This window comes from Brienomyrus brachyistius, chromosome 14, assembly GCF_023856365.1.
Source record: "Brienomyrus brachyistius isolate T26 chromosome 14, BBRACH_0.4, whole genome shotgun sequence".
NCBI classification, from domain to species: Eukaryota; Metazoa; Chordata; class Actinopteri; order Osteoglossiformes; family Mormyridae; genus Brienomyrus; species Brienomyrus brachyistius.
Genome location: NC_064546.1, coordinates 5,184,714 through 5,240,275, shown reverse-complemented (window position 1 = coordinate 5,240,275; position 55,562 = coordinate 5,184,714). Strand labels below are relative to the sequence as shown.

At 41.8% G+C, this 55,562-nt stretch overlaps 1 protein-coding gene and 1 non-coding gene across 2 annotated transcripts; one reads left to right on the top strand and one right to left on the bottom strand.

Annotated features, from left to right (window-relative positions):
• Positions 1 to 2,837: 2,837 nt before the first annotated feature.
• Positions 2,838 to 54,663, bottom strand: LOC125707163 (uncharacterized). The gene is made up of 24 exons (XM_048974112.1): positions 54,444 to 54,663; positions 53,434 to 53,517; positions 52,823 to 53,136; positions 50,426 to 50,927; positions 46,649 to 46,778; positions 45,909 to 46,084; positions 44,666 to 44,802; positions 43,968 to 44,137; positions 43,129 to 43,249; positions 37,612 to 37,762; positions 37,392 to 37,474; positions 37,025 to 37,101; positions 36,441 to 36,607; positions 35,879 to 36,013; positions 32,407 to 32,556; positions 31,333 to 31,473; positions 28,912 to 29,025; positions 26,352 to 26,471; positions 17,922 to 17,995; positions 10,825 to 11,035; positions 9,783 to 9,935; positions 7,562 to 7,735; positions 6,555 to 6,780; positions 2,838 to 3,387 (listed from the first exon to the last, which is right to left on the bottom strand). Exons 1-24 carry the CDS (start codon positions 54,483 to 54,485, stop codon positions 3,218 to 3,220), a joined length of 3,822 nt encoding a protein of 1,273 aa, XP_048830069.1. The 5' UTR covers positions 54,486 to 54,663; the 3' UTR covers positions 2,838 to 3,217.
• A 439-nt stretch (positions 54,664 to 55,102) lies between these two features.
• Positions 55,103 to 55,176, top strand: trnat-cgu (transfer RNA threonine (anticodon CGU)). Its single transcript has one exon. It is a non-coding gene; the product is annotated as a tRNA-Thr (tRNA).
• The last annotated feature ends 386 nt before the right edge of the window (positions 55,177 to 55,562 follow it).

The window sequence follows — 55,562 nt, the reverse complement described above, 5'->3', positions numbered from 1 at the left end:
AGCCTCAGCATGTTTTTGGACTGTGGGGGGAAACCGGAGTACCCGGAGGAAACCCCACGACGACAAGGGGAGAACATGCAAACTCCACACACATGTGACCTAGGCAGAGACTCGAACCCGGGTCCCACAAAATATTTTGATTCTGAAAACGTAAAATTGAGAGTCATCAGATGTGACAATGAAGCAGCAATTCTCTGATTTCATTAGAGAAATAATTCATACACAGAAAATCTATCAGTTCTGTGTCAAAATATACATAAATCTGAATTGTCAGTTAATAAATCTGATTTGGAAACATTTTTCCTGAGTTGGAAACGTTTTTTGGAAACACACACTGACCTGGAGCGAGTTATATGTGATTCGAAAATAGACAAATCTGCCTGATGTGTAGCCTCTGGCAAAGCCCCCGCCCCAGATGGCCAAAGTATCACATTTTTATACTTTCTCAGCCTCTTCAGGCTACAATCTGGACTAGGTTGAACAATACAGTTGACACACAGCTTATCCCATCATTAAAAATGGTCACAGTGTTTCTCTTTGCCAAAGAAGGTAAGAACTCACCAGACATGGGCTGAAATCTACTATTAAAACTGAAATTTTGATTTGGAGAATTTTGCCTGTACCAGACTGGCACAACCAATTATATTTATATAATTTATCAGTTCTTTTATTTATAATATTTTATATTTAATATTATATTATTTATCAGTTCTTTTATTTATATTATTTAATATTTATATTTATCTTATTTATTATTTTATATTATTTATCAGTTCATATGTATCAATTCTTATCTACCTGATTGACTGCAATTTTACACAGCATCTTCCAAATACTGTTGCACTTTATGTCATTGTGTCCTTGTTCAACTCCCCTGTGTGCTCGGGGACAAACAAAGTTACTTGAACTGAACTGAATTATCTTCTAATAATACTAATTATAAGCATATCTCTAATAATACTAATTCTAATAACTGTCATCATATCTGAAGGCTACCCAGACTTCTATCTCTCAGTTATTAGTATCTGTATGAGGAAAATCCTTGAACCAAAAATCGCACCTTTGTCTGGGACAAAGCAAAGGCTATCCAAGAATAAAATACAAATAAGGGGTAGTGTACACAAAATAAAAGCACTGAGGAAAAAAATCAGAATTTCCCACAGCAAGAAAGACTGAGGGATTATTACTACATTTCATAACCTCAGTGTGACTTCTTTGAACTTACATTTTATTCACTTGTAGATCTATTTTCAGATACTGCTCTGAATATATCAAAGCAGTGTTTCCCAATCCGGTCGTCGGGGGCCCATCTTTTGCTTCCTCCCAGCTCCTTGTGGGTCCCCGAGGACCAGGTCGGGAAACACAGTATTAAAGTATTACTAGTATTAAGATATACGTTCAGCACTTCATAAAATGGAGCTGGGGATAGATAAATAACTCTTTAACATCAGGCACAATATAAACATTATGAGTTCATGATAGGCAGGCAGCCCTCTAGTGGATGGAATGATCCTCTCATTAAGTTCTTTCATGATAATGCCATTAGAAGCTTTCAGCAGCTTCACGGCAAAGGCCTGTGCATGCGAGGAGTTTGGAGAGGTGGAGGGGAGAGAGAACTGAAAGATGTTTTGGAAAACCATTTGTCGCCTCGATAGTGGAGACTGAGTTGCAGAAGGACTACTTTGAGGCACAGTTATGCCTTCTCATCAAGAGGCAGAGCTGGACACTTCGGGAGAACCCTACTTGCAGCTGAAAGTGCTATGGTGGTCAGAGGCCTCCTTAGAATGGTTGCAAGGATGGGTCCAACCAGAGATGTCCAGAGACTCTGACAGCACTGGTTGTCGTTGGGACGTCATGGCCGATGCATCCCACCAGTTATCTGTTTCCTCCCTAAGATCATGTCAAAGGGTCCGAGAGGCCGTCAGACAGAAAACCCAGAGTTGCTAATGGGTGGTCTGGTTCAGCATGCTCCGTCTTGGAAAGCTAATGAACATGCTTTAGCCACATGCTTGTAGTCCTGAGAGTGACAGGTTTTGTGACCTGTTTGGTTTTTTTTTTCTTTTAGTTCTGTCTTAATTTTGGTTTCCTCTTGCCTCCACCAATTACCTGCCTCTTGAACTTCCAGTCCAGTTGTTTGACCTAGATATAGGTGCCAACCTCTTTCTGTGGTATCCTGTCTAAAAGAGGCAAAGCTCTTTGGACTGAAAACCCGGCGGTGTGCTTTGATGGTTTGTTTTTCATCTTACATACATTGCGTACATTTTACAGTCCCATGGTGACAAAATCAGTGAATGTGCATGTTATTGACTCATGTTGTGACTAAGCAATGTTCAATACCAAGACAGCTCAGTGAGTTTTTTTTTGCGTTGAAGGTGATTGTACACAGTGGTGATGTAATAGTCCTTCATTTGATCTTATAAGCATTTCTTTGACTTCGATTTTTGTTTCACCCATATGTGCCTGACCTGTCCGGCTCTTGGGAGATGGTGGTGCCCTGCAGTGTGGGAGTTCTGCTGCTCCCCCTATTGACACTCACTGGCATGGCGCCATGTCATCCATAGACCTGGTATGTGAAACACTGGAAGCCATCATCTGGCTTCTTTTTGCAAGGGGATCAGGCATTTGTTCACTCACAAGACTGATAAAAAATATATAGATGATTAAAATTAGGGGAAAAATGCATTAAACGGGAATTATTCCCAGAGGGAGAGTAAGAGTCACTGAAGTGGATACAAACATTCAACCTTGGCTAATGAAAACAAATTTGAGTCATCCTGCCTCCACAAAAAATAACTGATACCATATTTTTTGAGATGATGTTTATTGAAAGTGGTGCAAATAGGCCACGTATTTTAACATACCACCATAAGAATGGATACCACACGAATAGTTTGTAAAATTACAGTAAATAAAGATATATTAATGCAAGCTGTGGGAAAAAATAACATTATTAATTCTAGTTTTTTGCCAGTTTTGGTTTTGGGATATTAGTGATCAGATTTCTTCACAAAGCCCGTCATAACTAAATAAATCTTATGAAGTTGTATTAATTCTTCTATTTTAAATAGTTTATAATGTAAAGACTTCATCCCTACAAGTTTTGCCTCCACATATCAAACGACTTGAATGTGTTTCTGGATCCCTGCCGGGTCCCTAAAACACTTCTTGACATTGCATACATCTTCACTGCATTTGCATGAGGTTTATGTATATGTGTCTAAAACTTTATGATGTCTCCAGGTGAAATACAGCAGCCGTTTTCCTCTGCCTCTTGGAGCTGCAGAGCCATTTTGTAGTCAGATATTGCCGGCTCAGTTAAGCCTAGATGACCGCGGACATCAGCCCGGAGCTTGTATATCACAGCATCATTAGGCAGGAGCTGCAGTGCTGAAAAATAACAATGAATACACACACACACACAACACAGGTTTGTATTTACAGCTTTGTAAGGACTCTCCATTCATTTATATGGGGAAAAACCCTAATCCCAACAATGACAACCTTAACCCCTACCCAGTCCTAACCTTAACGATAAGTAACCAAACAAAATACAAGACTTTTTAGTTTTTTGACTGTAGTCATAGATTAAAAAAAAAAACGGAGTTTCCCCTTGTGGGGTCTGAAAAAAACGGTTCCCACAACATCAAAATAACATGTTCTATCACATTGTGGGGACATTTAGTAATATAGCCCCCCCACACACACACGCACACACACATACTGTGCACACACAAACCGATATCATGTTACCAGACGTAGACTCTAATTACCTGACGGGAAACTTTAACGTCAATTGTTACTCGATTAGGATGGAGTATATATGACCATCGGAATGATGCATAGCCATGGCCCCTAAAAAGGTGGGGAAGTCAGGACGATTCAAAGAACCCCTGAATGACAGGCCATGAACATTTTGGAACCTAACTGGATTGTTCAGGGTTGGGGACAATATGAGCCGCGAGACAAGCCAGGGAGACCACCCAGGGAGACTGGCCAGGGAGACTGGCCATTGTGTCCAGACCTGACAGTAGATTTCACTCTGCTTAAACCTAAGACAAGTAATGATGGGTCTGCGCTGCATTGCATCAGTGACCCAGTGCAAGACAGAGACTCATGTGCCTCAGTCTTTTAATCAAAACACAGAACAATAAGCTCATGATGAGTGGTCCAGCATAAAAGCTTCCTTTCTGACACGAGGAGAACGAACTTGGTATTCCATGGGTGCTATGGTAACCGGAACTGCCTCCCTTTTTCAGCAGCAATAACACAAATGTGAATTGTGCATCTGCTAAATCTGTGCTATTTCGTTTATACTTATATAAACAAAAGTACTAGTTCATGCATGGAGGCTCAATGCATATTTCTCTTTTCAAGACACAACATTATAACAGATTTATGGGTTATGTTTGCTGTTTGCCATAAATTGCATAACCAATAAGCAATCTGTTAGACTTAAAAATATCACACATTTAAATAGTCTTTAAATAGTCTCAAAATTAGTATTTGCTTTTCTATAAGGGTTTAATCATGTAAGTAAGGTAGTATTTCTGTCAGATTGCTGTCACATACTATCCTACTGACACACATCTGACTCTTTTTCACAGTCATTAGGCTGAAATAGGTTATTTATGGGTTCAGTGAATGATAAACACTCTATATAACACAGATAAAATGAAGACCTGGAGGATTCTACCTACATATGGATGTCCTTCAAAAATCTCCCACAGAGCAACAAGAAAAAAAACCATGCAGGATGTCCAAAACCTCATCCAAGAATCTCCTGGCCTGCCACGCTGCAGACAATGCCTCAGCTCATACCTCAGCAGAACAAGCCAGATAGCAACGGCAATCATGAGAGTTTGGCCAGGAAATAAAACTCAAAAATGAGCAGTGTTGCCTTCCTTTTTTTAGAAAAATGTTATTCAAACAAATGAGTCTAAAATGTTTTTTCTTTTTTCAAATTCTGAGTTTGGTACAAAAAAACTTTATTCCAACTGTCAAGAACAGCGAGGAAAGCTGGGCTGATGCCGATGATGAACACAGATGACTTGTCATTATTAAAGGAACAAGGAATTCTGAGTCATGCCAAAATATGCCAGAGGAGACCGTCAGCCAGAAGATAACAATCATGATTTGTTTATTTTCATTAGAAACAGTAAGAGTGACTTATTTTCATTGCTGACCCAGAAAGTCACTGTTGCGTTTGTAAATGTAAACTACCAGCTTTATGGACACACAACTGATTCCATTCAGCAGCAAGATCTTCAACTTTGCTTCAACAGTCTGATTTTTGTGGAGAAATTCATACTCTAAGCAGAGCATCTGGTGAGTTAAAGCCTGACAGGCGGAATCCATGTGGCAGCTGATAAGATCTTTATTTCTGTACTATAAAGCAAACCAGTTAATTAACTGTCTGACACATGTGCAAGTATGTGTATGAATGCATTATGTGTAGAAATTGCAGATATATAAATCATTATACTAGAAGTATTAAGGTTTTAGATAGAATGCAAGCCTTTTTTTTCCATCTTCTGAACTCCAAACAGATTGGCTGTGAATGATAACGGAACCAATCTGGCAGGATGAGGGTTGCTATGAGAATTTTTAATGGCCTACTGGGCTCTCTGTCTTGGAGGGCGTCTGAGGGGTGAAAATGTTCTGAAAGATAGCTGCTTTTTTCTCGTCAGTGATCGGTACACGTGAAAGATGTAATTTGAGGGGCCATCAGCATAAATTACAAAGTACACACCAAATAGAGTAACTCTCACCACAGAAACCACTCTTTCCTAATGTACCTGAAACACATCATTGAAATTCCAGCCCTTACTTCCGTAACATGATGAGGTCTCCTCATAACAGAATCCTTATTGGTCAGCTACCTGCAAGCTTGGCATGCCCTCACACAGAATGCAGTATGTGCAGCAACTTTTTCAAACAGGAACATAAGGCATAGGGCATGCTGACCAATTAGGCAAGTTGACTAGTCAGAACACACTGGGCCCATACTGTGGGGATATACAGTGAATAGAGATGTACAGCATGAGAAAAATTATGCGTGTGTTTTTTTTTTTAATGGAAGCAAGTAAATCTATTCTGTTAGACCCCAAAAATTATGAACAGTGAAAGGGGGGTGGTATGGTTAGTACTGTAGCTTCACACCAGATCTGCTTGCAGCCTCAGGCATCATGTGTCTGCAGTTTTCATGTTCCTATGTTAGCATGTTCCATGTTCTTCCAGGTTTCCCCTTACAGATCAAAGGCATGCAGTTATGCAAATTGCCCTGCAATGGCCTGGCATCCTGTTCAAGGTGCTTCCTGCTTCTTGAAATATGCTCACCCTGACACTGAACTGGAAAATGTGTATGGAAGGTAGATCATATTTGACCCTTTGGAAATGTCCCTCGGAAGTTTCAAATAACTTGGTCAGATCTGCAACCCAGCTATTTTGGTACGGCCACTTTTCACTGAAAAGAACACTCTCCTCAAGATCAGAAACAACCACAAACTGTAAATAACAAAAACCATATGGAAGATTTAAGAATATAGATGGCAAACCTTGCGTGAGGTCTTTCTCTGCAAGATGGTATCTCTTTAGAGAGCAGTAGAAGTTGGCTCTGTTGAAGAAGATATGGGAGTTTAAAGGGCTGATGCCTAAGGCCATGGAGAAGTCCTGTAGAGCTTCTGGAATCTTCTGTAGCACGCCATGTGCGATGGCCCGATTCAGCAGTGCCGAGTCATCGCTCGAGTCCAGCTCAAGGGCACGAGTGTAGAACTGACAAGCCTGCAGCACAACACAAGAGAGACCAGCGATCAGCCTTTCAATTTAACAACCCCCCCATGCCCCATTCCCAAAGCCAGCCTGTCCCCTTCTCATTAGGCTTATCAACACGTTTGACAGAGACAGTCGGGTGCCGTGAGTCATGGGGTTATCTAACGTGTTTGCTGGTCACAGGCGTGCTGTTATGTCTGATGAGATGAGGCAGTGACAGAGCTCAAATCCTGTCATCCAACAGAACATCATAATCTGCTTCTCTGCTCAAGTCTCAACAAACATCGTAATACTCGGAAGTCATGATTGTTAAGTACAGTAAGTGTAATAATAGTAGTAATAATAACCAAGCGATTCTATTAGCTTGAAGTACATCACCACAGGTAACAAACTACCAAAATGACATTTTTTTCTGTGGTGATTTTATTTATTTTTTTGAAAAGTCTAAATGATGGGGCTGTGAGGTCAGAATGTGCCTCATCTGGATTTTTCTTTGTGGGAGAATGAAAAGCTCCAGGTGATGTACGATAATATATCTGTGCAACCAACTACCAAAATTGTGTTTCTTCTTATTCGCTGCGCAATAGTGCCAAATACAAATGGAAATGCTGTAAGACTTCACATACATCGAAACATCGAAAGCCATAGCATACACATATTACGATTGAAGTGAAGATAGCTAAACTTAAGCCTCTAAATATTACAGCATATTAAAATTACAATGGAAAGACCAGAGGTATGATAGGTCGCGCAACTGGGCACTGATCTGCTCTTATTTAAATGAGGCACTTACCTGTTCAAACTGCCTGTTGTAAAAATAAAGGTTTGCTGCATTGAAAAAGGCCAGGGCACAGTCTGGGTTAAGTGAGATGGCCTTCTGATAGTCTTTCATAGCGCTGGCCCTGTCACCCAGGAACTGACGTATAACTCCACGGTTTGTGTGCAGTAGATCAGATAGTGGGTTATGCTGTAATAAAAGCACAGGAAAAGGCACACTTGTTATGACAGACAACAATAGAGTAATGAAGGCGACTCGTTCAATGCAAGGGTATGGTATCCTCCACAATTACCGGTCACCCCTTGTAAAGATTTGTAAAAAAAAAAAAAAAAAAAAAAAAAGGGTTAGAAAATATCCACCTTTTGGTGAAGTAGCTTCATGTTACATTGAAAAAATTTGAAAAATCCAACCTTTCATTGAAACAAATGTAAATAAAGAAAAAGATATCTGTCATCAAGAAATAAGTATTTTCAACAAAAATGCAAAGGGCAGATTGGTGGCTGTGAGGTGAGGGTTGTGTCCCAGTAATCAGGTTGCTGGTTTGAATCCTGCGAATGCCACGAGTGATCCTACTCTGTTAGGGCCTTGAGCATGGCCCTTAACCTGCAGCTACTGTGTGCTGGGTATGATGTTAATTTACATCAAACCCTGTGAGCAACTCCTCCAACATACTGGGTAATTTGAGGGTTGGTGGCAGGACTGGCACTCAAACCAGATATCACCTGCTGCTTAGCTGCACTCAGGTTCTCATTCCTGAGGTGGTTTGTCGTGTGGGGGGGGGTGCTGTAAGCACAATTTTTATAAGGGGTGCCAATGTATCCCTGCTGCTTCAGAGCTCCCAGGTCGCATTATTAAATGCAATTTGTGAGGCGTTCTTATGGGTTTCTCCCTCAATCCAAATTCAAGCAAAGAAGAGGAATCGGTGACTCGAAATCGTTTACGCATGTCTGAATGGGCGAGTGAGTATGTGTGTGTATGTGCAAATGCCCTGTGATGAACCGGCATCCTGTCCAAAAGCTTGGACTCGCCCGCTCAATGGGATCTGGCACATGGATAGATGAAATTTTCCAGTGAAAACACACATTCTCTGCTCCTGTCTCTGTCTCATACAATGATGTAGTGCTCATGAGCAACTAGAGAATCTTTCTGAAACCACAGTGGGTGGGATTTCTGTCAGCCAATAACTGACAGATTTAACTCATTTTGTTAGCTGCCACTACCATCATTTGACTTAACTGGGTCTCAGTTAATCAACATTTCAAAACCTTATTTCTTCCATCATAATTAATAAAGAATCCCCATATATGTCCAACAGTATATCTGACTGGTCCTGAACGTCCCAACCAAAATCCTTGAGAACTTTGTGGTACCGTGCAGCAAAGCTGACAGTGTAGATGTGGATCCTGTGGGGCTCAGACACTCACAGAGCTCAATTAACACAGCAATTTTGCTGCCATGTGGGTGGCTGGCATGTGAGCAGAATACGCTGCTTCACACAGTTCAACAGAAGTGCAGTGCAGAAATATCTGAACATCCATGAGAGGGGGGAAAAAACCATTTCAAGGCTATGCGGGTCTGTGCAGCATAAGAATGATATCAATACAGAGGGCTGGACTTTAACCAAGAGGGTCTACGGTTTGAGTATCACAAGTATAATTCTCTACAGGCTTCTATAAAGCCAAGTGCCGAGCAAATTATGTCATTTAAAATAGCCATACACCAGTATACTAATTCACCGGTGAAATGCGACGCTGATTTTAAACATGAAAAGCTGTTTGTTCTAACAATTATTGGATTACTTCTTCATTCAAAAGGTACACCAGAAAAGAAACATTTATTTACACAAGCAGATCAGAGTACTTCTTTTCATGCATTTAAGCCTGCTCTCTTCTTTGAGACATACTGTATATATGTGAGAGAAAATCTTTGGGTCTTAACACAAAGTGAGCCATTTGTCCAGCGCCCATTTATCATTGAATAAGGGCCTCGCTCAAGGGTCCAGTGGCAATGCGATTATGCTTTTGGGTACGGGAACTGAACCAACACCCTCCCACTCGCAAGCACAGAGGCCAAACCTGCTGAGCCATACACTGGTCCCAAAGAACAAACTGGTCAAATGAAGGTACTTTGCTGCATCTGTAAATATGAAAGCTGCAAGAAATTAACAAAAAACAATGTTGATGAAAAAAAGTGAATATGGATATAATAACAGGATCAGGCTGCTGTTAGCTGGTACCTTCAGAGCAGTGCTGATGTCATGGAAGGCCCCATAGCTGTTCTTCATCCGTAAATTGACAAGAGCACGGCCCTCGAACGCGGCCCAGCACTCAGGCTCCAAGTCAATGGCTACCGTGAACTGATTCCATGCACTCTGGAAGGACCCAAAATCCTTGGAGAAGCAAAGGACTAGGCAGAATGAGAACTGAAAAAATAATCTATCCAATAATATAGCAAAAGTCCTGTCAGTGTTCAAGCTCTCAGATGGGCTATGTTCTCTGGCACTATGAAAGACTAAATAAATGCATTATAGACATGATATCATCTCTTTTTTTACCGTGACAGCACATGAAATAACATTTAAAAAGCTATCAAACTGTGTCACCCCTGTAGAAAGAGCTGAATATTTTATAAAAACATGGGCATACCACTGCAAGAAATAAAAAATAAAAATTCACCCAAAGAAGCTTTAACATTTACAACAGACAACATCAAGCTGAAACCCTACTAACATTATCTCTATCTATCAACCTGCTCTCTTTATGTCCTTGAAAAAAACCGTTGACGTGTTACTGTGTAGCTAATTTCCCTTTCAGTTTCCTCGTGTATCCTAGCAACATGCTGGACTGCTTACAGAATGGCATGAAATGCACTGTGTTTGTGGTGAAACCGCAGACAGAGGGCCAAAGAAACGCTTATCTCCCGGCTCGTATTTATTTAAGTATTTGAATGATTATTTATGGCGTTTCTTCGTATTGAAAATTCACCCAGCTACATCACCATTACCAAGTGTTATGATTGCATGCATAAAAAAGCAAATCTACATCTAATACAAAAGCTATGCAATCTGCACTTGAGGTAATCAGATTGCTTGCGGAAAGGGCATGTAGTAGGACAATAACCCAGGATAGCTGCTTCACTTTTCAACAAGTTCTGATGATGAATCTCCTTTAGCCTCAAAAGGCTGTTATAAACACAAACCGAAGAGTTAAGAATAAATTCAAATGACAATAGTGCAAACATCCTGTCACCCTTTAATTCAGGTTGCATGGAGGAAGTACCTGTAGGTTATACCCAAGGCTCACGCGAGCTGCAGGAGAGAGTGGGTTGAGGTGCAGGGCAGCCACGAAATCCCTCTGGGCTCGTTTGTCAGCCTCAGCGTGGCCGTAGTCCATGAGCGCATTCCCCCTCCCGATGTAGGCTTCCGGAAACAAGGGCTTGAGTCTCACTGCCTCGGTGTAGGCTCCCACCGAGTCCTGAAGGTCGCCCAGCCTAATTAAAACAGTGTGTGGTGTAAAATGTCAATTTAAATAATCCATACGGATCCAAATCATATATAAGTCTGGGTCAATAACATAATTATATTCCCCAGACGCGGAACTGAGAGAGCAGGACTCTGTGGAAGGTTGGGGACAAGTATCTCTCACCAACTCCAGAGTCATGTTAAGTCAGAAGACTATCATAAGAAGCCCAGGACATTGGTCTCCCTGGATGGGATGCCAGTCCATTGCAGGACATACACTCACACATGAACAATTTTGAGACACCATTTCACCTAAACTGCATTTTTGAACTGTGGGAGGACACCAGGGTACCAGGTAGAAACTTATTCAGATAGTGGGGGAAGATGTCAGCTCCACACTCAGAGCCACTCTACATCACATTATGCTACAGGCACAATCATACAGAAGGACAATGCAGAGATTCCACTTAGCTGGACTGTCTCTGCACTGGATGAGGAACTCAGTGCAACTTGTAAACTCCACATGCAGTGCTGTGTAGTAACGGATTACATGTAATCTGAATTATGTAATCTGATTACAAAATTCAACTACTTGTAATTAGAGTAAATTACATTTTAAAATGCTCATATCCAGATTATAGTTACTTTTTTAAGGAATACTATTTTAAAACACTACATTTTTAATTAGACCTATACAAATGTGAATAAATGTATTTATAATGCAGTGTCTCTGTAGCCTGTTACTGTGTAAATGTCACAATTACTGCCAACAGTTTTGACAGAATGGAGGAGGACACACATCTTCAGATGCTTGTGAGAGCAGCAGGCAAGATGGAGATGTCTGCGTTTGACCATTAGTGTGCAGATGTACAGATATCATTTTATGTTCGTGCACACCCAAAGATTACGGCCCTATACAATCTTTGTTTTCTGAAAGCCAAAGTGTATCCTACAGTGAAGAATTCAACATACAATGTAAAAAGAAAAAGATTTGGAGGTACATTTTCCATGACCTTGACTACTATCTAGCTAATGTTAGCTGTATCTAGCTGGCTACTTGCTAGCTAGCTAGTTGGTTAAAAGCAGCCCATATTCTTAGTGGGCTGCGGTTTATCTAGCTAGCTAGCTCATTAACATCAGCTATTTACTATGATGTTGGTCAAATATTTCATCGTAATAATTTTTTCCATATCACTTCATATCAATGATTATCGTGATAAAACTTATGTAATCATTTCTTTACTTCAATACTCCATTTTAGCTTAAAATTCCAATTAGGATTCCACTTAAGCTGGTTTAAAACATGAAAAAAGACTAATTGAACGAACTGTATATTGAAATCTAATTTTAATAAAGTCATACAAAAACTCTTTTTGTCATAGGGCGTAACACTAGAAAACCCAGACAGTACTGTTTGCTGATGGGTTTTTTCTATGACTGCCTTGCTGCTAGTTCCAGGGAACCTGATTGATGTCGATGGTGGACCCTTAACCAATATGGGATGCAATTTGTCCAGTATTTCCAATATGCCCCCCTCCCACCACCACTCAGCAAATTCATTGGGGACTCCTGAGGGCACTGGTGTCCCATATTTCTTCAGGTTGTGACTGCAAGCAATTGCATGTTCTACTGGATGCTGATGTTAGTAAGCACATATCTGCTCAGAAAGCACACTATTTCATATTAGTGCATATGCAAATTAAAAGTAACCCCATAAAAACTGAAATATCGTTTGTTCTCCCAAAAGTCACTGAAATTTCACTGCCAGCTCACTTAATTAACATAATTAGCACAAAAAAAGTTAACAAAGTGCCAATTCGCCGAACATGGTATGCTAGTGGCCATGTCAAAAAACACATCGATGTTTTGGCAGGTTGCTGCAAATAGCGGTTTTGAAATAACTAAGCTGACGCACTTTGACAGACATAAAATCATAGCTTTACACCAACACAAAGATAATTTAAACATCATATTCTTTGACTGCCTAAATCAGACTTTTAATTGCCAAAGCACCACCAACATCTTTTTACCTTGTTTGTCCACAATATCTCCTTTTTCTAAAGGATGTTATGACTTCTGAGCTGTCAATTTTTTCGCCAACATAGGTTTTCTTGGATGGAGCACTCCTCTCTTCCATGATTCATGTATATTACTGAAACACGTGGCATTTCCCACTAAGTAATCAACCTTGCTGTGCATTTGTTGGGTGTTGGTTATTCGTTCCATATGATACCATATGATTGTTTGGAATTAAGTTTGTTTCTGTGATGTGATGTGTGCTATCAAGCAATGTTACAAATTGACATTTTATTGATGTTTAACATTTTCTTATAACGTTGAGTCTATATGTTGTTTTTATCACCCAACCCTATTGTGAAACCAACAAGACCATTTAGATCAGGTCAATGTATAGAAGTAATCCAGTTGTAATCAGATTAGATTACACTTTCAAGATATCCAAAGAATTATGTTACTGATTACATTTTTAGTCAAACAATTTGAAATCTGTACCAGATTACTCTTCTGAAGTAATTTTCCCAATACTGTCCACATGCAGAGGATACTGCTTTTGAACCTTTAATCCTGGAGGTGCTATTATGATTTTTTATGTTAATAGGTGACAAAGGTTTGAAATGCTACATTTTATAGTGCATGGATTTAATATTCTGTGTCCAAATAAGGATGTCTGGTTAGCATAAGGATGTGAATGATCCTTGAGGCAGCAAATAGTTCAATGCTATCTTGTATGGCTACAAAGTGCATATTGTGGAAAAGTACAATTCGTTTCATTTCAATTGAATATTGGCTAACTTTCTGTATTATCTGTGGAAACAAACTTCATAGAGTGACAATAGCAAAAGACTTTTTTTTACAGTCATCCTTGCAAGTGAATTTTCGTCTTATTTTTCTACCAATATCCTTTTATCTAGGGGGACTAAAGTAGCTCACCAGAGCAATACTGTAGTAACTCTAGTAGAGACACTGTTATGGAAATAGGGGCCCCTTGTATGCATATACTGTAAGACCAAGGTCTTTGCAGTATTTCATTAATCTATCAAGAGGAAAGCTTGTTAATATCAGTAATATCATTAAGGAGAAGCCAGGCCAGAGTTTGCTTACACTGGCCTCAAAAAATCCTGGATATTTATATAAACAAAGATACACATAATTGGTATGTCAGTACACATTCACTGTACATAAAATTATATGTGTGGCAAGTTCTTGTTGTAACAGCGCATGCTCTTTTGATCTGCTATGAACAAGAAGTTATCGTGCATTGTTACCATTATGTCAGGAATAAAATATGAATTAGCTGTATAAATGTTAAAATGCACAGTAATTTTTTATAAGAGCAAAATAAATGCACATAAAATAAGTATGCATTTGTGAGGCTGCAACAAGAAATCGCTTCATACAGCAAATGAAAGGTTGCTGGTTGAAATCCCAGACCAGTAAGGTATGACTGAGATACCCCCACGTACTGCTCCCCGGGCAGTAGGCATGTAACGATGAATTGCGAATCGATGTCAATGTACGACTATTTAAATCGTCTGCTGTGGGAAATGAATCGTTACTTTAGGAGTACTTCACAATACTTTACTGAACAGAAAAATTGGTGTAATATTACATTTAATTTCACGAAATCAGTTAAACATCAGATGTCACTGCGTATTCACGTCGCCGTCATACGTCAGTTTTTGGTTTTGACCGAACGCGAGACGGCAAGCGAATTTGAAATTGAGGACACACCCCCTGATCTTAAACCTGCTGTGTGGCAGCATGTTAGCTTACTGCCGGGCAGTAAATAATAGCTGCCCCCTGCTATGTCACATTGTCACATACGGGTTAAATCCAGGGGAAACATTTCGTTGTTGTGCACTGTGTGCTGTAGTGTGTCAACAATGACAATTAATCATTTTTTTTTATACGTACTTGCGTACCAGTTACGTGCATCCCTGTTTATAAAAGTTTTCCCAAACAGTAAGCTAGGTATGAGTGAAGTGTTTGACAGTGTGATGACCCATGTTGAGTACTCCAATAATCCAGTTCAGGGTCACTGCCTCTGATGATGCTTTGCACAAGGCTAGTCCATCACAGGGCACATGTTTACACTCTGGCAATTTAGAGACACTGGTTCAGCCAGAGGGGCCCCACACTGCAACAGTGCTGTCCACTGAGTCATCAGCTCTGCATTCCAACCCCCCCACGATGCAGTCCTCTTGCTTGTTTACCAAATCCTTTTATGGTCGACCCCCTCCATTCACTCAGAAGAACCTTTCCCAAATTCCCTGTGCCAGACAACTTTGTCCTCACGTTCATCCGACTTTCCCACATCACACATGACAAAGGCCCACCGAAGAGAGATATATATTCGAAAACATAAAATAAGCTTTTGCTCCAGATTCACTTTTTTCATTCAACACCCGCTGTAACTCAGCAATTCAGCTGCAAGCTAAAAATATTCAGCAGACCCTCCAGCTATAAGCCATTCAGTCTGCTGTGCGTGATCTAGATGCCTTTTGTTGCCTGAAAGCATTTAGTCATGACTCCCCCCATTAAGTGCCATATTCTTGCATATTTTGATAAAAACCAAAATATTCTTCCGTTGTTTGCCTTAATTTAGAAGAGCAACATGAAACACATGATAAAACAAAACACATCAGGAGATGAACAGTTAAGTCCTTTGAACAGTGATCCATTAGCAATGGGCCGCGCCGAAAATCCTTGCCCTGAGACATGGGACTTCACGCCGAGACGGTGGCATGGTGACGCAGTGGTTAGCAGGGTGGTTAGCAGAATTTGAGTCTCTGCCATGGCTCCAAGTGTATGGCGTTTGCATGGTCTCCCTGTGTTATCGTGGGGTTTCCTCCAGGTGGGTGGAGTTTTCAAATTGTGCATGAGTGAGTAGTGAGTGTGCCCTGCAATAGGTTGGCACCCCATCCTGGGTTATTTCATGCCTTGCTTCAGACTCCCTGTGAGCCTGAATAAGACAAGCCGGTATGAGCCGGTAGAGGATGGATGGATGGATGGATGGATGGATGATGGATGGATGGATGGATGGAATGAACTCTGTAGCCAATCAGGATAAGAGCATGCATAAATTATCAGGCTGCCTTGACCCCTTATGTATGACTTACAGCCTCAGCCTCGCCCTCTCTCTGCCTGGGAAACAGTAGATGTCCCTTCTGTGACTGATATCACAGCTTTAAAGAAAAATAATAGCTGTAGGACAGCCAATGGTTGAAGACCACTCTACCATTAGTGCTTCTCAATCTTTGTTGCACTGCGACCCAATTTTGACCATACCAGCTCAGTTGCAACCCTATATCAAATATACATATGAATTAACGCCATGATCAATCACACAGTGCACTCTGCAATTTACCAATCAATGCCTATCGCACAGATCTGATTGGATGTGCCAGTGAATTTTAAATGAAGGATCTGTGGTTTGGCTTCTTAGATTGGTTGAATGTTCACTAGTTTTGGACTAAGCATTTGCAGACCCAAGACCCGTTTATATAGGTTAATTCTAGGAACGGGGCTGGGAAATCTGATCGCGGATCAGCTCGCTGGTTTTAAAATGCTTACATTTCCAACTCTGCCTCACAACCCTTTCAGAACTTGCCACGACCCAAATGTGGGTCACGACCTAAGGGCTGAGAATCACTGGCTACATGATACAGCTAAAAACAACAGCAAAGAACAAGATAAAATTATTCACTTGATCCAATAAGGAAAAGTAAGATGTCTTTCAACTGGCACCCCCACTTTAAGGTGGCTATTTAAGCCAAATTGGGAACCTTCACCCACTAAGTAAAAACTGCTTTTGTTTCAAACTTAATATTGCTAATTAGGTGACATCATGGAGATAGTCTCCCCATAAAAGTGACAGTAACAAATACACTAGAAAAAACTGTAATATAAGCAGCATATTGGCAATAGTTTGATATCTAACTAAGCTTGAGATTCCATGTTTTCTCTGATTAATTAGAAATAAGTTTATTCATGAGCATAATGATACGATGTATGGCGACGCAGAGCAGCTAGTGTGTTTGACACCCATCCTCACAAACCGTGGCGAATAATTGCTAAATAGGGTTAATAAAAATGTCAGAGCTTTCCTGCACCCCCACTGTGTTACTGATGGCCTCCCTCCCCTTTGAGATTACAAATAATAACTGCTCTGCCAAAACCATAACAGTTTCCACAATGAAGCCTGTGACCTTCTTACCACTGACATGACAACAGAACCTCTAAATGACAGCCGTGCAAATTAAATTCCATACAACCAATTATGATGGAAAACATCATCATTTAAAACATGTAAAAAGAGCAGTTTGAAGGAAAGTATCAAAACTCCTAAGTATAACACAAGCTCTACACTGTTTCTTACTGCCGTCTATCAGGGTGGTATTTTCGACATTGGAAGCTTGATAAAATGTGCCACCCGGTTCAGAGGGTGTTTCTGCCCATGTCAAACTACAGCTTCTGCTATCTTTTTTGATGTTGCATTAGTTCAGCCCAAAACTGAAAAGGAAAGGACAGCAGCATTTACTTCAACGGGGGGAGAGGGAAAGGGGGCAATCATTACTGATTAAGGGTCAGTGAAACTCTATGATCAACGATGCCAACTCCGAGCCAAACTGCAGCATCAATGAGTTTGGAAAAAGAAAGCACACGACAAATACCATAGAAGCCAGGTATGGGTCATTAAGGTTAATAAGAATCTGGACCGGTACACAACAGGAGCAGCATGCAATCAGCACATGGACAATTGCCACATTCATAAAGGGCACATGCACCATATTTCACCTGAAACCTAAAAATACATAAACAAACAATTAAACAAATAGCCCCAAGTGATTATAAAAAATGCCAAAGGCATCGTTCACTATAGAACTGGTGACAGACCTGTGATGGAGGACTCCCAGTGCATGAAAGATGGCGGGATCTTCCGGACGTTTGCCTGAAGCAGATTTTAAATCCTACAAGGAAAAAATATGAAATGAAAGAATTTTTTGTTAGTGCCAGTTGTCAACAGCAGTGCAAATTCAGTAACATTTGAGACCCTAAAATAAACATGAGCCAAGAAGCAAAACAGAAGATAAAGTGAGTATTTCAAGGCTTTGATACATACTGTCACGAAAAAGCACCAATTTGTACATTTTTTTGGGTACAATTACTTGTCAGTGGGGCTGTAGTCTTCCTATTGTACCCTAGCTAAATGCACCTTTAAAAAGAACAGAAATGGAGCATTTTTGTACCACTGGGGCACATTAATGTTGTGCCAGGGCTGTACCCTTTTTCTCACAGTGCACTGGCATGTTGAATGTATTTTGGGTCATTTACTTCTCACTTCAGCATTGCAGACATGAAGTCAACTTCATAGCCATCATTTTACACATGCACTAAAACATTAGAATAGTACAGAAACAAATCATGATGAACATAACACATTCCTCTATAATGTAGGCACTATGTGTGATGTTCGGTCGTCCAAGCAGGAAGCAGGGAATCAGGGTCGGGAATCGGGAAACGAGCAACGGAACACGGTAGACACTTCAATGACGGAACTGGAGAAACAGACTTGAACGCAGACTTAAATATACAGGACTACACAGAAATAACACAAAACAGCTCAGTACGATCAGGAATTCACACAAGGTAATGGGGAGGTGGGGCACACGGAAGGATCGTACGAGCAGGTCATGACAGAACCCCCCCCCAAAGGCACGCCCAGAGTGCACGCCTCAGGGGGGGCGACGGACGAGACAGGACCGGGGACACGGGACCTGGAAGAGAAAAGCAAAACCATTAACGGTAAACCGGGAAGAGAACAGACACACAGAACAGGCACAGGGACAAGAAACAGGACAACCACTGACAGACCACAAGGCACGTAGACAAGCAGATGGGCACCAGAAAAGGAGACACAGGGGAAACATCAACAGGAGGAACAAAAGGGCCAGGAGTAAACATAGGAGACACAGAGGGACGAGGAGCAGACATAGGAGGCCAGAAGGAAAAGGACGGGGAGCCCGAGGGAACCCCAGCGGGGGGAAGGCGGCAGCCGCAGGGGCAGCAGGTGACCGTGAGGCCAGAACAGGAGGAGACCTCGGAGGGAGCAAGGAGGCAGGGGGAGGGACAGGTGGAGGCGGCGAGGAGGAAGTTGGAGGGGGCACCAGGGGAAATGAGGAGGAAGGTGAAGGGGACCCCAGCCAAGGCAAGGAGTGAGGGGAAGCCGCAGCAGCCGATGGCGCCATCCATCAATGAGCCAGAGTGGGGGGACCCGCAGGCGACCGACAAGTTGAAGCGGGGGAACCCACAGGCAACCAATGAGGCATCGGAGGCGAGGCCAATGGCGGTTGACGAGTCATCGACTGGAGCCATAGCTAAGTAGACTGAGAGTGAGCCGGCGGGACTCGACCCCTGCGCATATGTCCTCTGCCTTTTTGAGAGACCGATAGGTGGGGGCCCATCCGGTATTGACAACACCGGGGTGATGGTAGGGGAAACCCCTCAGAGGGCGTCGGGCCATCATGGACCTCCTTGGGGCCAGGGACTGGTGGTACGGGAGCTGGGACAGGAACCAAGGGGACTGGAGCATGAGCCGCTGTGGGCATAGCAGGGACGGGAGTAGCCGGGGCCAGAACATCAGGCGCGGACGTAGCCGGGGCCGGAACATCAGGCGCGGACGTAGCCGGGACCGGAACATCAGGCGCGGACGTAGCCGGGGCCGGAACATCAGGCGCGGACGTAGCCGGGGCCGGAACATCAGGCGCGGACGTAGCCGGGGCCGGAACATCAGGCGCGGACGTAGCCGGGACCGGAACATCAGGCGCGGACGTAGCCGGGACCGGAACATCAGGCGCGGTAGTCGCCAGGACCAGAGCCTCTGTGGGCGGCGCATCATCCACCAGCACAAAAAAAGCAGGAGGCGGAGCTGCTGCCGCGGATGGCGCTGCAGGGACCACCAGCACAGCTGGGACTTTGGGCGGTGGTGCAGCAAGAACCTCGGGCAGTGGCGCATGGACCTCGAGTGGCGCTAAAGCCTCTATGGGCGGAGCAGGGACCTTTGAGGACGGTGACGCAGCAGTAGCCTCTGAGGGCGGAGATGCAGCTACCAGAACAGGCGGAGAGGAATCCTCTGGGGCAGGAATGTCAGAACGACAGGCAGATCAGGAACATCACGCACAGGCCGATCAGGAACGACGGGCAGGTTAGGAACATCACACATAAGCAGGTCAGGAACAACGGGCAGGTCAGGAACATCAGGCATAGCAGCCAGGGTTGGAGCCTTAGGAGCAAGCGTTGCCCCTTTAAGAGCAATCGGGACCCACGGGATGGCATCTCATATTGACCTGCCCCCTTTAAGAGCCAGGCGAGTCCCGGATAGGGGGTGTGCTGCTGATCCTGGCTGCATCGTGGCAGGCGGCGGCAGTGGTAAAACGACAGTGGTGATGTTGTATCGGGTGAACACCGCCAGGTTCAGGATCAGGAGGGGTTCCTCCCGATATCCTCCTGGGGAGAAAGCGGCAGAGATGGAGATGGCCCCCAGCGAGATAGCCGACTCATCTTCCGGTCTCAGATCTCTCTGCTTTTTCATCCTTCTCTGACTTGTGGTTATCGGCGGAGGTTGGGTCACATCAGAGAGGTTAGGCGGCTCTGGGCACTGCTCGCTGCTGAACGATATTAGCCAGCTCCTTACCTCCGTCACCTTCTCCAATAGCTGCCAGAGATTTTCGCGCACCTCGTTCATGAGATGAGCGTTCCCGGGCAGAGACATCTGCTGTAACATGGTCCCGCTCCGGCTGGCTAGATTCAACGCCACGGGGTCCTCCCGGACTTTGGGTTGATTTAGCCAGTGTATGACCTCTTGCAATAAACCAATGCGTTGGCTCTCAGTCAGCTGAGGTGTGTCATGGAGATCTATCATTCTGTGACATCCAGATGCATGAACAGGGAGCCGGGAATCAGGTTTGGAAAACAAGAATCCAAAAACGGGGTTTTATTGTAGCAACGAGGAACAACACGGGACACACTTCAGTACACTTCAATGACAGATCAGGGAGACAGACTCTGACGTGGACTTAAATACACAGGACTAGATGAAACAATAAGAAACAGCTGGGAACAATCGGGATTGCACACGAGGTTAACGAGGGGGGCGTGGCGCACATGAGGATTGGACGATCGGCGTGACACTATGTTAGTTCATCATAGCCTATGATGGCTGTGCACCAATCAAATCAGAGAGGTCAGAGAGGAACAATATATGGCAGGAATATGGAAGATTTACACTACATGGACAAAACTATTGGGATACCTGGCCATTACACCTCCAGGAACTATTATCACATCCCATTCTAAATCCACAGGCCACAACAGACCGATGTGTTGGCTCTCGGTTGGCGGTGGTGCATCTTCGTGGAGAACATTTTAAGACGAATTTGAGAAAGCACTTCATTACACAGCGTGTAGTTAGAGTACAGTGTATGGAATAGTCTTCCTGCTAGTGTAACGCAAGCTAAAACCCTGGGTTCCTTTAAAGCTAGATAAGATTTTAACAGCTCTGAGCTATTAGTTAAGTTCTCCCCAAACGAGCTTGATGGGTCGAATGGCCTCCTCTCATTTGTAAATTTCTTATGTTCTTACAATATGGAGTTTGTCCCCCATTTGCAGATATATATTTTTATCATATGTTTCTTATATCTTTATAAGTACTTTTTTCTACTTTTTTGTATTATATATTTGTACTACAAAGATGAGAGAGAAACAGCATTTCGATTCCCTTGTATGTTACGGACATATTGTGAATTGACAATGAAAGGCTATTTGATTTGATAACAGCTCCCATCCTTCTGGGAAGCCTTTCTATAAGATTTTGTAGTGTGTCGGTGGGAATTTTTTCCCATTCATCCAGTAGAGCATTTGTGAGGTCAGGCACTGATGTTGAATGCCTGACCTGACTCACAATCTCCATTCTAATTCATCCCAAAGGTGTTTGATGGGGTTGAGGTCAAGGCTCTGTATGGTCCAGTCAAGTTCTTCCGCACCAAACCATGTCTTAATGGACCTTGCTTTGTGCACAAGGGCACATTCATGCTGGAACAGAAAGGACCTTCCCCAAACTCTTGCCATGAAGGTAGAAGCATGGAAGCATTAAGAGTTTCCTTCACTGGAATTAAGGGGCCTATCCCAACCCCTGAAAAACAACCCCATACTATTTTCCCTCCTCAAACTTTACAGCTGGCACAATGCAGTCAGGCAGATAACATTCTCCTGGCATCTGCTAAACCCAGACTCATCCATCAGACTGCCAGACAGAGAAGCATGATTTGTCACTCCACAGGACACGTTTCCACTGCACCAGTCCAGTGGCAGCATGCTTCACACCACTCGGGCCGAAGCTTGGCATTACACATATGTAACATAAGGCTTGCATGCAGCTGCTCGGCTATGGAAGCCCATTCCGTGAAGCTCCCAGTGCACAGTTTTTGAGCTGGAGTTAATGCCAGTGGAAGTTTGGAACTCTGTAGTTATTGAGTCAACAGGGTATTGGCGACTTTTATGCACTATGCACCGTATTACTTGGCGACCCCATTCTGTTATTTTATGAGTTTCTGTTATTCCTACATGCTTCCACTTTGCAATAATACCAGAAGAAATTTCACAAACTGAATTATTTAAAGGTGGCATCCTATGACAGTACCACACTTGAATTCACTGAGCTCTTTAGAATGACCCATTCTACTACAAGTGTTTGTAAACCTGACTGCATGGCTTGGTGCTTGGTTTTACACACCTAGTTTCCCAGTACTTTTCCATACAGTATATTGTTTATATGAGTGGATTTACAGTCATATGAAAAAGTCTAGGAACCCCTGTTAAATTTTTGGATTTTTGTTTATCATTGACTGAGCTTTCAAAGTAGCAACTTCCTTTTAATATATGTCATGCCTTATGGAAAAAGTAGTATTTCAGTAGTGACATTAAGTTTATTGGATTAACAGAAAATATGCAATATGCATCATAACAAAATTAGACAGGTGCATAAATTTGGGCACCCCCACAGAAATATTACATCAATACATAGTTGAGCTCCCTTTTGCAAATATTACAGCCTTTAGATGCCTCCAATAGCCTATGATGAGTGTCTGGATTCTGAATGGAGGTATGATTGATCATACTTCCATAAATATTCTCTCCAGTTTAGTAAAATTTGATGGCTGTCAAGCATGAACAACCTGCTTCAAATCATCCCATAGATTTTTGATGATATTCAAGTCAGGGGACTGTGACGGCCATTCCAGAACATTGTACTACTCCCTCTGCATGAATGCCTTTGTAGATTTCAAACTGTGTTTGGGTCATTGCCTTGTTGGAACATCCAACCCCTGCGTAACTTCAACTTTGTGACTGATGCTTGAAAATTGTCCTGAAGAATTTGTTGATACTGGGTTGAATTCATCTCACCCTCGACTTTAACAAGGGCCCCAGTCCCTGAACTAGCCACACAGCCCCACATCATGATGGAACCTCCACCCAATATGACTGTAGGTAGTAGGTGTTTTTCTTGGAATGCAGTATTGTTCTTCCACCATGCAAAGTGCTTTTTGTTATGATCCAAATAACTAAATTTTTGTTCAAATATGAATCTGACTTGTCTAAATGGGCTTTTGCATACAACGAGTCAGTTTGTGGTGTGAATGCAGAAAGGGCTTCTTTCTCATCACCCAGCCACACAGATGTTCTTTGTAGAACGATGTTCAGATACACCATCTGCAGCAAGATGTTCTTGCAGGTCTTTGGAAGTGATCTGTTTAACAGCAACTGTGCCTGTGACCTTCCATTTCCTGATTACATTCCTTACTGCTGAAACTGACAGTTTAAACCTCTGAGATTTTACTCTTTTTGTAGCCTTCCCCTAAACCATGATACTAAACAATCTTTGATTTCAGATCTTTTGAGAGTTGCTTTGAGGATCCCATGCTGTCACTCTTCAGAGGAGAGTCAAAGAACACCTTAAATTCCTTTTTCTCATGATTGGACACACCTGTCTATGAAGTTTAAGGCTTAATAAATTAATCCAACCAATTTGGTGTTGCAAGTAATCAGTATTTAGCAGTTAAATGCATTCAAATCAGCAAAATTACAAGGGTACCCAAATTTTTGCAGAGCCAGTTCTTCACATTTGATTTAATTTCATACAACTAAATAGTACTTCACTAAAACCTTTGTTTGGAAAATACCCCAGTACTAAGATGTTCCTAGGAAATTAAAGACATACCACTGTTATCTTTTTTTGGTGAAAGTAGAGTAAATTATTATGCAGGGTGAGATGGGCCCCCAAACTTTTTCATATGACTGTATGTTCTTAATGAATTCTTCACACACTCTTCACAAATTACTTAGGTACAGTGTGGCAGCACCCTACAGAAAAACTGCCTGTGCATTCAGACAATAAAGAGGTCTCTCCATTTTATTATCTTCCTGGGTTCATTTCTGTTATGACAGAGCGGTGTTCAGGGAGACCAGCGCGTTACTGTGCCGTGTGATAATATCCTACAAACACCCCCTACAGACATTTATCTTTATCTTAGGAGCACTCCTGCCCACTGATGCAGATGTGGATGGTTTAGAGGGTAATCAATTAACCCCAGCCCTATTTGAGGAGACGCTCATTAATAGCTAACAAATAATGCCTCAGTCAGGCCAGCATGATCTGAAGGAATTGCTGGCAGCAAAAATATATTAGCCAGTGAGTTGACTTGTCAGCTTCATACTATGCGGTATCCATACCAACCCGGTCACACGTTGGGTGGCATTTCTTTGCCCTTTCACCCTGTACCTGACAGCATATATAATTAGAGGCACATTTATATAATGAAATCAACATGCCACAGTATAAAAATTATTTTAATAGCTTACAGTAAATCGAGTTCCAGCTGGCACACGTAAGCAGCTTTCAAGCCTAATTTAATTAATTACAGTCAGGTTGATTTTATTTTAAAATGTCCTCCTCTGTAAACATTAATGCTCTACTCAATGCACATAATAAAAAGCTTGTTATCCCGCATTATATAAATATTAGTACAGTGTAGTCATTTCAAAAATAAAATTCACAATTCCTCACTGACTGAAAATCAGAATGTTGAATTACAATTCCTATATCACGTTATAAATAAATGAGGATTTTTTTGTAGGATATTCTTGATCAGGGGTGCCCAACTCCAGTCTTGGGGGGCCAGAGCCCTGCACATTTTTGGGTTTCCCCTCATTTAACACACCTGATTCAACTCCTTGTGCTAATTACCACACAGCTCTTGGTGGAACAGGGAAAGAGTTAAGCTACACAGGGCTCCGGCCCCCCAGGACTGAGGTTGGGCACCCCTGCTCTAGAGTGACAAGCTTGATGCAAGGTATTATCTTAAGATTTGCATTATCTCTGTTGAAGAAGATTTGAGTTCAGTGAACACGAAGCTGTGTCGAAATCAAAAAACACTGATCACTACAGCAGCGCGCATTTCTCCTAATGCAGAACACGTTCCCAATACGGTGCCCTTTAAATTATGTTACTGTAAATATAAGCTGTGTTCCGCTAATGATTCCTTGTTCCAGTGAGAGAATGGCAGTCTGACAAACCAGGTGCTGAAAGCATCTTTCTTCCCATTTTGGGTTCAGCGCTCGCAGGCCATTATCTACCCACGCATGAATCATTACTACTCAAGCATTTTCCTGCACTCCCTACCCTTCCTAGGTACCAGGTGGAGGGAAGCCAGGCCTGAGACAGGCTATAATTACCTTCATTGTGTGTTCCAGAAACACATTTAGAGCTTATAGAGAAGTCCACCTAGAATTTGCTTGCATCTCAGCTGCATGGAGGCATTTCTGCCACCTCACATGACTCCACTTACACTTGACTCAGGGCAAAGCTTAAAGAAAATGATTTTGTATATACGAGAAGGTTGGGGGGGCACAGTGGCCTTACACCTCAAACCACCTGGGGTGGTTTGAACCCCAGGTCTGCACTGTATGCCTGCAGTTTGCATGCTATCCTGTGCTGTGTGACTTTCTACTAGATACCTTATTCTTCTTCAACTGCAATAATGTAATTGGTGTCTGTGTGTGTCCCTTGTGACGGACTGGCATCCTATCCAACGCGTGTCTCTGCTTAGTACCCTGTGCTGGCCGGGATTGATTCCAGGCCCCCCTGGAACCCTGCCCAGGATTAGCGGTTGGAGGACACATGAATACATTGTAAGTGATTAGACAAACAGACAGACAGACAGACAGATATGTTATGTTAGCTTACTGAGAACGTGACATGCCCTCACTTACCTGCAAAGCATTGTGACAGTCATTCAACTCGACATGGAGCAGGGCACGATTTATCAGTACTTTAAGGTGAATCTCCTTTCCGTTGGCAAGAAGGAGAACAATCCCATAATCTCTCAAAGCCTAATAATCAAGGAAAAAACAAAAAAGAGAATAAGAGAGAGAGATCATGGCTGTCAGTTTATACTCAGTAAATCTTTAGTGAACAATCAGAATAAACAGTGGAAATAAAATTCCTCTATACTGCACATCAGAAATTAACAATAATTCCCAGATTTTATACCAAGATATTTTTAGCAAGCCAGCTAGAAGGAGCCAACTACCCCATATTTAATATTTTCTTTTCCTTCAAATCTTGTTTTTAAATGTTTATAGGAAGATACCAAATGTAAAAAAAATGGCATTCTCATAGTCAGTAACATCTGTGCTTCTGTCATGAGAATTAAGGAAAAGCAAAATGCATTTAAAATTAATTTATGAAGCAGATGCTTTCATCCAAAGCAAGAAAGCAGGATCAAACACATATAAAGTATATATAGAGATGGAAGTAGAAGTCAGTATACAGGTTTATATATGTATGTGTGTGTGTGTGTGTGTGTGTGTGTGTGTGTGTGTGTGTGTGCGCGTGTGTGTGTGTATGTATATATATATATATATATATATATATATATATATATATATATATATATATATATATATATAAAGCCTTCTATTCCAGAAATGGTGCGTAACAGTCATGGGGCTGGTGATAATGGAATATTAGAACTTGTAAATTCAAACATCCAGGAGACGTGTGATGCTGCAGGTGCGTAACTCTTGCTAACGCTGAAAACATGTCGAGGCCATCGCTATGAATGGCAGCTATAACACTGCATTCAGGTTCTCTTCTGTTTGGATGTGTTTATTCGGGCACTAATCCATATTTATGAGTCAGTGCTGGTCTCTGTTATGTATTAGGGTGCATGCCTGATACAGAGCTTTTGGAATATGGAGCATGAAATGTTTTTACACGATACTAAAAAATCATTTCACACTGACTTTCGCATGTAGCCAAAAACTTTTTCACACTAAATAGTACTTGAACATTCTTGCTTGGTACCAGACCGCATAGTCCATCACTAAAATATGCTTTAATGTCAGCCTAGTTACAATTATAACACACTTCTTGTGTAACTTGTTTTCAGTAACATTAATATGTACAATAAAGCTTCCCTACCAAAAAATCAATATACCACACCTTCAATGGGTTATTGTTTTCCTGATCAGAAAGGCAAAAGCAGCTGGTAAGACCCATAAATGCAGCATGCTTGTGTGGATTGTCTATAGGAGATTATTAATACTGTCTATCTCTAAAAATATAAAAATTGTCTGACATTTTTACCACAGTTCTGATGGTTTGTACCATTTGTAGCTGATAGGGTTATTACTGTCTCATCTACAGTGTTTTCTGCGACCTCCAGATGATCCACATTTTTGCTCCCTCCCAGCTCCAGGAGCAAAAACATGGACCGTCTGGGGGTCCCTGAGGACCAGATTGGGAAACACTGGTTCAATACATCACAGACCTTAACATCATTTTTGCAAGAAAGTCCACATCATTCTCTTCACTTGGAGGTAGTCATAATGTTTCAGCTTATTGATGGATGTTTAAATATAAATTATTATCAAAGTGGTTTTTATGTTATTTTTTTAAGTGTATTTTTTTAACATGGATTAAATCTTTCTTCCTATAGTGTATAATATCTTATACAGCTGAATCGTTTATTCTGAATAATATGCTGGTGAGGGATAAATGAAAAAGCTAGACTTTTCATAATGTGTTTTTCACTGAAATCCACCAGCAGCCTCCTGTCTGTGGAGTTAATGAAGCCACTGAGACAAGGGAGGTGAAGGGTCTACGTGGTTTTGGGCAGGCAAAAGGACTTACTTGAAGCACGTCTTGTTTTTGTTTCTCTGAATTACTCTCTGTCTTGTTCTGTCTGTCATTTCCCTACTTGACCAGTAGGTGTTGCTGTCCATCTCATTCTAGTGTTCGAATCCTGTGTGATTGTTAATGATACACATCTGATGCTTGTTATTCCTAGCCTTAGTGTTTGGTTTATTGTCAATGGCCTGCACCTGTTTCTTGTCTGGGCCTCGTTACCTTTGTGTGTATGTGCCTGTCTTTGCTCCTTAATTGGTCATTGTATGTGTTACCCAGTATAACTGTCAGGCCAGTGTTTAACGAACGCAATCCCTTTTGTTTTGTGTGTGTCTGAGTTCAGTTTAAAATAAAGTTCAGTTTGTGTGTAAGCTGCACTGTGGATCATCCCTCCATCATGGCCTGCCATGCCATTGTTTGGTTTGGTTTATCTGAGATCGAGTCTTCATTCAAAGATCACTCACTTAGCGTCTTTCAATGAAAATCTGCAATGATGGTACTCCTTTTTTCTTTTTTCAATTTGCAGTACTAAAATCCTTTCTCCTGGAATCTATTCTCGAATCAGCTAGCTGGCCGTCAGCAGCTCTACGGTCAGGCCAAAACAGAAAGAAATACGCATTTATTTATACAGGCCCCACACACCAGTTTGTGCTGCTTCATATGATGGTAGCACACGCCCCGGTTGTAGTAGGCAAATGAGCAGGTGTTATCAGTTTGGATTGCTGAGGTAAAGTCCTCCACTGCCCCACTGTACATCTGTAATAAAATGAAAGTGAAAGATCAGAATCGTTACATTATATGCTCTGTGAGGGCTACAAGGAGTCACTGCTGTAACGGCAGTAAGTTATGTAATCTTTCCAGTAACTGAAATGAGATTTTTGTAAAGATATCATTCCAAGTGTGTCAAACCCCTCTGCGATAGCAACCACTGCTGTGAAAACAACCCAGTTCTGGTGACCTTCAGCCATTTCTGGTTGAGTTTACTTTGCATGGGAGGAGCAGATTCTGGAGGCCCAGAATTTTTTAGGGGCCCCAAACTCAATCGTGCCCCCCACTGCATGGCATTTCTAGCTACTGTACACCCCCGACTCCAATGCAGGATAAATGGCGTTAGATTTGGCATATCTGTATGGGCAGACTTGAAATGAAATGGGTGTAATTAGTCAATTGAATTGACATCCAGCCAAGTTGCAATCTGATGTTCTGCAACAATTGCTCCCTATGCCAGATACTGAAGGGCAGAGACAGCTGAGACAGAGACACACAGTGACAGTGCATGGCTTCTTATGTATGGATAGCAGACCTGCACCACATTTACTCACCATTAGCAAATGTAGGAAATGTCCAGGCTTCACTTTGCGTTATTTTTTTACTGAAGTTAATTCTCAGATGACTTCTACTGCAAGCCAAAGAAGCCTGAGCACAACCTAATGGATTTCCTTTTCATTAGCTCCCACCCTGACACCTTCCTTTCTTGGTTCCCAGCAACAAGTTTAATTCCTATTTGGCCCGGACAAATTCGATATAAATGATGTTGATTAACAGAGCCTAGTTTGCTCGCCATTAACAATGCACTTGTTCCCATCTGAGGCATTAAAGTAACAGCCTTTTCATCATCAGTTTGCATTAACTTTCCTTCTATGCACATCTAAAGGGCAGTAGGCTTATTTCCATAATTAGCTACTCTTCTGTCTATCAGGCATATAAACTGCTTAAAAACCATCAGCAGGATGCGGCCAAAGGACTTTTCTCCAGAACTGTTGCTCCACTCAGAGTAAACTTAAAAGTGGCCAGTAAAAATTAGCTTTCGAACACATAAAAAACAGGGAAAACGGCAGTGACCATGATTGTAATATAAAAGTGGATCCTAGGTTGAATAGCTGGGACACTACAGTATATATGGGGTTTTTAACCTGTTTTCTGGTGATAATTCATTCATTTTCTATAATATGTTTTTTAGTTAAAATTTGAATAAGGTTCACATAATCGAGGAAGAAGAATTAAAGCAGTGTTTCCCAGTTCCCGGTGTCTTGGGAACCCGCAGACAGTCCACAATTTTGCTCCCTCCCAGCTCCCAGTAGGAAGTAAAAATGTGGACTGTCTAGCAGGGAGTTGGGAGAAAGCAAAAACATAGACCGCCTGTGGGTCTCCGAGGACTGGACTGGAAAACACTGAATTAAAGTACAGTAATAATAGCAAATAAAAAGTCTTATTCCTGATTATAAGTAACATTACAGTGCTATTCTTAGCAGAACCCCATCAGTGCTCTGTGATAAAAGTTCATTATGGAAAATGCCTGTTGGGCTTCCATCTGTCGCACATGCTGAAACACCTGTATGGCTGAGCAGAGGCGTTGAAGCTGAGCGGGCGGGTTGCTGACATACTGTGTACGAGCACAGAATACGGTGCAGGCTGCTCCGGGAAACTGATCAGACTCTGCGGCTCAGGTCACCAGTCTTAGGCTGTTATGGTACCAGCACAATATTTTCCTTTTGAGGAAGCATCTTATTTTTGTAATTCGCATCAAGAGAACACTGCTTGTAATGTTTTTCTTATGAAAGAGTGTGTAACGAGGCAGAAGTAGCATAACTGATCAATGGATTGCTTGACACTCAATGTGTCATTATTAGCTGCATTAACACTTGCAAAGTGCAACAGTATTTTGCATTCATTTATTCTTCAGAAGCAACGGTAAATGTCAAGCTCTGTTTCCCCCAAAAGCCTGCTTACAGTACAAGAGACACAAAAATCTATTGTTCAAATTGTTCACTGGGAAAAAATGAAGAGAGTGCAGGGAGTACAGGGAAAAGGCAACATTTCAAATACAGTGCTAGGTTGTGTGCGAAAGATTATTTTATGTTTTAATTACAATGGCAGTTACTTTTTACTACAAATCGATAACAACTGAAAACTGATGTCCATTAAAGATGATGGGTGATCACTATCTATTGATGTCACACAAAAGAATACAACCTGAGTTTGACAGAGAATGATAGTATAATATCACAGCTGCTATAAATTCCACTGATGCTACTATTAATAATAGTGAAGGTTTTTTCTCACCCTCCTGCAGAACTTAAGTGTCCCTCTGTGCAGGTAGGCCTTCACGCTCTTGGGCTGAATTTGAATTGCCTTGGTGCAGTTGAGGATGGCTTTAGCGAATCGCCCATGGTCTTCATAGAAGGCGGCCCGGCTCAGGTACACCTAGCAGCAGAGCACAAAGCAACATGCTACCATGTATACATGAATACATGTACATGCTACCATTGTCCTGCAAAAAAGTAAAAAAATAATGTCAAGGAGATAAGATACTTGTGCCTATGTGAGGGTGTATCATTTGTTTTAAGGGCTTTACATATAAACCTTAAAGCTTGAGGTGCTTTCTCAGCTATTTCTGGCAGTGTTAAAAGTATCTCACGTAAAGCGTATCCCAAACACAGACCGTGGATACACAGATCAAATCCTGCTGAAAGAACTGCCCTTTGCAAACTCTCCGGCCAAGTTTTGATTTCAGTCTAAAATTCCACACCATGGTAAACCGATAAAACAAACCTATAAAACAGTAATAGATGGATGAGTATTGATGTAAAGTTAATGATTACTTCCATTCCTGAATTTACAATAGCACCTAATTAGGTTTGCATATATGTACAGTATCCTGGCTCTGCGGGTGTGGAGTTTGCAAGTCCTCCCCATGCTTGCAGCAGACTCCTCTGGGATCTCTCGTTCCCTCACACAGTCCAAAAAACTCACGGTTCAGTGAGCTGGTGTCTTTAAATTGCCTGAGTGTGTGTGCCCAGCGATTTACTGGCATCCTGTTCAGGGTGTCCCCTGCCTTGTTTCCTGTGCTGCCTAGGCCAGCTTCCAGACTCTCTGTGACCCTGAACAGGATATGAAAGATGATGGATGCATATTCTGTCAAATTTAGAATGTTCAAAAGACCCAGAGTTTTGGATGAGGGTGTCGAGAATGAAGCCTGAGCTGATAAGTGTGTTGTGCTCCCAGGAGCTTCGGCATGGCACAAAGCAGTGAAGACGCGGATTGCCAACAGCCCATTCTCACCATGTGTTTGCTGCTCGGGTGAATCTCGCCTCCGAAGGCTCAGTTCCAAAGGCGAGGAACGGAAAAAAGCTCTACCTGAAAATGGGAGGGGTCGATGGCGAGGGCGCGGTTGAAGTCCTGCACGCTCTTCGGCTGACGCAGGCGCATGCGGCAGAGGCCGCGTTGATGGTAAGCGTCTGCGAGATTTGGATCGATTTTCACTGCATCGCTGAAAGCATCCACAGCCTAAGGCAAAAGCAGCGTATCACAAGTGAGCAGAAAGAGGTACACGCATGTACAGCTACGCACAGCCAACAACGGGGCAGCATAGAGCTGCACACTCTGCACACATTATCGAACTAGCTATCTAAGCAACAGCCTCCATCAACAGATTCATAGCTATCAATGCTGTTGGTGATCAAAATAAAATATTATCATTATTTTTAATGATTCCTTTAGGAAGTGACACATGTATGTAGTACTCTTGTCTCAAGGGTCACGGGTTAAACCTGCACCTCATCCTGGATAAGCAGCTGGATGGACCGATAGGCAGATGGCTAGATGAATGGATGGATGGATGGTCTAATAATAGTAAATGTTTGCTTTTACTAACAAAATATCCCACTATATCTTAAAAACCTCCAGATGAATTAAATTAAAAATCAAGTATCAGTGTTTGGACAAGCCTATTTATAAACCAAATGGATTCTTTATACCTTGTTGTGACTAATAAATTAGGTTTGGGAGATTGTAAAGAACCCTCCACAAGCTCTGATAACATAATAAAATCCTGGCATCCCAAAAATCAGAGAGGCATCAGAAAGTCCTCTTCCCTCATTTAGTGTTTTGACCTTTAAAAACCAGCAGCTGTTCTGCATGTACACATCAAACATAACATATAGAGTAAATACCAAAATGCAAAAATGCTTTTGCCCCCCCCCCCCTACCCCCCCCCCCCCCCCCACCCGGCCCCGCCAAAAAATACTGACGTGAAATTCTAAAGCCCAGAAATCAGAATATGAATGTTTATTGCCACACAACCAAATCTGGCGGAAATTTTTGTTGTTACAGCTTGCTACCATTAGGGACAAGACAATACACAATAAAAATTTTCAGACAGAGAATAAACACAAGACACAAAATACACAATGGAGAGGAGTAAAAGGGTATATATACCAAGACACCTGAGACCTTTCGATACTGCAAGTTTCAGTTCATACTGTTGCAAACATTCAAGCTGCATAGTGGCTCTGTGGCAGCCTCACAGCTGAAGGTCGGTGGGTGTCTCCCATCCCGACACTGTGCCCTGCAGTTTGCATTAATGCCCACAGTCATTGGTGGGTAATTCAGGTCCAGAGAGTAAAATCCAGACCAAGCAGTTGAATAGAATGAATCACTGACACTGAATACTCAGCTGGTCAGTTGAAACAAAATCTTGGTCTGGATTTTAACTTTCTGGACCTAAACTATCCTCCTCTACCCAAACTCAGATGTGCTTCCTCCAGCAGTCCAAAAACATGCAGCGAGGTGAACTCAGACAGACAGAGAGACAAACAGACAGACAGACAGGCACTTAATTGCTCCTGAAGGAAATTTAGACATCTAGTTGCTCAAATAGAAACAAATACACACAATAACAGAATAACACTCAGGACTGCAGAGAGGTCATATACCTTGAAAAGTCAAAGCGATTATCAGTGCAAGCATAATAATTGCTGCATACATAAAATACATATAAATATATAGATACATATATAAATATATATAAATATAAAATATAATATAAAATTATATATATAATCTCTATACTATCATATGCAATCTATAATACTGTAATACAATATATATTATACATACTACAAAAATGTAAATGTAGATGAGATATGTGCAAAGTATCCATCCATCCATCCATTTTCCAAACCGCTTATCCTATTGGGTCGCGGGGGGTCCGGAGCCTATCCCGGAATCAATGGGCACGAGGCAGGGAACAACCCAGGATGGGGGGCCAGCCCATCGCAGGGCACACTCACACACCAGTCACTCACACATGCACACCTATGGGCAATTCAGCAACTCCAATTAGCCTCAGCATGTTTTTGGACTGTGGGGGGAAACCGGAGTACCCGGAGGAAACCCCACGACGACACGGGGAGAACATGCAAACTCCGCACACATGTGACCCAGGCGGAGACTCGAACCCGGGTCCCAGAGGTGTGAGGCAACAGTGCTAACCACTGCACCACCATGCCGCCCCTGTGCAAAGTATAAAAATATTAAATTATAATAATTAAAATAATTATATTATTATAATTATAATGTGAAAATACACATTCACAGTCTCGGGGGGCAGCAGGGTGAGAAAACAGAGGCAGCTTCACCCCTAAAAGTCCGTTTCACTTTTCCGTCTCTGTGATGCGCTGTACAGCCCTGTGACCTGGGGGACAAAGGACTTCCTCAGTCTGTCTGTCAAGCAGGACAGTGACAGCAGTCTGTCACTAAACAAACTCCTCTGCCTGGAGAATGTCCTGCGCAGGGGGTGACAGTGGACAATGAGCGTCACCCCCTCTCCTGACCTCTCCTGAGGTTTAAAGTGCCCTAAGTGTGTGATTGTGAGCGAAACTGTCTGCCTTGCAATAAACTAGCATCCCATTCAGGGTCCCCTGCGTCATTGTAACTTTGCCCGAGATAAGTGGTTATGGAAGATGGATGGATTAAATGTGAGTTTGGATAAAAAAGGTGTTTGCATAGTAAAGACATTATGCAGAGCACTATAGCATTCGGTGATTATTTGTGCACCTTTCTGACATTCTAGGCCTTGACTGATTAATGGTTTTTCATTATGCTTTTTACAATAGATATAATACAGCCAGAGAAGCAGGGATCTGATGGATGGCCCTGATTCTGAGCATTACCACAAGCTTTCCATGCTTCTCCATTGGCTGCCGCTTTGAGGTTTTCCTCCTCAACTCCTTCACCACCATCACTTATAACTGTCAGCACCAACGGTCCCTCAAGGTGACAAATTAGACTTCTAAATGAATCACTTTCATTTCAAGCTTTTAGCCTTATCTCTCATATGGGAGCATGTTTGTTGTGGAGAACAACTGCTGTTATAAAATTTATATATTTTTAATGGCCTTAAATATTTACTCATGATGTCTCCACCCTGAGAGTTAGGTAGCAAACAGATTCATCATAAATCTAATCTGGGAAAATGACTCAGAAGGATGCGGTTATCCATCTCCAAGTATGTGCTTCACTGTTTTACATACAAAAGTGCTTCATTTATGTTATTTGTGACATATTTTACATGTTGCATTAAAACTGTTCATTCCCTCTATTTTTCACTCAAGCTCAATTTCATCCAAAGGTTCAGTCTAATGCAAATTGAAGTGACAGAAACATTTACTCTAATGGAAGAAAGTGCATGTTTTATATGATCAGTTAGTGTCAGGCGGTTGATGATTTCATCATTCTGAACTGTCACCAAAATCACCTCCTTTGATAAGTATCTGGCATATTTTCAATTTATTTTTATACTGTTATGCCGGAAAGGTACCCACAGTACCTGTGACAGATTGTCCTGGGCCACGTAACAGAGGCCAATGTTGTAGAAGACTTCTGCCACCTCAGGGAGGCTCCACACGCCACACTGATCTGGGATCAGAAGTGTCAGAGCCTTCTTGAAACTCTCCACCGCTGCCTGGTTTGACCCGATAAGAAAGACATTAGCGTCATTGTGAGAAGACTATAATAGCTACTTGCAAACTGCATGTGCAATAGTAAAAATCAAATAAGGTCAGGAGAGAGGGTGAAGTCAGGAGACAGAAAGCAATAAAGATGGCAGAAGTGCTTAATCATCTAACTTGATGCAGCCGACAGCATTAACTGCATTGAAGATGAGTGCCTCTGATGAGATGTTATCATCTGTAAGCTGAGGCTCGCCACAAGCACTTGGCTAAGCAATGGCGTAACCCAACCCTGCAAAACTAGACGTAAACAACCTGTTCACCCTGGGTGCCCTTCCACAGACGGCTGTTTGATACAGAAATAATGACGTACGGCCAACGACATCCAGGAGAAGATTGTGACACTGTAGCTGCTGCAGCTGGGCCTCGCTAGGGACTCACCGTGAACTTCTGGGCCTTCATCTGAGTCTTCCCCAGCAAGAGGAGGCCATGCACGGAGGGGAGGGTGTTGGTAGCTGCCAGTAGCTGGTTGATGGCCTTTGAGTCATTCCCCAAAAAGGCTTGAATGGCCGCTTGTTGGACCAGCGACGACTCAGCGGCTGGGAGTGCTGTGTCAGAGGGATTCACTCTTACTGAATCAGAACATGACAATGATCCATCCGCCACCATTACACATTTCTCCAAGAGACATCTACATCTCATCTGCACACAGTAGACCTTTCAAGAAATTTAATTTTCCAAACAATTTATACCGATTCACAGCCTATTTCACATAAGTTATTTTTAATCATATGTTTTCATATGATTAGATGATATGCTCATTGTCTAACATATGCCTTTATTAAATGATTTGTAACATTTACACCATAAATAATTCACTGAAGCAGTGAGAATTGTCTCCCTCAGCAATCGGCCCATTTTACAACATTGCCATCTAGTGTTTCCATGTGCAAACACATTAAATCCATGTGCCTTTGTCAGTTTCAAATAAAAACACTGCCCAACAGCACAATGTACAACTGCACCTTCATCCATCTGTGCTGCATAGTGTATATGGAAAGATGCCAGATCAAATTGCTCCATGTCACACAAATACTGCCCCCTGAAACAAAGGGGAAAAGTGTGTTTATTGAATAGGCAAATTACAAGAGGAATTTAAATGAGCTGGTTAGCATAACCAAAATAGTCTTGCACTGTTTTATTCAAATAATTTACTTTTTAAGTAACAAATGTGTTTAAGTGCTTCACATACAAGAAGATTATTATAAAAGTCACACAAGCAGGAAGACTTTCCTGATCTGCGTGTGAATGAGCCAAACACAACAAGTGAATCACTTTCCTATATAAAACAATGGGCAGCCTGCGTTTGCAGGTAAACACAGCAATCTGCACCTCAAAATGTAGAGAAGCCGGTCGTCGGGTTTCATGTGGATCGCGCGGCTCAAATCGTTCACAGCGTGCCTGAAGTCCCTCACCTGGGGACAGATTAACCGGCATGATTGCTCGTTATTGTCAAGTCCTTTTTAAAACGCGTGGATAAGGAGGAAGGAGACTGGCAGTTACAAAAGCCTGAGAGCCAATAGGAGAACAACGTGACCGACAGAGTACGTACATTGTGATAGGCCTGGGCCCGACATATATACCCCTGTATGTGAGTGGGCCTGGTATTCAGAGCACGAGTGAACACTCGGATGGCTTCGTAATTCCTGTCCATCTGGAGCATGTAGATGAGCCCCAAGTTCATGTGTGCCAGCACCATAGACCTGCATCAGGGGATGGGGGTGGACATGAATTTGCAGGCAGTCCTCCTTTTAGCTGCATTCTCGTCAGACCAAAATTAAAACCACGCAAAATCAAACAGACATTCAGAGTAAATACAGAGATTCCAGACCCCACCACTATCCCTAACCCGCATAAGCTTGTAGAAGATGGACGCATGCATTCGGTTTGAAAAGGCCAAACACATTCGACGTATTAGACAGATACCAGTCGTAACAGCGCAGACATTAAATGTCAAGGCTTATCGCAGCATGACTGGCATTGCAGATCGTATCACCATGGTACTGAAAAATCTCTTGCCCATTTAAGTACTAAAATAAGGCACATATCTCAGTGGAGTGATGTGCACAATGCCAAAAAAGCACCCAGTTATTACTTTTTTTTCTTTAATGGATATAATTTTCACCACCTTTCATGTTATCCATTACCCTGTTACCTAGTTTTGTAGAGAGCCAACCGCAGGTACGTTCTGCAGGCAATGTGGACCTACCAGGAGCCAATGCAGTAGCAAAAGGCACTGCGCACATTATTTCACAGGCCGCTCCAACATTTTATTATGAATGGAAGCAGAAGGACAGTTGCTCAAGCAACATGTAAATACTACAATATACAGTAAAACCTTGGATGGTGAGTAACTTGGTCTGTGAGTGTTTTTTATAAATTTTAACTTGATAAACGAGTGAGGACTTCCAATACGAGTATTACGTATACACTTTGTCTGCCTAGCGTCACGTAATCACAACTGAGCCGATGGTTCTTCTCTCTCTCTCGCTGCGGGATTGTGGGTAATCGTCTCCCATGATCGGTCTCAGTCGGCATCCCTCACTCATATAGTTAAAATTTAGTAGAAAAGCACCACCTGAATAAGGGTGTAGCAGTGCGAGTGATGTATCTGTTTAATGACAATGCAATGTCCACATTTCCACAAAATCGAAAAGGAGGCAAAAGTGGCTGTCATTGTATAGGTTCCTTGTGAAAGTCATACAAAAAGAGAAAGATTCCATTGACCCAACATATAGCAGTGATTCAGTTAGTCGTCCTACAAAATAATCCTCCTCCATTTCTCTCTTTCGTCTTCCTCACACAATACTGTAATTGTATATTTTAATACAGACATTAGAAGCATACGGCTGCTGGGAGGAGGGGTTTGCATGTTTGGGGGTGGGGGGCAGCAGCGGTTGGTCAGTAAATGCCCCCAGACCTTAATGCTTGAGCTCCTCCTCCTCCAAATGACACTATATTGTTTTGTTGTCATCTTGCTTACATGTCTGTCTCCTGCTTCCTTACCCTGCACTTTAAACTCTTCTGCACTACCTTTACCACTCCTCTGTTCACAAATAAAGCCCCCCCCAGCTGGCTGTGTCTATGTCACGACCCCGACACTGGCTATGCCTGTACTGTGACCCCGCCCCCCACAGGTGGCTGGGGACTCGGTGTTTACTAGTTAAAAACGTTTTATTTTTTAAAAAGGTGTTTTAGGACAGAACACCTCAGTCTGGGCCATCCATCAATCCATCATACCAGCTGGAAACAAGAAACCAGGGGCACTTGGCCTGCTGACTGGATGGACTTCCTCCAGAACAAGGAAAAACTGTAGAGGACTCCAGAGGACTGGAGATCCCACACCAAGAACCAGGGAACCTAAAAGGGGCAAAACCACAAAACTCCAGGACGCGTAGGAAACCCCAAGAACAAGACATCAGCAGCACAGTATAGCTGCCGTGCAATGAAAGCTACTGGGAACCATGAACCCCAAAACCAAAAACTGCCCAACCAGAAACTGAAAGCAAGATGCTGGTCAACAAGAACAATGACCCCTAAAAGGCACCCAAACCACTAAGCTAGAACCTGTTGACAGGCACAAATAGACAGACCTACTCCATCTGGCCCCATAAAAACATGCATCCAACTGAGAAACTGAGCCCTGTGCTTAAAGAGCAGCAGCAATGACTGCACTGTGAAGACAGTTCACTGCTCTGCTTCAGTAAGGCTCAGCTCTCACTGCCATCATCTCAGAACAGGGGCAATTAAATATTAACACATCGGGGACTGATGAACGGTGTCATTCAGTTGTTTAGCATATAACATGTATGGTAAATATTTTTTGCAATGGCAAAACAGCAGTTCCCTCTGCGCTAAAGTGACCCTGAAAGGTTTAGCTATATGCTACAGAGAGGTCTGAGGAAGCATGCCAAGTCGAGGGATCCTGTCCGAAAAGCAGGCAGAACATTACAACTAAGGCCTAAGGACACCTAAGGCCCAAGGAAAACTGCACCAAGGGAAATTAGGAAACTATGTAAATACAGGAGTACAAACATTTCTCATAAATGGAGATTGTTAAGTGATTATGTGAGTCGTCCTGAGGTTTTATGACAGTTATTATACCTGCCTCCAACTATCACAAAATCTTTATGAGCATCTTTTGGAACCATTACTGTACATCAAGGGACACATGAGAAAGTGCTGTAGTTTGGTGTTTGCTGTTTCATAAACCAGGGCCCATTTTAGAGTATTTTTAAGGTATGGGACATAAGAAGGGCCATAATTCTTACAGACGGCCAATTATATGCTTAAAATCGGTGAGTGACAGGCAAGGGGGCGTTCCAGGGACCAATCATCTTTTATCTAGGGCCAGTGCCCTGCGGCTCCGTCCCTCATGCACCCCTGTCATAATCACAGGGTAAATCAATATTTCTCAGGCATGGTCCTCACAGTCCTTCTGCATTTTTAATCATTTGAAATCTAATTTCAATCATCTGACTTCAGAACTTGAAGGCTACAATTTATAATCGCAGTAAAGCAAAATAAAATATACTAATAATTATTATTGAATCATTTATGAAATAAACTAAATACCATGACTATATTTATCAGACTTTTTATTGATTGTTCATGGGCTATAAACGAGTTTAATTTATTTGCTGAAATAAAAACGATATATATTCTAGCAATTAATCACCATGATAGTTGTTTCTAAGAATGTCATGCATGCAAATTAAAAATTAAAGTGTATTTTCAGCTAATCTATTCTCATTAATGTAATTTTAATCAAGCAATTCATTCAATTAACAGAACAATCAAGCCTAATTAATTAAAAACTCAGCTGGACCAACATACACGGGGAGTTGACCGAGATGATCAGGATTTCAAAATGGAGCATGTTCTATCATTAAAAAGAAAGTAATGTACTCCATGATCAAAGAGCAGCATGCCATAGAAGATATTTTGCCAAAAATGTAATGTATTCATATGACTGTGATTTATTCAAGGTTCTAATCAGTCAGGAAAAATGTGGATTTCATTCTTCATGAAATTCATCATGGACATATCAAACATCATTCAGTGCTATAATAAAAAGCCATTTTTAAGACGCATTATTTATTCAGATAATTTCCATGTAACAGATTTTATGTTGTAGAATTGCTCCTCTAGTAAGAATAACAGACTGGACAATGTTTTATTCATATACATATATTATGTACTGTATATAGTGGTTCCCCTTATGTTGCGTCATTGGAATGTATGTCCTATCTTGAACATTATTGTCAGGGTTCGCGGAGTTAGCGGGGAAGCGCACGGGCAGGCATGCGGGCAGGAAGCAGGCAAGGAGGCGAGAATTGGGGAAAACTGGGGATTTAATAAAGGTACGGGCAAGGCAGGACGGAACAACAGCACTAAGACTCACTAACATCAATGATGGATGAAAACCAAGGCAAGACATGGACTGAAATAGTCAAGACTGGGCGAAAATAATCGGACACAGCTGGGCAAGATCAGGGAAGCACAAGTGGATAATCAGGGGGCGTGGCACACAAGAGGATCGGACAAGCCGGGCATGACAGTTATAAAAACAAAGTATTTTCACTGGCTAATTGCGAAACCCTGCAACCACAAGCCCATGTTTACAATTATGGAAATAATGTATATGCCTGTTAAGATGAAATTGACTTTACTGACTTTGAAACCATCTTAATAGGTCTAAAAATCAGACAAATGTTTTATAATCTAATATTTTATGGCAGCTCTCTCTAAAATGTATAGAACTGTTGTTTGCTGCTCTGAAATGAGGGCGGAGCTGTACTGCAGCATCCATTTTCGTTTGTATTCAGTGGGTTTCTGTCACTGGTGCTGCTGCCAGGCCTGATCCCTGCTACTGTCCTAATGGACAGGAATGAGAAAGGGGGACAAATTAAAAGACCCATCACACTAATACTGTATCCTTCTACCGCCAAGACCGTAAAGTAGTGCACACTCTTCAAGCACCGTCTTGCTCTTTTAGGTTTTATGTGCTTCCTTCAGCCTTTCATACTTGTGAATCCTACGAGTTAGAAAAACTTGGATGTTTTTTTGTTTGCTGCGTTGGTTTTTTTCTCGGTAAAATGCAACTTGGGAAGATGCAAGTATATTCTTTAGGGATACCACATTCAATCCTGTTTCTTTTATATAACTGTTTTCTGAGCTGTTTCGCTGATTAATCATATGTAGATACAATAATTCTAATAAAATGTCTAATAATAAAATTACACAGAATAAATGAAAACAGCAAATAAGACACTTTGTTGTCAATGCTGTAATAGTATTATATCTTAAGACTTAGAACTGATAAATACAGAAAATTATTTCCTGCACCATCATTTTCAATAAGACATTACAGCATGTGTTGATGCTAAGAGGGGTGAAATGAGGGTGTTAGTCACCTTGTTGTAGGGCTGTCTGTGCAAAACTAATGCAAAAAGAGTGCAAACCACCCTTGGTGGAATTTAGGAGGTTAAGGGAAAAGTAACAGGGCACCATACAATAAAGTCAAACGGTTTTAAGTTTCGGGGTAAGAACAATCGAATGAGCATAATAAACATGAAAATCTAAATTCTCCCCAGTTTACAGGATTGGGCTGTTTCATCTGCACCCAGGAGCTCAGCTTCTCAGCTACATGTTTAAGTAATTAATAGCACATTGTCATTGTTAAGTCAGTGTACTGCAGCTCCTCCTACAATGCAGGCTGCAGTAGGACTCCGCCTTCTTTATGAGCTCTGGCACTTCAGAGTTTACACACGAAGCATTGGCTGTAACTATCCAACGCCACATCTAGGCCACGTCTAGACTCTCTCTTCTGCCTTCCACTCTACTATAGATAATAATCTCCAGGACTAGTCCTCAGTCACTTGACTTAATGGGGAAAAATGCTCTTTGCATTACGGGTGTTATAGGGCTTTTCTGTTTCTGGAATAACAGTAAATCACTGTAAAGAGCTTCTAAACAAGCTTACAAAAAAGACACACTATATAAAACGAAACTTGATTTATTGGTTGAATACCGAGGAATGGCACCACAATGGGAGAGTGAGACGTACCTGTCTAGCTTTATGACGGACTTAAAATCAGACGCAGCCGGCTTCCACTGCTTCAGCCCGACGTAGAGCAAACCGCGGTGGAGGAAGGCTCTCACGTTTTCAGTACTGTTGTTGATGAGCACTGGAAGAGAAGCCAATTTCAGCGCAAAAAAATGTGAGACGCTCCGGGCATCGATCACAAAGAGACTGCAATGTGATTCTTCGCTTGTCTGCCGAAGCAATATTAATGTTAGGAAACATGAGATAAAAGGATCCGAATGGACATCTGCACGCCCGTCAAGATTCATAGCTTACTCCACGACACTCGTTTTTATTTCATTTTTGATGTTTAAATGTTAAGCTTCTTATGGCTTGAAAATAGTCATATGTCAAGCTTCAATAACAAAATATCGAATGCAGTAATGCGATCAAAGAAATTACAATGCCGCATGAAGTTTGCACGCACTTATTAAACTACACACATTTTAATTATTCTCCTTCAGAAGTATCATAATATCATTAATAATGCTGCATAATACTGGACTGGCCATCTGGTATAGTGGAGGGCCATCAAAATTAATCGCGGAGTACACCCCACTTTGCAAAATGTCGCTAATCCCAGTCCACACTAATTTTTTAATGTATTTTTATACTATTACAATCAGAATTTGGGGGAAGGCAATTTTTTTTGTTCAATAAAAGTTATTTTTTATGTGTTTGAGGTCTGACTTTGAATTCTTGGTTAGTTTTCAAGCTGAACAGAAGCACAAAACCCCAGAGGCATGAGAACGGAAGAAAAGAACAGGATGATATGCAAAAAGTTGAAAGAGAAACGGGTGAATGTTGTAAACATGCCGTACCGGACACGCTGAGGTCCCGCAGGGCCGCCTCGGGCTGCTTTTTCCTCAGCAGGCAGCCACGCAAGTAGAAAGAGGTCCAGTTATTTGGGTCCAGCTGGACTGCGAGACCAAGGTCCGCCACAGCCTCCTGAAACATGCCCAGCTTTGCATAAATCCTCCCTCGATACTGCCTGAGGATGGGGGGGAATAAGTATGCTTGTTTTTGGCTTGTAACCATTTGAAAGAATGTCTGAACATAATAAATAAAACTGACTGTGGTCATAATTAAAAACCTAAATTCTTACATACAGTTCGCAAAGGTCATTATAACTTGGATAATGTAATACTAGTCAAATAGGTACTGCACATTTATACATAACGTGCTCTATATATTTAATTGCCATTAAGAATACATTTAAGAAACGTTAAAAAAAACACGTATAGTACATAATATGGCAAATCTAGAGATAAGGAAATCATGCATGAACTACTGCCCTCTGGTGTCAGAATTGAATAAAACCATGTTATCCATATAAACCTCATTTAACAGATAAATAAAATGAGGAAACATTTACACATCTGATCCTAGAATATCAGGGTTGTGTTGTATGGTTCCCTGTTCATATCGCTTTCTAATTTCAGATTTAACATTTTGATATATGGTGCTAGCGTGGCATTTGGCTGCCGTGTAGCGTGTGGCGTGTGGCGTGTGGCGTGACCTGGCCCTCGCACTCCTGGGCTCCAGCTGCAGCAGGAGGCTGAAGTCAGTGAAGGCCACTTCCCAGCTGGAGGTGTGGAAATGTTGCAGGGCCTGGATAAGCAGGGCATCGCTCCTCCTTGGGTTAATGGCAAATGTCTAAAAGCCAAAGTGTGCAAATTAATCAGTGCATCCATGTCACTCACAAGAGTGCAGTAAAAGCCAGGAGTCAATATTTTTTTGCATATAAAGGACTAAAATGAAGAATATTTACATTCATCGTATGCTCATCTGTAAATGATTTTAATTCATGGGCTTGAAAAAAAAATGAATTCCATTTTTAACTGAAGTGGGTTAATTTAAGGGAAATACCCCTGTATAAAGTTGTACAAGCTGAAGTAATATCATTTAGGCTGATTAGGCTGAAACATGTCTAACGGCAGAAATAACTAAACACAGAATAGTCCTATGCACTGTGATAATGTTGTATATTTTAATGACATTAAACATCAGTGTACAAATTATTCACAAACGGCTGTATTAAAATCTGAGTGGGCACTTTGACAGACTAGGAGACTGATATTAATGTATTTATCACCCAAGTTGTTGTCACATCAAAATAAGGCTCTAAATGAAAATGTACTTTTCTATGTGGCGTAAACTGGCTACTTCAGATCATTTATGTTACTTAAGTAACAAAGCAGCTCTTTACTTTTGATATTTATCTTTATCTTTGACAGGATCTAAATACTGTCTTTACCCTTTCCTTTCTTCAGTATTTGTGAAACCTTAATATTAGCCCAATTTATTGGCCAACTGATTTATCAGCCAGCCCTAATAGCTGGATGTGTGTGGATGTGTTGAGAGGGGCAGATACTCACGACTAATGTGCAGTAGTCAAATCAGCCCTGCCCTTCATCTTTCACGGGGTTAAAATACTGTCCTTTTATTAAAGTGCCGTTTGTTAAAGATTTTAATCTGTTGTATATTAAGTCAGTCAGTGTCAGATATGCACGCATGGACCTTAAAATTTCACTAACTTTATGACAACACTATTACTTATTATTTTACTGTCTCATATACATTGTATACCTGAGTATACTGGAAGAGGGTCTTGAGGTAAGAAAGCACAGTAATGTAGCTAGACCTCCAACTTAAAAATAGCAGAAATGTTCTTCGCAGCACTGGCTATACTTGCACCACTCAAAAAAACCTTCAAAGGCAGAAGAGGACAAACACATTTCAGTGTGCAGAGGGCAGCTTACTTTTGCATAATCCTCCATAGCCAAAAGGGTCTCACTTCTTTTCTCATACATTTCAGCTCTCCGGAAATACAAATCATCATCTTGCGGCTTGAATTTGATGGCTTGGCTGTAGTTCGCTATTGCCATCACCGTGTCACCTTTCATCTTGTAAATTTCGGCTCGGGACCTAAAGGCATCTTCAAAACATGAGTAACAAATGCCTTATATTAAATTTAAAGTAACTGGTGGTATGAATGATTCCAAAATATACAGTCTGATGTGAGTGGCAACTGAAAAATAAGTCAGTGCTAGCGAATCCTTGTAAGAATGTCTGAACATAATAAATAAAGCTGACTGCGGCCATAATTAAAATGTAAAGATTTGATTTTCACAGAAAGAATGGTGCCAGAAGTACTTCACGTAAAAAAAAGTCTCAAAAACTAAAAAAATAGCTACTTTAATGGTCTAAGCTAGGGGCTCCCAGCTTTTTGATGTCCGTGGAAAGAAAATATCACAGACTTGTAAAATGATCTAAGGGTGGGGGGGTATGATCAGAGATTTCACAAGTTAAACTGTTTCAGTTTCTTTATGCAAACAGAATTTGCAAACATTAGAGGTCGTAAAAAATAGTTTAGTTTATATTTGTATCTTTAAAAATTAACCAATTCCTGTACACCCCCCCCCCTGCCCCCCAGAGTATCGCAGTTGGCATCACCCAGTGTAAGATCATCTAATTTTTGCACTGCACTATATAATGTTACCAGCGTGTTTGTTGTTGTGCTTTATGATGAAGTTCAAGTCAGCCAAAGCCTGGGTCAGGTTCCTCTTCAGCACATGGATACTGTGTCTATGCCAGTAAGCATCCAACAAGTGGGATTCCAGGGATATCGCCTTTGAATGAAGCAGACTGATTTAGCATGGCTGCTGCAGTTTTTTTGGTATAACAGAGTATTTGCCAAAATAAAATGCCCAAATCGTCTGGAACTGAAAGACCAACATGCTTATAAAATAAATGAAATTACAGATCTTTGAGTTTTTCCCTTTATAATTATTTAGAATGGGCAGATTATGTATGGAGTCTCTGAAAAAGTTAAGAATATGCAGATTTGTCCTTTGAGGCGTCAATCGACAGCTGATTACCACCTCAAATCACAGCATTACGACTTTTAGCCAATGCATGATTTCAAAGAAATAATAAAGTTTAAGTTAAAACAGGAACCCTGAGACTGAGCTTAAATCAGTGCCTCCTCTGATAATCATCTAATAGTCACTGCCGTAATGATTCTTCTTGGTATCCAGTGCAAGATGGGACAGAGAGTCCACAATCCTGATATGATTAGCAGATGATAAATAATCACCAAATGGATAAACGATCACTGTCTGTTACTATGATACTAAACTCCATATATCAGAACTATGTCAGGAACTGTCCCTCACCTGTCCTATTCTCTCTTGTTTTTTTCCCCATGTGGCCAGCAGGTGTCACTGGACATCCTGTTCCCACCTTATCTTGTAGCCCCTTAGTCCCTAGTGTGTTTGTCTGCTCCCTGGGCCACTGTGTGGTTTAATGGGCTAAGTGGTTGGCTACTGTCCAACCTCCCCTTTTGGTTATGGGTGAAAAGCTGGCCAGAGGCCAGTCTCAACTAGCTGTTATTTAACCTTTATTGGTTTTGTGTTCTCTTGGTTTAACCTGTGTTTAGGTATTTCAGTTAGTTCCAATTTTTTTTGATCCCTATTGCTTGCTTGTTCAGTTTTGCTTGTTTTAGTTTCCCTTAGTGTTTGGACTTTTTCTGTACCTGTTTATTGACTTACACTGCTCCCCGTGCCCCTAATTCGTAATAGTCCACAGCTGCCCCTTGTTAGCCTTGTTATCAGTGTATTTAAGCCTTTGTTCTGGTCCATAGTTGGTTATTATGGTTCGTTTTTCAGTCTTGCGCTGGTCCCCAGTTGTGTTCAGTTGTGCAAGTTCCTGTGTCATTTAGTGTCTTGCTGCTTCCTCGGCCCCCACCAGGAAGGGGCAATATGACCTAAAATTATTATCACAGTATTTTTCACTTTTTGGAAGGTGACTATTATAATTATAATTATATAATTATAATATTATATATTTGAAGTATTATATCACGGTATAACCCTAGTTTTGGGAGGAGTAGCATGTCTTGTCCCTTTATGTAAATAAAAATATATTGATAATATATTAAGTACATGGAATGTATGATTTTCATTTGGGAGACATGGGAGAGAATCAACAGCATTTATTTTGCAAAAAAAGCCTTAAAATCTTGATATTAACTTGATATTAACGCATGTTGATAACTGCGCCATGATGCCCGCAAATTATTTACAATATCCTGGATATTTGTTTCTTAAAGCGAAAGCACAAACGAGAGAGAGTAAAGACCCTAGAGTTTATCTAGAATCTCTGGAGAAGGAGAGCCATTATCAACATGCGGGAGACCTCCGGAACTTCCGGGAGAGCTGGGATGTCTTATCCAGAGTAACTTAATTGAATAAAGAGGGCGAGGTAACAATGCATTAGTGGTATCAGGACAAGGTGACAATACTTGCAGAATGCTGAAGTTTGCTCCGTGCCAGATGATTTAAAACCGAACCACTTCCAAATGACAGAGATGCTCCCCCTTTTAGGAACGAGAGTCTCCTCTCCTGTTGATGCCTCGGCTGGCTCCAACATTCCACTCATGTCTTTTTTTATTCCTCTTTCCCAACCTCTCTTAACTTCATTAGCATATACCTAGCTTAAGTGGTATGACGTCACCACGCCTTGGCCAGCTGTGCATTTCACCACGCACCTTGCATGAAGGCAGCGACGCATAAATATGCTGATTTAGCAACAATGTTTTACTTTATAATTTACCAGTATACATGTATCCTGGTTAGTTTTGTTTAATGCATATAATTACACAAAATTTGTTTATTTTGAATTTGTTAACTTGCTATCGTGACACGGTGTCAGAGTGTTTAATAGAAAATTCACCCAACTTAGATAAATCGGTTACATATACTGTATAACGACAAGCATTCAAACTAACTGAAGCTTAGAAGAAGAAAAAATGCTTTATTATTATAAATAAGCTGTTGGCTTACGGTGTTTCCGATATGGTGCAAATCCGTATGGTGGCGCACAGTGACACTGCTAATGACTATGGCGCCGGTGTCCCTCCTACACCTGCTACATGTCTTCATTGTAGTTTTAATTTTTGCTTTCTTTGTAATTAGTTCAGTTAGTTTTTATTTACCTGTTTTGTTTTGACCTCTTGTGGTCCTGTTTTTCTGGATCTCCGTTTATGTTCTGTTAAATAAACCCCTGTTGTTCTAACTCACTACTTGGATCATCCCACCTACACGATGCCCTGCCATAACAAGTTACAAATGTAATTTAAATAAGATTCCAAGCATAATTAATCATGTTAACTGGTTTTTCTTTTGCCGCCACACAACTAATGACCAGTTATGTGCCAGGGCATAGAATCAGACCACATTCTAATATTACATTGGTGTTCTTTTTGGTACTGTATTAACTACAAAAGAAAATAACAGTCCTTGTCATGATATCAGGGCATAAAATATATTAATCACTAGGAAATGCATTCTAACCTGCACTCTGTTATGAGAAACACTTTCCTGCACAAAGACCTGTCCATTGCAGCACCACATGCTTTATCCTGCCACTTGAAAGCCATCAGCCCATTTCAACAGTATGGTGGCAGCCCAGCATATAACTCGCGGTGCCAAGACGGTGATTGGCTGCAGTCTGCCATTGCTTCAGGGCCTGCACCCCTCCAGGACGACGAAGGGAGCCACAAAGGTCGCAGCTGACACTTCTCACCCTGGGCATGGACTTTTCCAAATACTCCCTTCCGGCAAGAAGTTTGAGGTCTAAAAGGACCTAAACCAACAGGACCTAAAAGAACCTAAACTAACAGTTTTTCCCTATGACAGTAGGCCTCATGGCAGTATAGGCCTCATGGCGGTAGGCCTCGCCAACGACCACTGATTTTGCCCATCCCCTGTCCCTGTACAGTATCTCTAACCAGCCTGCTGCTACATTGCATTACATTTTTGCATAACACCCCAAAGCAAATTCCTTATGCCTAAAAAGTACGTAATGACAAATAAATGATCCCGATTCTGGTAACACTGTAGCATGTGCCACCATTACTGCCGGACAGATCCCTACAATAGCAGAGTTTATCAGCCTCAGAAAGAAATAAGCATTTTGTACTTTATCTTCAGAGAACAGTTTATATTCAAGGGTATTTCAGCGGCTTATCTGACTCATTTTATATTCAGGTCAAGTGCTCTGCTCAAGGGTACTGTAGCAGGGAACCATGGGATTTGAGCAAGCAATATTCAGGTCAGGCATCCATGTCCAAAACGCTATGCTGTCTGCCATCCTGCAGTGAAGTTGAGGTGGGGCCAAATGCACTTACTGAGATAATCACTGGTGATGGAAGACTTGGGGAAACTCGAAACCATTTGTGGCTCTTTGGTTTCCAGCCCCTGCAGGCTGAACCTACCTGGTTGAAGTCCTCCATTGCCAGGTCCAGATGACCCCGTTTCTCATACAGAGCTCCTCTGCGGCAGAGATCGAAAGCGTTGGCCCTCTGCTGTTTGGCCAAAGACTGGGTCAACCGGGCCACCTCATGATCCAGGTCAGAGTCAGTGACTCCTGTGTCAGAAGTCAGTGAGAGTTCAGCTTTGCCTAGGGCCCAGATCTCACGCAGAAACAGCTCTCTCTCATGCAGTCTCTGAAGGGCTTCGGGGGTGCACTGAGAGTCGGGGCTGTGCGACTCCTTTCCATCACCACTGCCGTCTGGAGGGATGAGTTCGTCAGGTCCTGTGACCCGGACATTCTGTACCATTTCTCGCAGTGCTAGGTCCACCGGGACCCCGCCCCACTGGGCAGTGTGCTGCTCCAAGCCCAGAAGCAGGGGCAGGCTGGAGCAGGGCTGTAGAGACACACGGCCTGCCAATGAGGTGTCAGCGTTCCCGCTGGTCACATGGTCCAGGGACCGGCTCCTTTGGGGACAGAGCAGTGACTGTGCAACATTGCCTTGAAAAATATGTGCATAAGAACATAAGAACATGTATAAGTGCTGTTAATTTTTTACACACTACAATAAATATATTTTGGGAAGTATATGAGATAACTATAAGATATGTATGAGGTTAATAAATACAAACCGGATTCCAAAAAAGTTGGGACACTAAACAAATTGTGAATAAAAACTGAATGCAATGATGTGGAGATGGCAAATGTCAATATTTTATTTGTAATAGAACGTAGATGACAGATCAAGAGTTTAATCCGAGTAAATGTATCATTTCAAAGGAAAAATATGTTGATTCAAAATTTCACGGTGTCAACAAATCCCAAAAAAGTTGGGACAAGTAGCAATAAGAGGCTGGAAAAAGTAAATTTGAGCATAACGAGGAGCTGGAAGACCAACTAACACTAAATAGGTCAATTGGCAACATGATTGGGTATAAAAAGAGCTTCTCAGAGTGGCAGTGTCTCTCAGAAGCCAAGATGGGTAGAGGATCACCAATTCCCACATTGTTGCGCAGAAAGATAGTGGAGCAATATCAGAAAGGTGTTACCCAGCGAAAAATTGCAAAGACTTTGCAGTTATCATCATCAACTGTGCATAACATCATCCGAAGATTCAGAGAATCTGGAACAATCTCTGTGCGTAAGGGTCATGGGCGTAAAACCATACTGGATGCCCGTGATCTCCGGGCCCTTAAACGACACTGCACCATAAACAGGAATGCTACTGTAAAGGAAATCACAGAATGGGCTCAGGAATACTTCCAGAAACCATTGTCAGTGAACACAATCCACCGTGCCATCCGCCGTTGCCAGCTGAAACTCTACAGTGCAAAGAAGAAGCCATTTCTAAGCAAGATCCACAAGCTCAGGCGTTTTCACTGGGCCAGGGATCATTTAAAATGGAGTGTGGCAAAATGGAAGACTGGTCTGTGGTCAGACGAGTCACAATTCGAAGTTCTTTTTGGAAATCTGGGACGCCATGTCATCCGTACCAAAGGGGACAAGGACAACCCAAGTTGTTACCAACGCTCAGTTCAGAAGCTTGCATCTCTGATGGTATGGGGTTGCATGAGTGCATATGGCATGGGCAGCTTGCATGTCTGGAAAGGCACCATCAATGCAGAAAAATATATTCAGGTTCTAGAACAACATATGCTCCCATCCAGACGTCATCTGTTTCAGGGAAGACCCTGCATTTTTCAACAAGATAATGCCAGACCACATTCTGCATCAATCACAACATCATGGCTGCGTAGGAGAAGGATCCGGGTACTGAAATGGTCAGTCTGCAGTCCAGATCTTTCACCTATAGAGAACATTTGGCGCATCATAAAGAGGAAGGTGCGACAAAGAAGGCCCAAGACGATTGAACAGTTAGAGGCCTGTATTAGACAAGAATGGGAGAGCATTCCTATTTCTAAACTTGAGAAACTGGTCTCCTCGGTCCCCAGACGTCTGTTGAGTGTTGTAAGAAGAAGGGGAGATGCCACACAGTGGTGAAAATGGCCTTGTCCCAACTTTTTTGGGATTTGTTGACACCATGAAATTTGAATCAACATATTTTTCCCTTAAAATGATACATTTTCTCAGTTTAAACTTTTGTTCCGTGATTTATGTTCTATTCTGAATAAAATATTGACATTTGCCACCTCCACATCATTGCATTCAGTTTTTATTCACGATTTGTATAGTGTCCCAACTTTTTTGGAATCCGGTTTGTATGTAAGAAAACAAGAGCAGTTTTTGTATTTGTGTAAACATTTAGACAACAGGTGTTTTGCTCCTTTACATCACAGTAATTGTAGTATGACATGTGCATGGTATCTGCTGCAGTTACTATGCTGAAAGCATCTTGATTCACCTGGGAGGGGCAGGTCTGTCCTCCCCCATATTCTCATGGATGGAGGCCACTTTCTCCCCTCCTTTAGAGAGACGCCTCCTGGAACAAGCTGTGAAGGTTCTCTTCCTTGGACTGACTCCCCCTCTCTTCGGGCGGATGTGGCCCTGCCTCGCCCCTCGGAGGGACACGTTCACTGGCTCTCTCTTGACTTGCACCAGGGTCTGGGTCACAGGGGCCATGGCTGGGTGCTGCCGGTCAGAGGCAGCCTTAAGGTTCTCGATTGCATCTGCGAGCCCGGAACTCAGGTGTGGGGCAGACAGGGAGCGTTTCACTGCCTAATGACATGCAGCAGAGTACAGAAGCTTTTTACTTTAATCTGGTTAGTTTAATATGGGAACAGGAAGCAGGCACAGTACATTTTCACTCAAGCTAAACTATGAGGATTTTATTAATACAAATGTGCAATACAAACTGGAAATAATATGAAGCATAAGAATGTCATATTTCAACAATATTTTATTTATTTGTATTGTACAGTTATGTTATTTCTATTTGTGGTGACTTTTATATAACCTAAAACCAATGTTTGTTTTTCCAGCTTAAACATACATCCTTTAAAAACACAGACGCACCTGCTCTTGGCTAGCCATAGGCTCCACTAGCAACTCAACGCTCACGTCTGTCATGGAGCAGGATTTCCTATAAGTCCTCTTCACCTGAAGGGGGAGTCGGCATTTTTCCTGAATGAAGCGCGGTGCTTGCGTTTTGCAGGTTAATGTATCGATTAGCAATTGCAGAGCTAAGGAAAGTGTTCCAAGAACATGCTTTGGGGGGGAAGGATGCATGCTTGGCTTGGGCCGTGTTACGGTAATATCATACCGTATCCGTGGTATTCTGGGTATACCACAGTATTTTTCAAAATATCCTTAGCTATCCTCCCAACCCAACCAGCAAATTCTATCTTTAAATACTGAATGGTATGTCAGTAAAAATGGATACCACCCAAGCCTAGTGCTTAAATGGGGACAGCTGCTGGTAGAATTTGCTGACCGGTTGGGGAAGGTTTCTGGTGGTAAAATTTCGCTGGCTAATTTCACTGGCGATGAATAGCAAAATGTCAGATTTCTGGAACATTTCGCATCATTTGCGGATGTCAGGGAACTGCTGTCAGTTTGTGTGAGACTCCCGGAACTTCCAGGAGAGGTGGGATGTCGGCAAAATACTTGCCAGTATTTAAGTTTATTGTGTCATATGTCTCAGTGTGCCACTTACATTGTAGAAGCTGTTGTAGAAACATGTATGGAGTACTTTCAAGCTTGACTCAAATAGTTAGGGCCTTTTCTCCTTGATTTCTTTATAATCACTGAGTCACCATGTGATTACATTTTTACTATTATATCTATTATATTAGTCCTGTATTAAATCCACTACATTCTTTCCATGTTATATTCTGTTGCTTTCACTACAATTATTATCCAAACATTCATACATTTAAATATACTAATATGACAATTCAGGGTTAAGTACCTATCTGAAGGGTACCAGGTACTACTCCAGGGTACTACAGGTTCATGTGCTAAACTGGCATATGACCAGCTGCTCATTCACTTATTGTTTATTGTTTTCCAGTGCCCTGTCTTACGTAAAGCTTGTGCCCCTTGACCTTGGCAGGTTCCCTGTCCATGGAGTCACGTGTCAGCTACTTCAGGTCTTGACCTACCTCAGAGAGCTCCTCCATGGACAGATCGTTCCAAGAGGGCTGTACAGTGATACAATGGACAATGACTGAGTTATTATCAACTTGCCCGCAGAACAAAATTTTAACCAAAGTAACCACACATAACATTGCATGTTCATTATCATAGCAGTTTACTTAATTGCCCTGAAAATAATTAGCAAAAATATTGCAAATTGATTGGAAATTGTACAATTTCTTCTGCTTTCAGGTTTTTAAATTGTCATGTGCAGAAGCAGAATATTTCTAAAGCTACAATACTTGGTGACCTTGTCAGGAACAAGGCTGCAGCAAATCAGGAACGTACTTCAGACAGTCACACTCAATTTAAGCCAATTCGATACACATGACAGTGCACCTGGTACTTGGGAAATAGTTTATCCTTCATGACAGATGGAGTGCAGGAGAACTTAGGAGGTGCTGGAGTCCAGAACATCTTCAGTTTACTGGCACAAAGAGGACTCTGCAAGAGGAGTGTGTGGGTATAAGGCTGCATATGTCCTACTAGCGCTTAAACAGTAGTTTACAATTATTCATAGATGATTCACAGAAGCCCTTCACAGTCAGGCACTGTGGCTTAGTGGGTCAAAGCCCCTGTCTCGTAAACAGGAGATCCTGGGTTCAAATCCCAGCAGTGCCTGCAATCCCTTGTATGAGCTTCGGTTTGTATAATGATTTGCCACCAGGATCAAGGCATTTTATCATATCTATGCCACGAAAATATCAGATATACTAAAGTGATACAAAGAATATATCACTATTTTAGCTTATATAAATGGGACAAACATAGGTCATTCTAAAGGAATGTTATGCATAAATTAATATATTAATGTAAATGAAGCTATGATCACATTTGCAAGACTACTGAAAACCTTCACAATTCCATTCCATTCCTAATTCTATATACAGATGCTCTTCTACTTACGAACTTTCAACTTACGAACTTTCAGACATACGAATGAAGAAGACTGTCCAAATTGTGTTCACTGGGCTCCCGTTTCCTGTCTGGAACATCAATTTTTTTTC

Excerpts from the sequence above, each read along its gene's own strand:
- LOC125707163 (XM_048974112.1), bottom strand. The coding sequence starts at position 54,485 with ATGGACAGGGAACCTGCCAAGGTCAAGGGGCACAAGCTTTAC. Across the intron at positions 46,779-50,425 it reads CAATGGAGGACTTCAACCAG|GCGATATCCCTGGAATCCCA; the intron begins GTAGGTTCAGCC and ends CTTCATTCAAAG. Across the intron at positions 17,996-26,351 it reads ACTGTCACAATGCTTTGCAG|GATTTAAAATCTGCTTCAGG; the intron begins GTAAGTGAGGGC and ends TTTTCCTTGTAG.